This window comes from Talpa europaea, assembly GCF_964194135.1.
Source record: "Talpa europaea genome assembly, chromosome: 1".
In the NCBI taxonomy this organism is placed as follows: Eukaryota; Metazoa; Chordata; class Mammalia; order Eulipotyphla; family Talpidae; genus Talpa; species Talpa europaea.
The window spans coordinates 65503349-65574916 of NC_140073.1; the positions used below are offsets into that span (position 1 = coordinate 65503349).

At 49.4% G+C, this 71568-nt stretch overlaps 1 protein-coding gene across 1 annotated transcript; it reads right to left on the bottom strand.

The window, feature by feature from the left end:
* Positions 1-976: 976 nt before the first annotated feature.
* CHRNB4 (cholinergic receptor nicotinic beta 4 subunit) lies at positions 977-16250 on the bottom strand (the record flags this gene model as incomplete). The annotated part of the gene is made up of 6 exons (XM_084252701.1): positions 977-1117; positions 4052-5036; positions 5778-5887; positions 5980-6024; positions 12249-12397; positions 16196-16250. 6 exons carry the CDS (start codon positions 16248-16250, stop codon positions 977-979), a joined length of 1485 nt encoding a protein of 494 aa, XP_084108827.1.
* Positions 16251-71568: the final 55318 nt, after the last annotated feature.

Consider the following 71568-nt stretch of genomic DNA (forward strand, 5'->3'; position numbering starts at 1 on the left):
ATAATTTAAAAAATGGAATGCCTCCATTCCACAATATTTTCAGTGACTATTCCTTGTCGGGCACTGTGCACAGATAGTATGTGAGGGCCCATCTGGGAGGAAGCCTCTGTGACGGGGCCGTGGAGGAACCCGGCTGGGCCACAGAACTGCAACAGGGCTGTGGAGAGTGGCTGTTCCCTTTTGGGTGGAAACAGGGACAACTGCTTAGAGGAATTCAAAGGAGGAATAAAAGCCATTCATTCATTCAGCCAGCATTTATTGAGCACCTGTTGTGTGCCAAGCCCTGTGCAGGCACCAGGGCTACTGCAGAGATGAAGCCTAGGTCCCTGTGCCAAAGAGGCTCCACTAGAGGGGAGATGTGGGGAGTAAACACGCCACCAAATAAGAGCTTCAGGCAAGGAGCAGTTCAGGGAAGGGGCTGTGGGGAGAATGCTTTAGAATGGGTGAGTGGGCAGGCCTCTCGGAGGAGGTGACAATGAAACAAAGGACGGATGGGAGCGGCATCCTGAGTGATGCAGCCATAGAGCCTGGGGGGCGCTGTCTCAGAGGCTTGGGTAGAAGGTAGAGCAGATGCCAATGTTCTGAGCTGGAAGGATCTTGAAGTATATGAAGGACTGAAAAAAGGCCAGTGGACAGGCTGGGGGGGGGGGGAGGAGGTGGGTGACAGGCAGGCATCACACACACAGCAGTATGATGGTTCTTGTTGCCAGCGCCAGCCACAGGGAAGACAGGCTTGAATGAAACTGTCTGAAGCCCTGAAGCTGGAGTTTTCTGGGGCTCCTGTAGGGATTTTCCAGAAGCCAGCCCGAATCCTCCATGTTTGTTCCTCTCGTGGATGTCTGATGGGGTTGGTGGCTGCTGTCTCATTCATTTAGTACTTCGTTGACCCTGGGCCAGAGGAAGCAGCAAACTACCCACCTGCCCACTCACATCACCTCACCCCATACCCTGGGGACCGCAGGACACACAGGGAAGCCTAGGGCCCCTCAGGAGGTGTGTAGGTCTGGAAGAGGGGGGGCAGGAAGAGCCCCACGGTGCCGAGCACACACACTACCACGAACACCCACAGGAACAGCCGGTCGACCACCAGGGCCACGTACTTCCAATCCTCAATAACCTGTGGGCAGACAGAGAGGGGCCAGTTATGGGGGACCCTGCTGGGACTTTGGTGCTTCTCTGCCTCCCCTAATCTGGGCCCACCAGCCACCCAGGACTTGAGAGGGGTGAGTTCTGAGCACCAGGCTGGTCCACAGGTGGCATCTCTGTGCCCTCAGTCCATCCCTCCCTGCTCCCGAAAGTCAAGGCAGAGCCAGTGGGCTCAAACTTAAGGAAAAGATTAGGAACCTGAGGGTTTGTAACCACATATTGTAATCTGAAGCCACGCCTGCCCCTTTTTCTCATGTTCACCCCAAATCCCCTTCCTGAGCTGGCTCCACCAGAAGGAAGGTTTGAGGTCCTCAGAGCTCAGTGGGGCAGGAAGTGGAGTCTATAGGACCTCTGCAAATTCTGCTGTTTGCTCAATACTGTGCAATTCAGCCCCTGGAATGAGGACTTCCTGCTGCACTTTCTGAGTGACCCCTCTCTCTCCTCAAAGCAGTAGTAAGATGCCTGCTTGCTTCCTCTGCTGAGGGAGACCCAGCGTCCAGGCCCCTCTGTGCACTTCCCCTGCAGGATCTGAGGGAGAAAGCAGAGGCTCCGGAGTTGGGTGTTCAGCAGCAGTGACATCAGGGCCCCTCACTGGTGTGCATCTACCCTCCTGGTCACCCTGTGTCACCGCCCTGCTGGTAGGTCCTGGGATGCAGGAGGGCACTGCACCACTCTCTACTCTGGATTTCTTGGGTTTCTTTTCAATTTCAAGTGACTTATTTTGGTTTGTGTATGCACATGCCTTTTCCACCTTTTACATTTTTGTGCTATTTATAGTGGCCAGTTAACCACTAGCGAGGATAAAAGTGCTGAAGATGAGAAACACAGCCACAGGTGGACTTAGGAGGGGCAAGTTCTGGAAGGGGAGAAGGTCTCTTTCTTATAGCTACACATGACAAAGAGGATCTATCCATAGGTCCACCATTTGCTGGTGCCAGGCAAGGCACTGGAAGGGCAAAAAAGATTAAGGACACCAGAAAGATCTGGGTATGGAGCTTGCTCTGCCCAGTGCCAGCTGTGTGAGCCTGGGCAAGTCAGTAAGCCTTTCTGAGCCTTGTGTGAAATGCGGATTTGAGAAAATCCAACATCAAGGGTCCCTGCAAGGGTTAGCAGTATAGAGGTCAGGTCCTGGGAGAGCCCACTGGTCACTATTGTAATGGTGGGTCCTGCCTGGCGCTTTCCCTCAAGGACCTTTGAATTACTTGAGTTAGAGATAGCAGGAGGCCTGTGAGTGAGTGCCAAGGGGGTGGCGAGTCTTCTAGAAGAGAGAGCCCAGGATGCATGCTTCTCAGGGATGCAGGAGACCAGCCCTTCTCAACCGGGATGCAATTTACAAACACCCCCCAACCCTGATATCCCGGCTCAGCCACACGGGTGGCCCACCCCAGAGCTGTGTTTTGAAAAGCTGTCCAAGTGGTTCTTATTCAGCCAGCTGGGCCCCAGACTGCAGATTAACATTGGGGGATCAATGAATTTAGTGAGGCGGGGTGACTGACTGGCTTAAAGAAAGCATCAAATTCATCTTTTACAGCGTGAAATCTGATAGTCCGGTAGAGACGTGCTTCTCGAACTGGCATGTGCCTGGAATTGCCTGGAATTTGGTGAATGCAGAGCCTTAGTCAGCAGGGCTGGGGCAGGGTCCGGGTGCTGCACTTCTAGCCAGCTCCCGGGCCATGCATGTGAGGGCTTGAGAATACATTCTGAGGAGCCAGAAGGTAGAAGGAGCGCTCACGTCCTATATTCCCCTTGCTAGCAATCCTCTTCTTTCTTTCAACAGCATAATTCCAGAGGGTTCCTAGCCTGCTCTTTCCTCTCACTGTTAACTAATGGAATCCCAGCATGCCCCTGAGACCACGACTGGTGAAGGCGAATCACAGAAAGATTGGAACCAGGAAACGCTCTCTTGCCTGGAAGCTATGAGGATGTAAGAACCATTCAAAGACACGAACATCCTCCTCTGAAAGGGGTTAAAACGAGAACATTCACAGGGCTCTGAAGCCTGTTCTCCTGCCTGGTACGGAGATGTGTGTGAACGTCTCTAGCTGTTCTATCACACACTGTGCTCTGTGACTATCAAAGTGTGCTTTGAAGTGTTATTTGTTCAAAGTCATTCGAGACCCTGAATTCTAACACTCATTGCTGTGTTCTGTAAAAATAAACCTGACCTCTTTTTAAAAAATCTGTTATTGTAGTCACCCTACTTGAGAATTTATTACACTGATAACCGTTACTTTAATCAATGTCTCTCTGTACCTAAAACTCGTGAATGGCATTCTGGCTTCCTGACAAGACCCATCCGGATGGGGGTGCCCAGGATGGGTGCCAGCCCACCTGTTTCCTTGAGGCTGCAGCAGGCATTTCCGCCCCAACAGCCTCTGCTTCCAGGGCAGCTGCACCCCCTTTTCTCCCCCCCTGGGGATTTCTACCCTGGACAGAACCTGGAAGGGCCAGGGAGCAAGTGCCTAGGGAGGACCGTCAATCCCCATGGGCTGAGAGGACAGACAGCAGCTCCCTCCCAGAGGCTGATTCTGAGGTTTGTCCCTAGGTGTCCTCAGAGGGCGGCAGGGATTGAGCCCGAGCACCCTCGTGTGCTCTGTTCACCAACACCCATGCCGCTTTCCTCCTTTTTCTGTTTCACACCCCCTACTTCAGGGTGCCCTTTTGAGAAGTGCCCCCAGGTCCTCATTCCAGGGTGTGCCTTGGGGGAGCAAGAGATAACCAACCCAAACCACTCACACCCCCTTCTCTCCCCTCTGCACAAAGCTAATATAAACCCCATTTTAGTGCTGGATTCCTTATTCACACAAAGTTTGCACGCTCTCGTCTAACTGGGATGACCTGCAGGAAACGGGAGCTGCTGCGCCGTCAGAGCCCCTGCGCAGGGTGGGGCCTGGGCTCAACTTACACTCTGGTCTTCGTCGTCACTTTGCATGTGCTGGGCGATGAAGCTGACACCCTCAAGAGCCTCCTGCATGTGCTGCTGGAACCTCCCTGAAGACCTCAGCCGGAAATCCTTGGGGACCCCTTCTGATTCGGAGCCCTGTGGAGATTTGGGGGCTGCAGAGGCCGGGTTCACGAAGTACATGGAATTCCCATAGAGGTGGGCAGAGCTGGGGGCTCCGATGGCCGAGCTGGTGGTGGCCTCAGACCCCACCGTGCAAGGCTGGAGGGGTGGGGGAACCTTAGCAGCACTGCTGTTGGGGCGCTTCATGAAGAGGAAGGTGGGCAGCTGGTGGAGGAAGCAGCGCTTGACCCAGGGCGCCATGGTGTGTGTGCTGGGGGAGCGGTGGTGCACGTTGAGCACGCAGACGCTCGTGATGATGGAGAAGGTGACGAGCACCATGGTGAACATGAGGTACTTGCCGATGAGCGGCACGTCCAGGGAGGTGGGCGGCACTATCTTGGAGATGAGCAGCAGGAAGACGGTGAGCGCCAGCAGCACGGAGATGCACAGTGTCATCTTCTCGCCGCAGTCGGATGGCAGGTAGAAGACCAGGATGGCCAGAGAGGTGATGAGCACGCAGGGGATGATGAGGTTGATGGTGTAGAAGAGGGGCTTGCGCTTGATGATGAAATCATAGGTAATGTCCACATAGCTGGGGTCCTGGGGGTTCACAGTCCTCCGCCCTGGGAGGTCCACGATGTCCCACTCACCACTGGGAGTGAAATCATCCATGCTGGCCTTGGGCGACTTAAGCACCATGTCGATCTCCGTGTGGTCATAGGTCCAGGAGCGGAACTTGAGGGTGCAGTTCTGCTGGTCAAAGGGGAAGTGCTTCACCTCAATCTTGCAGGCGCTCTTGTAGATGGCGGGGGGCAGCCACGCGATGCTGCCATTGGAGCGGACCACTACGTTGGCGTAGAATGAGACCTCATAGGTGCCATCAGCGCTGGGGCAGGACAGGGCATGGAGGAGAAATCAGGAAATCCATGGATAAGGCCTGGCCTGCTCACAGAACTCTCTGAAGAGCCCTCAGGATCGTTTCTATGAATCACCCTGCCAATCCCTCACCCCCACCTCCCATCACTAAGCAGCCCCGGCTTACATGACGGTTACAGAGAGCCCTACCATGACGCAGGCCAAGGCTCTCGCGTGGTATAGCTGATTTAAGCTTCATAAGGGTGCGGTGAGGTTTATTACTACCCCCAATTTACGATGGAAAAACCAAGGCTCAGAGAATTTAAGCGACTTTCAAGGGCAGAAAACTACTAAGCAGTACATCTAAGATTGGAACATGGGTCTTTCCGTGCCTAGACGGCTCACTGGTGATCTTTCCTGCTTCTGCTGCTCTAACTCCCATGGCCTTGCTCCTTCCCCTTCGCTCAGGGAAATCAATACTACAACACGGACAAAGCAACTGAGGGTTAGCGAGACAGACCGTGTGGAGGACAGAACGAGCACTGGGCTAGAGTCGGGACGTTGGCCCTGGTCCCGGCGGTACTGATCACCGATGCCTCCCCACCCTCCCCGGGCTGTGGTTCAGCTCAGCTCTAATTCCTCTTCTGGCCTGATGGCTCAAAGATGGGTGACACGCAGCCCGGCCCAGGATGGAGTCAGGACTGGAGGGCCCCGAAGGCTGGGCCTGCTGCTCTGCCCAAGCCCTCACCACCTTGGTCAGCCTGCTACTTACTTGTTGTAAAGCACGATGTCAGGCAGCCAGACTCGCTTGGCCGGGATCCTAAGAATGTTCACGCCCTCATAGTGGGAGCTGTTCCATGCCAGGCGGTGGTCGGTCCATTCCTGAGCAGACAGGCAATGGCAGACCGCTCTCCAGTAAGGGGTGGCCCTGCAGGAGATGCCCTCCGGGGCTGGGGGCTCTGCAGGGCACTTACCTGTTTCAACCAAACGTTGGTGGTCATGATCTGTTCTCGCTCATTCTGGGAAGGGAAATGAGACTGTCAGTTCACCGAGTTGGAGGAGCCTCACGCACGAACCTGCACGGTCACGCAAATGCTCCAGCTCCAGCCCGTGTGCCCAACAGCTCTTGCACGGCATCTACTTGTGTATGGCCTGCCCCCTCCTACCAGAATCTGAGTTCCTTGAGGGCAGAGAGCACCTAGAAGAGTATCTAAGATGTGTCAGGAACTTGGTAAATGCTTTCTGGAGAATAAAAGAATCCTACCACAGAACTCACCGGAACCACTGCAAGACACACCCTACAGGTCATGTACATTCTGCATGTGCTCATTATGCACACACATACACACACACACACACCCCTCTTATCTTCCTGTGAAGCCAGAACAGACTTTCCAAAGTTCCTGCCACTCTCCCTCTTAATCCTATTCCTACTTATGTCAGCTCTATGGTTTTCTTCATATAGTGCAAAGATCTAACTCCTTCACATGGTCTGGAAGGTTTGCCAGTCTCCCACCTTCCCATGCCCCTTAATTCACCACCTGACCCTCTCCAGTTCTCTGCTTGTGCCTGGTGCTCTTGATAGGTACCATTTTCCTGCCGCTTCTCCACCAACTCTTCCTGACATCCTGACCTCAGTTTGGGAGTCATTTCCTCGAGGAACCTGTCCTGAACCCTCAAGCATCAGCTGCCAGTGACAGGAAGCCAAGTTACACTGGCGTAAATAAAGCCTATCTCTCTCTCATATTACATTTTGGACATATATGATGGCTTTGCTCCATAAAGTCGATGGGGACCTGGCAGCTTTCTTCTCTACAGGGGCCTAGAATGTGACCCACACCTGCATAACTGCTGGAGGTCCAGCCACTGCATCCACATTCCAGGCTGCTGAGGTGTGGGTGGGAAGAGGACAGAGAAGGATGTTATTAGTCTTGTTTTAATTAGAGTTGTTAGGCCATTTACACTTAATATAGTTACTGATACACTTGGGTTTAAAACTCCTATTGACCTGTTTTCTATCCCCTTTTCTCTCTTTTCTTGCCTTGTTTTGGATTATTTTGTTACTCCTTTTTGCCCCATATTAATGTGATTCTTCTTTCAGTCATTACCCTATGCATATACGTAAGATTGTAATATACATATAATTGCCTTTTTAGACTCTAATACCAACAAGTATTTTTACCAGTTCCAGAACAAGACAAATATTTCAACTCCATCTTTCCCCTCCTGGCCTTGGGGCTATTGTTGTCATGTATTTAATTCTACATACAATGAAATCTTGTAAGATAATTTATTGCTTCAGACTGCCAATATAAATTCCATTGCACTCATGTTTGTTGTTAGTATGTGCTTCATTTTGTCCTACATTCTGTTTCCATCCGGGATCATTGTCCTAATGGTTAAAGAACATCCCTAGCACTGGGTCTTCTTATCTTAACTTCTCTATTTTTGCCTGAAATCATCTTTATTTAACCTTCACTTTGAAGTACATTTGTACTGTTTATCTATTACTAGGTTCTCAGGTTGAAGCACTTTAAAAAAGGTGATTCACTTTTCTAACTTCCATTTTCAACTGTTAGTTTTATTGTTGCTCCTGCCATTCCCCAACACCCCCCCACATATACTCCCCTCCCTCCCAGCAACTCGGCCCTCCACCCCATTTCTGGCTGTTTTCATAGCAGCACTATTTACAATAGCCAAGATGTGGAAACAACCTAAATGCACCAGAACAAATGACTGGATCAAGAAGACATGGTAGATACACACACGATGGAATACTACTCAATAATCAAAAAAGATAAACTCGTGCTATTTGTGGTGACTTGGATGGACCTGGAAGGGGTTATTACCCTGTATGAAATGCTGGGTGGTTTCACTTATAGGTGAATACAGAGAAATCAAAAAAAGGGTCAGACAAAGACAATTTTTCAATCTCATCCTTGAAAGCTGACCACAGATCTGAGCATCCAGGATAAGAGAGGGAGAGCTCAAGGAGCAGAGAATGGGAGAAAACAGGGGGAGCACAGTGGACTGCAGTGGAGGATCACGGGTGCTCTGGTGCTGGAAGAGCTAAGGTGACTACACCTGAGGGGACAGATCCTACCTTGTGAAAAAATTAACAAGGATGTAAAATTACGGTGCTTCATTTCATATGTAATTATATATGTAAAAACAAAAAGAGAAAACAATAAGATGTTCTCTTTGTCTTTGGCTGTCAAGATCCGAGCAGGGTACACCTGGGTGTGACTTTCTTTTCATTTGTCCCCCACGGGGTCATCAAGCCTCTTTTATCTATAGCTTAGTGTCTTTGGTCAGTTTTAGAAAGTTCTAAGCCAATATAACTTCGAATATAGCTTCTGTCTTATTCTTTATTTCCATTCCTTCTGGAAACCCATGGACTTACTCCAAGGCCTGACCTTTTCATCATGTACCATTTAATCTCTTCTGTGTTTCCATCCTTTTTTCTTGCTATCACTGTTTGGATAGTCTCTGATGTCCTGTTTTCTGGTTGTTGACCTTCTCTTATACTATAATCAGTCTGGTATTAAACTGAGCCATGAATCTGACCTTTTCCATTGTTATGATTTTTAAAGACTGGAATGGCTGTTAAAGAAAATTTATTTATTTGTTTCTTTTTAATAGTGGTAAAGTCTACTTAACAAAAAATGTGCTCTCTTGATGACACTTATTTTAAAGCCTATGCCTGATGACTAAACTGAGTCATTTGTGTCTCTATTATTGACTTTTTCTCTTGGTCTTACTTTGTCTTGTCTTATTGTGAACTTAGTAGAATTTTTTATGACTTCACTGCCTCCAGTGAATACTGACCGCTTTATGCAGGCAGTTAGCAGACAGGCGATCTCTCTAATCTACGTTGTAACTGCATTGGTTCAAAGCAGGCTTCAGGTTTTGGGAGGGAGACTAGTCTGGTTTTGGTTAATTTTCACTCTTTTTTTTTTTAAGATCTATTTATTTATGCATACAAGAACTGGGGTGTAGACCAGAGGTGTGGGGTAAGAGGATTCACCAGAGACAGAGTGGGGAGCAGAACAAGTGGACTGACTGAAATACACTGCTGAGGGGAGCAGCGGGTGAGACTGGAGAGGTCTGCTGTGCCAGGTGGGTAGCTCCCTGGCCAGGGATGGAACTCGTGCTGCAGTGGCTGGGGACAGCTTGATAGCACTGTGTCTTTAACCCCTGCACCACCAAGGAGGCCCCCATTTTCACTCTTACGGGTGGTTGTTTTAAGGACTTCACCAAAACTTTATCTCCTAAGTGGAGCTCATGCTCCCAGGCCCCAGCTCATGACCCCAGGCCTATGAGGTTGCCAAGTTTCCACTAGGCGTGCAGCTTCTGAGCCCCCACTAAGTGTTCTTCTTCTCAGCCTCTTGCCCTGTGCTGTTCACCGATTATCACACGGGGGAACACACCACAGGTGATGAGGGCACCTCTTGTTATACCTTCCAACAAATTGGGGTGGGGATTTTTGTCTAACTTTCCTAATCATTCATGTGGAAAGACGAATCCACAAGCTACTCTGCTATGGTGAAGGCAGAAAGCCTTCACCTGTCTTTGAATTTTTTAATTACATACAGTGAAATGCATAGACCTTAAATATACAGTTTGATGAGGTTTTTTTAAGATTTTTTTTATTTATACATATAATAACTGGGGTGTAGGCCAGAGGTGTGGTGAGGGGTTGAGATGATTCATCAGGGAGCAGAATAGGCAGATCTACTGAAATACACTGCTGAGGGGAGCAGCGGTTGAGGCAGGGGATTGATAGTTTGATAATGCTGAGACTTTAACCCCTGCACCACCAGGGAGGCCCCAGTTTGATGAGTTTAACAAATACTTTACCCTTATAACCCTCCTTGTGACCTTTCAAGATATAGAGCATCTCTATCACCCAAAAAGTTCTCCTGTTCCTGAGTCCTGACCCTTACTCCCCTTTACTCCCCCAGCAGCTGCTGACTATTCTTGAAGCTGCTGCTTCAGGACCCCAACCTCCCCAGAGCGCTACTCCCAGCCCTTCCAGGCTCTACTCATAGTGCTGCAGAGATCCCCAGGGCGGAGCAGAGGGGGTGCAGGTGCCCTGCAAGCAGAGACTGTTGGGGTGGAAATGCCTTCTGCAGCTTCAAAGGAACAGGTGGGCTGGCACCCAGGATGGGGCTTGTCAAGCCATACAAACACTTATAAATTTTAGGAATGGAGAAACATTGATTAAAGTAATCGTTACCAATGTAATAAATCCAAGTAGGGTGACCATAATAACAGATTTAAAAAAGAGGTTAGGTTTATTCTAAGGGTCAGCTTGCTTTACCCAGCAATTGCCTACTCCCTAGAAACCTTCATCTTTAAACAGGTTATGCCCTTAAATAGAACTCCTCAAAAAACTAAACCCTGAAACATAGAAGGAAAAAAAATCCCTAGTACTTGTTCTCTATACAGCTTTCAGGATTATGACAGTCCTGCTGAGGACCATGGGCAAGGAAGCTGGTGGCTGTGTCCCCTCCTGGCAACTATTATCTCGTGAGCAGCCCTGGCAGGCGCAGCCTGAGCCTGAGTGCGGCGGAGGGGCCTGCCAGTCCACCCCCAGCAGCTGGGCTCACCCCATTAGGCAAGAAGCCCTTGGCTGCCAGTACCGCTCATGCACAGGTGGGGGCCAGGACTGGCCGGAAGCCCTTATCCCTGCCAGGCGAGCCGTGGAAGGACACGGCCACAGGGCTCCCCCCTTCCCCATTCTTAGCCTGTGCTTCTGCCCAAGAGAGGAAAACTACCATGAATTTGACCAAGGCCTTCTTGAGAGCCCCGGAGGAGCTGGGCCACAGGCCAGTTGTGGTAGGGACAGAGGCTGGGGTGTGGAAAGCATGTCTCCCCTCACCTCTCTCCTTCCCTGGCCTGGACACAGCTCCCCAACTGCTCCTCCTGTGACTGCTCCCCTCAGAGAGACTTCCAAGGCCGAGTCCCAGCCCTGGCGGTGGGGACAGGGTAGGTTTGCAATGAGCTGTGCTTTCCTCAGGCGCTCCCAACACTGAGACAGCAGAGGGGACTCCCCGACACCTCAGCATCCTCGGCATGCCCTCCCTGCCCGCACCCACACATCAGGCCCTGGCAACCCCACGTGTGAACTCTGCTCTCCTCCCTCTCTCCTGACCCGCAGCCGCCCTCGCGTGTCCAGACTCCAGCCCATGCCGCGCCACCGGAGCAGCGGCTGCCTCCGGTCCAGTGCTGCACCCGGGCCCCACACCCATCCGTTCCCCACCTCCTTCCTAGGTACCCCAACAAGGAGGGAGCGTGTGAAGTCAGCCGTTGAGCAGGCTGGGGACTAACAAGGTGGCTCACGGGGACAAGAAGGAGAGCTGCCGTGCTGGAGGCTCCGCGGGCTGCGGCGGGCCCCGGGCTCCCGGCCCCTCTCACTGCTTCTGTGTTACCGAAACCAGGGCCTTGTTGGGTGCCGGTGCCTCAAGGACTGCACGGGCCCTTCTCCCGCTTACTTGCCATGTTTTGGTAAGTCTCAGTCCACCATGGCGGGGAAGCCCATTCCTCCAGCCAACGGTCGCGGAAGGCTCCGGCCCGAGCTGTGGCCCTGGTTCCAGGATAGGGAGCTGCAGAGGGCAGGTCTCAAGGAAGTTTCCTCCTCCCCCAAGAGTGTGTTGCAAGAAAGATTTGCCATTTCCTGCCACTGATGCTGTCAGGGGAGGGTGGCGGTTTTGGAGCTTATGACCACAAGGGAAAAACAAGAGAATCACAGAGCCCGCAGAGGACTGGCGACCACCTCGGATCCCGGCATCACCGCATTCCTGCGTCCTCCAGCACTGAAATGATCACCCGTGCTCTCATTAGGAGATGGAATGGAGGACCCTGTTGCTTGAGCAACTTGTAATTGGACACTCTGTGACTGGAAGCCAAAGCATTCAAACCATACGGAGGTGGTGACTGCAGGTGGCTCCAGCTGCGGCACAGGGCGCACAGGGGCCGGGCGCTCCAAGCGGGGCCGAGCACGTGCCAAGGCAGGCAGCATTTTTGGAATAAAAGAATTTAACTTGATTTAGAGCCAGGATCCCAAAGTTTAGGCAGATTTCTTAATTTATGAGTATGGAAAAAGATCAGATGAACAATCTGGTACCTTCATCCAGAAGTCTGGGTGACACCAGCAGTGAGACCCAAGGTGCCTGACTCCCAGCCCTTCACGCTGAATGGCTACCCCTTTTTCCAAAACCTGGCCAGGCCAGGCACCTACCACGCTGATGAGTTGGGCCAGGATGAGCTGCAGCTTGATGGAGATGAGCTGGCCGGAGCCGGTGGCCGGGCGGATCAGGTTGTTGTAGCGGGTTTTGTTGAGAAGGTCGTCCATGAGCTTCTCCTCAGCATTGGCCAGGCGGCAGGCCCCTGGGAAAACACAGGCCACCCTGCTGGGCCCCATCCAGCTGATCCCGCTGCAGCCGATGATGATGAAGGGGAATGCAGGGGGTCCTCAGGGCCTCTGATGCAGCTCAAGTGCTGGCCAGTGGGCCACTCCTCGGGGCCCTCAATTTGAATAAAATCTAAGACAGCGCTCTCTTGGTCTCCCCCTCACTGTCCCTTGTTCTCCCCCTGTCCTTTCCAGCAATGGACAGCACCCCGCACTCTAGACATTTAGTCCAAAAACCTGGTACCTTCAAATTGGCACCTAGTCCTGTCTGTTCTCTGTCCAGGTTTCTCCATTTGACTTCCCATCTCTACCCTCCAGCCTTGGTCTGGGCTCCGCACCCTGCTCTTCCAGCTCCCTGCCTCCCGACCTTCATGGACCACAAGGTGGTCTTCCCATGGGAGACCGGCCCACAGCCCTCTCCGGCCACAGCCTCGCAGAGGTGGAGGCAGAGTCCAGGCCCAAGGTGCTGGCGGGGCCTCCTCTGCCCTGTGCCCCTGGCACCGACTCACCTTCATCTGACCTTCCATGTCTCTCCAGCCCCACCCCCAGGCACCACACTCTGGCAGACCATCCTGCTTCCTCTCCCAGAGCCTCCTGGCTCACTTCACACTCTTTCTTCCCCAGCCCTGCTCCCAGGTCACTGGCCATGAGTGTCCAGTGTCTGCTTGCGTCAGGCTCCAGGGCAGATGCACTTCTGCCCTCAGGAGCTGGTGGTGATGGGGGGAGAGACTAGTCCATGTGTGCATAACTGAGTGGATGGAAGCGTTTTCATGAAGAAGGGCACAGGATCAGGCTGGGAATTTCCTGGGCTGAGACTTGGGCCTGTGGTGTGCAAGATGCCTGGCGGACATCACGTGGGGGTCCAGCTGCCAGAGGACTCCCACCCTGGAGCTGAACAGAGGCCTTGGCTCAGAACCATGCTGCCATCCCAGCAAATACAGGCTTTCAGGGAGCCTGACCTGCTTGCTGTGAACCACCCTCTCCTTGTCATACCGTATTTAAATCTCTGTCCCCTCTCCCTCACAGATTTTGGGGTGAAGGGGAGGTTCAGAGAACTCTTATTTACTCAGGAGTCTTCAGGAAGAGCGTGTCAGCTGTGAGCAGCAGGGGAGCACTCAGAGGAGGGCAGGGGTACCCGGACAGCAAGAGTAGGGAAAGAGATGGGGGCACAGAGGAAACAATGTGGGAGCAGGAGAGCAGAGGGGAAGTGGATAGGAATAAGGTGGGAAGAGGATCCTGGGCTCCCAAAGTCTTTACAGAACTCTGATCCCGTCCTCCTGAAGGGTGCTCAGTGCAGCTTCCCCACCCTCCCACTCGGTGGGGCCACAGAGCCCACAGCAGGAACTGGCCAGACCGATCAGATGGACTCCCGGGTGCGTGCTGGGAGGGGCAGAGGCTCCAAGAGCAGCCTGCTCCAGGCACCTGCCAACTCGTTTGCCCATCTGGAGCAGACGCGGTATTTAGTGCCTTGTGAGGATGCTGCCTGCTGTCCCTTCCCCAGACTGCCCCGGGCTGCCAGAGGGGTCTTGTGGCTGCTTGGCCTAGGTTGTGAGCCCTTCCCAGACCCACCTCTCTGGGCCCTGCCCAGTCGCCAAATGCTGGAATACTATGAAAGCCAGCCCGGGGCCTGCCTAGGTCCCTTTCAGCACCCCCCTTTAGTGTATGCATGTACATACACACGCATGCACACACACACACACACACACACACGGGCTGATCCATCACACCATGAAGAGGGGTGTCTCTTGCCCAAGCCCATTTGGCAAATCTAAGGCAGCTCTGGGGTCATAATCTGCAGCTCCTGGCTCCAGTCCCATGGCACTGGGGGAGACTGATTCACCCGGGGTTCCACGAGGCCAAAAGCTTGTGTTCAGTTCTGCACCCACAGGGGCTGCTCACCTTTGGGCGTGTCCTGCCTCTCAGGCATTTAGCAGGCTCCCAAAGACCCTCCTCAACCTCGAGGTTGGGAGTGCTAGTCAGAGGTTCTGCAAACTTTGGATATTTATACCAACCCCTGTTTTCCAAAACAGAGGGGAAGAAACTTACTCACGGACCTCCCAGCAGCTCAGAGGCACAGATCTAGGTGGCTCCTTCAGACAGAAGCACTCCCCGGGCCCTGTGCCTTCTTCGGAGCCCTTGCTGACCTCCTGAGACTAGACAAGCCAGCCACAGTGGTGCCCAGAGCCCAGTGGGTATACTGTTTGTACTTGGGGTGTGGGGTGAAGGGGTTATTGACCAGCAGAGCTGCTGCAGGCTGGAAAGCCCCAAAAAACACATGTGTAGACTTTCCAATCTGTGGCTTTTTGCCCGTGAGGTGGCTGGGTTCAGAAGACAAGGGCAGGCTACTCACCCCCAGATAAGAGGGAAATCCCAGGGTCGGGTTAGGGGTCAGACATCCCAGCCAGGGGCTGACACGGTTAGGGAGGCCACCGCTAGGGGTCAGTGATGACCCAATGATTCTCCTGAGGAGTGGGCCCCAGGTGGACAGGACCTGGCATTCATTTCCTCCCTGGCATTCATTCCTGCAGAAATGGGGTAAAGCTGGGAGGCAGCTATGGCTGGAATTCCAAACCGTGTGAGTGTGTGGCCAGTTTGAAATGGCACTTTGGAGTTCAGAATCTACACTGGAGAAATGAAAAGGTCATTCCAGTTGTCTGGAATACAAACTACAGAAAGTCAAAAGAAACAGAATCTTCTTGGCAAGTGGCGTGCACAGGCAGAGAGATTTGCAGTTAAAGACTCCCCACTGGGGAGTCTTAACCCAGGAAGGGCACAGGATATTTGTATTTATTAAAAGGCAGCTATGGAGCTTGTGAGAAGTGGAAGTTTTACCCTTTACAAAGAGCTCACCAAATACTACCAGTAGCTTCTCGGCGTGTGTGCAAGAATCAGCAGGTAAATGCAGACTCCCAGGCTCCCACAGGAATGTGTACAGGGTGATTCTGAAGCGAGGGACCCCAGGACCACTCCCCCAGAGGACCCTCCGCTGCGCCTCCAGCCCTCAGTGGTATCTCTGTCCAGGGCAGATGGAGACCCGGAGTTCCAGGCTGACTGGGGGTCAGAGAACAAGCCTGTGCCAGGGAGGAAGAGCTAAAAGAGCCCTTGGAAGTCACGGGGGAAACTGAGATCCGGAGAGCAGGCCTCACACCCGCTGGCTCTGCCTGGAAAGGGCTGGTTGGCTTCTTTCCCAGCCGTCACACTGCAAGTTCCCAAATGGCAGGCTCCACCTCACCAGCCTAATCCTCAGGCTGCCCGGGTCAGCCAGCTTCGGGGTGGGAGGGGTGGGGGCCAGAGAAAGTGGTGCAGAGAAGTATGTTTCCTAGGCATCCCCCCCAAACTCCCACTCACTGGGGGGCTGGTGCTCGGGGCCATTTTCCCTCGAGACGGTTCTTGCGTCTCCAGCAGCGCGCGGCCTCGCTCGGAGGCTGAGCAGCAGCGCCTCCCAGACAGCGGCACCCCCTGGACGACCCCGAGTCCGTGCCTGGCCAGGCATCCGCACCGGGCACCCACGCCTAACCCTGGGGCGCGCGAAGCTGCCCGCGGAGTCAAGCGAACCCGGCCCCAAGGCGCGGGCGACCCGCGAGGTCCCCCCACCGCTCCAGCCTCGGGGACCCGCGCCCCAGCCCCGCCCCCGCGCTCAGCCCCGCCCCGCCCGGTCCCGTCGGGACACCCGAGACACTCCCCGCGCGCGGGGCACCCCCTTCCCTGCACCTGCGACCCGTCCAGAGGCTCCCGCGGACCCAGGGCCCCTCCCTCCTTCCCCGAAAAGGACTCACCGCGCCCGCACAGGGTCAGCAGCAAGAAAAGCACGGAGGGGCCCGCGCTCCCCATGGCGCCGGGGACCGGGACGCAGCCTGGGCGAGCGCACGGATGGCCAGGGAACCCTGGCGGGGAGCGAGCCGGTGCCCGCCTCGAGGTGGGCAGGCGCGTCCGCAGTGGGCACCAGGACGCGGGGGACGCGCCCGCCCCGCCCGGCTGCAGCCTGGAGCTCCGCCCGCGGGGGACGGGGCGGGGCCGGCGGGGCGGGCGGGGCTGGAGCCCGGCGACCCGGGCCGGGGACTGCAGGTCAGGCTGGCCCGGTCCTTCCCGACCCACGCGGGCCTCCTGCCTTCCCGAAGGGAGGCTCGCAGGACAGCACCTGCGCCCTCTGTGCACTGGGGAGACTGAGGCAGCCCTTGCACAGGATCTGCCACTGCCTGGGGCAAGTGGTCATGCGCCAGCGGGGAGGGGAGGTCCGTGGCCTAACCCAGAGGGCTGAACTCAGGGGTTCACTGAGAGAAAGGAGCGCTGCAGGTGAAAGGGAGTAAGCCAGATGGAGTGGGGTGTAGCTGTCTGCAAACATTGAGGGAAAGAGCTTAGGAAAAATTTGGGGAGGGTGAAATTTGGGGTTGTGACATAGCTTAGGGTCTCTTTACCTAACTAGAAGTATTGGGAAGCCAGGGAGAGTGATGCCAGAGCTGGCTGGCCATGTCCTCTCCTGGGATCTTCGAGTTGGGGTGACCAGAGGTGGACTCAAGGGAGCAAGCATCTCCCCTCTCCAGCCAGGGGATGTTCCCTAAGTTCTGGAATCAGTGCCATTACATTGGCGTTTGGGGACTTCATAGGACAGGCATCCACACCAGGACAGCCTCTCCTCTGGACGGCGTCAGAGCTGGTGTCTCCATCCAGGATCTGAAAGGGCCCTGGCAGAGTCCCATGCCCAGGGGACACTTCCTCTTTCTCCAGCCTCTCCCCCTGCTCTTCCAGTGGGTCCCCAGGCAAATCAAAGAAGTGGAGGAGCAAGGTGGGCAGGGTGCGTGTGGAGGGGGAGGAGGTGTATGTGAAGACACATTCACCTGAAAACACAGCTTTGCCACCTGCTCTCCAGACTCTTTAATCTTGCTTTCACATTGCTTCCCCTCTGTCTTTTTGCCATGATCTCACGGAGATCAGGATTGGTACAGGAACTGGTATAGGGACTTTTACAAAGAACACTGCTAAAATGGGTCTGTCTTCTTCTTTGGGATGGCTTGGAGAAGATAGGCTTGAGTGCATTCTTCCTTCCCCAAACTACAGCAACAAATAGGTAAAATAGAGAAAGTAAATTTAAAAAGACATGGATTGAAAAATGAGATCTCCGAGAACCAAAATCAGAAAAGAAATGCAAAGTGGTGGGGGACCGAAGCCTGGGACCAGCTGGGCCCTGGCAGCCAAAGGCAGAAGAGGCAGGTGCTTTGAGATAAAAGAGGGCTCATCCCTGAAGGGATGCTGGGGTGGGAAACCTGCGGCTGATCTGTGGCCTGCAACCCTAACTTATAGGAGTGCATGAATTCCAATGGACCACAGGCTGGGAGAGTGAAAATACCATAAAACCTGGCAATTGCAAAACTAAGTTAGGTGAGCAATGGTGGGTGGGTACAAAGAGAGAGGACATTCAAAATGGTTTGACTTGTGCCAGAAAGTAAGAGAAGTGCGCAGAGAATGATGGGGCATGTCAAAGGAAAACCTGGGGCAGTTTGAGCATTGAAATGAAGTAATGAGTACTTATTGAATAAAATAAGCTACCTCCCTATTTTGCGGTAAGTACATGATTGAAATTTTGATGAGATAATGGGATACTTACATGGTTTCCCCGTAAAAGCCTTGCTAATTATGAGGGGAAAGAGTTAACTTTACAGAGGAGAAACCCGGTGGATGCCACCAGGAGTAGCTGAATAATGTCTCCTGAAGATGTTCTTGTCCTAATTCCGGAACCGTGAATGTTACCCTATTGGGCGTATAGGACATTGAAAATGTGATTAAGAATTTTAAGATGGGGAGAACATCTTGGCCTCTCCTGATTGGCCCCTTCTACTCACAGGCGTCCTGGGGAAAGGGAGGCGGGGAGCAGAGCAGGAGGATGACACACAAAAGGGGAAGCAGCTGTGACTTAGGAATGCCAAGGCAACCTCCAGAAGCTGCCCAAAGCAGGCAATGGCTTCTCCCTTGAAACCTTCAGAAGGACTCAGTCCTATGAATGCCTCGATTTTAACCCTCTAAGTCTGATTTTAGACTTTTGACTTCCAGGCCTATATAAAAAAAATTATGTTGTTTCAAGGCACTTCATTTGTGATAGTTTTTTTAAAAAAAGATTTACTTATTTATGCATGCAAGAACTGGGGTGTCCATGGCACAGCAGACCTCTCCTGTCTTGCCCGCTGCTCCCCTCAGCAGTGCTTTCGGTCATCTGCCTGTTCTGCCCCCCACTCTGTCTCTGGTGAATCCTCTCACCCTCCCACACCTCTGGCCCGTACCCCAACTCTTGTATAAATAAAAATAAATCTTTAAAAAAAAAGAATTGGGGTGTAAGCCAGAGGTGTGAGACAGGGGGCTGGTGAGAGGATTCACCAGAGTAGGGAGCAGAACAGGCAGATCTACTGAAATGCACTGCTGAGAGGGCTAGCGGGCAAGGTAGGAGAGGTCTGTTGCACCATGTGGGTGGCTCCCTGGATGGCCCAGGGATCAAAATCGGGCTGCAGTACCTGGAGATGGCTTGATACCGCTGTCTTTAACCCCTGAGCCACAAGGGAGGCCCAGTTTGTGAAATTTTGTCATAGGATCAATAGGAAACAAAAAATACCATTTTAGGATGCAAATGGAAGAGCAATGAGATCGAACTTCATATGATCTGGAAAACCCTGACGTAGCAAGTGCTAGTGAAGGCGTATGACGACAGGAACGCCCCAGCTGCTGCAGGGATGTAAGTTGGCACTGCCAGTTGGTAGAGAAATTGGTGCTGTATCCTGAAGCCCAAGATGAAGCCCAGTGGCCAGCCCTGCCTCTTTTCGGCAACTCCTCTAAAGGACTAGCACACTCACATGGTGCTGCTCAAAGTCACCCTGTGTGTGGAAACAACTGAAATGTCCACCACTAGGGACACGGAGGAATGAATGGCAGGACACACACAACAGACTATGACCTCAATCCAAATCTGGCCACTTTCTGGAGCCCAGAGCTAAGAATAGTTCTTTCAGGTATTAAAGGGATGTAAAAACCTAAATCAAAACACAAAACAAAGTAGATGCAACAGAAACCATCTGAGGCCTGCAAAGCCTAAAATATGAACTGTTCTGGCTTTTGCCCAAAACGTGTTTTGACCCCTGATCTAGAGCCATGTTAATTAGCATAAATAAATCTTTAGAAACAGCAGCATTAAGCAAAAAAGTTTTGAATAATCTGAACAAATTCCATGTGAATATATTATAATATAGACACAAACCTATTAACTAGCATTTAAAAACACATTTGAAGCAGCAAAACTATAAAAAGGGCAGAGGGGTGAGAAACTAAATACAGAGTAGTACTTGCTTCTGGTAATGGGGAGGGGAATGAGCTTGGGGACAGGTTCTAGGGGTTTTACTTGTATCTAAAATGTTTTATTTCTGGGCTTTCCTGATGGCGCAATGGGTTAAGCACAGCACTATGAAGCTATCCACAGCGTCTGCAGCACAAGTTCCATTCCCTATCAGGGAGCTACCCACATGGCGCTGCAGACCTCTCCTGTCTCTCCCGCTGCTCCCTTCAGCAGTGTATTTCAGTCAGTCTGCCTGTTCTGCTCCCTGCTCTGTCCCTGGTGAATCCTCTCACCCCCCACATCTCTGGCCTGTACCCCAGTTCTTGTATGCATAAATAGATATATCTTTTAAAAAATGCTTTATTTCTCAAGGCAGGAAAAGAAGATCTGAAGCAAATATGGCTAAGTGTTAATAAGTCTTGATACCTGGAGAGAGGTCTCCAGGTGTTCATTATATGACTTCCCATAGATTTATGTATGCTTGAGATTTTATAATTTGAAAGAAAAACTTTTTTTTTAAAAGAAATGTGTTTTGGTGGGTGGGCCCAAGAGGAAGGTGACTGTAGAGTCTGCTGTGTTCCTGGCCCCAGCTGCAGGCTGAGCTATTGTCCAAAGGCCAATCTGGCCTGGGGCTCTGCCTGGGCCTGCCACCTGCTCCTATTGTAGTTGCCTTGGCTGTGGCTAAGGTCAGTTGGTTTACCAGCTGAGCCCAGCCTATAGTAGTTCTGGCCAGATATAGGAGGTAGTGTTAGCAGGGAAAATTGAGGGGCACCCCAGGACCCAAACCTGCCTGCTCTAAATGGGTTCTGCCATCTGCTGCATCAAGACAAACATACTCTCAGCGTGTAAGACCTTCAATAGAAAAGAACTTTAATACAACTAGTGTGCAGTTAAGAGAAGAGAAAGAAGCACCCCAAATTACTCATCCCCTCATGAGTAAATGCTCAGCCAAATAGGCTTGGCCCAAAGCAGGGCAGCTGAGGCCCCAAAGCCTGCCAGAAGTCTAAGGCACCTTCTCGTGGAAACCCATCAGAAAGGGACAGAAGGGGCCAGACAAGTCGAAGGAAAAGAGCAAAATCCAAATCTAAATTAAGGTAAAGGCTGCCACTGTCAGCCTCCCCACAGGTCTCTCACCCACGTCTCTGTCTCTTTCAAATGTCTCCTCCATGTCTCCTACATCCCTAGTACAAGTCCAAGGCCAAAATGCAGGCGTGGCTTCTTCACAAGTCTCTCTGCTCAGTGTGTCTCCTCCAGGCTTCTTCCTCCATCTCCTTCCACTGCTGCTCCTTTCCCAGGTCTTCTCTCTCTTCCCCTTCCTGCCCAGTGCCACCCTTTCTTAGGATGGCCAGGAACTTACACCCTTACAGTAGTAGCCTGGGATCTGCCACAGACCGGACTCAGGGCCCCAGTGGTAGATTTTGTGGCCTCCAGGGACACATCCAGTTCTGTTTTCCTGGATCCCGGTTTAGTCATGAGACCTGTGGCTGATGCCCTGCGTTCTGCTCTCTCTCGCCAAGGTAAGAGGGGTGAGAACAGGTTGGTCTCCAAATGCCTGGTGTTTAACCCTCATTCTACACTGCCTCTCCCTGTCAGCATTTCTTCTAAAGAACAAACACTGGTTCCCCTCCCTCCCTCTCTCTCTCTCTCTCTCTCTCTCTCTCTCTCTCTCCCCCCCCCCCCCCCCGCCTCACTCTCTGGCATCATCCAGTCACAAAATGCTTGTCTCCCCACTTAGTCCTCCCCAAGGAACCAGAATCTGCCTATGGCGCTGCAGGCCAGCATTGCTGCTGAGTGTTCAGGTTTGATCACTGCGCATGTGAGCAGAAGTTTGCCGCTGACTTTGAAATGTACAGAAACGGTGCTGAGTCACGGATGGACAGATGGACACGTGAGGAAGTGAGCATAGGAAGACGTTAATTGCAGAATCTAGATGAGGGGTAGTTTGGAGTTGACTAAGTCTTGTAACTTTTTGCTGTTTCATTGGTTTCCAGGATGCTTGTAATTGCTGTTAAACATTTTTATAACGGTTGCTCTAAGTACTTGGTGATGGTGTCTCTTGATTGACTTTCTGTCATTCAGCTAGAGATGTGCCTGGTTCTTGGTGTGAGGAGTGATGGAAGATGGTGTCCTAGGTGTTTTGAACATGCTGTTTTGAGACTCTGGGTCTTATTTCAATCTTGTGTTTTCATACCCGGCAGGGGTGGAAGTCCAAGGCCCTCTCAGTGATGGTTAACGCGGTTTGGTTGGGAAGGGCAGGGGGTTCTGATTACTGCTCCCCAGTGACCTCCACTAGTCTCTGGTGGGAGGGGAGGGAGCCCTTCACAGCCAGGCGAGGATGGAAATCTTTGAAGTAAGATGGTGATAGGGCCTCCGTTTTTCAGTGTCTGGCTAGAAGAGAACATTTATTGTCCACACATTTCTGTCTTTCTGGGGTACCTTTCTCCATCCTGTGGTTTGAGAAAACAACCTCTGTAAAGGTTTTGTTTGTTTGTTTGTTTGTTTTTTTGGTGCCCATTGGTATTTCTGGCTGTTGGCTTCTTCAGTTCAATGTGTGCGTTTATGTGGAAAGTAGAGGGGGGAAACCCAGCCATCACTCAGATCCTGAGCTCCTGCTGCCTTTTATTTCTACTTATGCCTTTTATTTCCACTTACAAAAGTTTTATTATGGGGAAATCATGCTTACTGGTTTTCTTATGTAGTTTTCTCTAGGGGTGATGAAAATGGTCTGGAACTAGATAGAGTTGGTGGGAACACAGCATTGTGATTGTGCTGAGTACCTCTGAATTGCCTAGTTCAAAATAATTAATTTTACGTTTTGTGACTCTTACCTCAATTAAAAATAGGGAAAAGTTGTATTATTTTAGACAGTTATGGTTCCTATCGCTGAGGACCTCCCATCTGGTGGAGACCGTGCTGCAATCCATGAAGCACAGAGAGCCTGGGAGCACAAGGGAGAGGGATACCAACTCAGCATGAGGAGTCAAGGAAGCCTTCCTGGGTGTGAATGGAGGCAAGAAGACCTATGCCATGTCTGGCGTGAGGTGGGGGCAGGTGTGGCTGAGACTGGGGGAAGTGATCCTCAATCTGAGTCTGAAAGAAAAGGATCCAGTTACCAAACTTGGTGTATGGGGGCGGGTGTTGAGAGAGGTTCAGACAGTGAAAGTTGACAAAGCTGGGAGGATTGGCCTGGAGAAGTGACACAGTGAGGGACCAAGGAGTCACTGTGGCTTGACCTGGGGCATGAAGGGGGCTTGGGGAGAGCTGGAGGCTGAAGAGAATTAGTCACCTGGGAGCGGATGCTTGGTTCTGAAGCAATAGGGAGCCACAGAACTTCCGGGGTGGATATAGATTTGAACTTGGCACGTTTGGAGTACAGCTCTGGAGATTGCACGCCTTGGAGGTTAGGAAACCAGGCCAGAGTGAGGGTGGGGATAGGACTGGGACTGGGATCCAGAGGACAGGAAGGAGGACTAAGATGGGAGGAGTGTGGGGATGGAGAAGTCCTCTTTCCAGATGCTTCTTTGAGCGTCGTTCTGCAGCCAGGCTGCTCAATACCCAGACACTCCAGGAACCAGGAGCTGTCTGGGTGAAGAATTTTGGTTTGGGATTTTTTTTCACCCATGCATTCAAACCCTTTTGGCAAATGAGCTTCTGCAGCAAAGGCCTTCTCCTACCCTGCACTTCATTGTGTTTCTTGGGGAGGCCTCAGATTTTCAGGCTCCAGGGGGTAGTGGTTGTATCCTCTGGCCACAGCGCTGACTCCCTCCAAGATCTACTGTCACTGTCCTCAGCAGCCTCAGCCACACCTGCCCCCACCTCACGCCAGACATGGCATAGGTCTTCTTGCCTTCATTCACACCACAAACATCTATTGAGCATTCTAGAGTTCAGTTTGGGCTTGACTTTGGAAAGAAATCTACTCTCTTGCATAGAAACTAAGGGTTGGCAATACAGGACTGGCAGGTTACTGCTTCACAAATTTCCAGAGGATACCCGCTCCTTCCAGCTTTCTGCCCTATCGCCTTAAGGCAATATTCCTTGTCTGTAAGCTTCAGGATGGTTACTAGAGCTCCAGCCTCCATGCGTGCATTTCAGGTAGCCAGAAGGAGGAAGGAGTCAGGAAGAAGGTGATAAGGGCACAGGTGACCTGTTTCCTGAAATACAGCCACATAAATTTTCTGCTTCTATCCCACTGAGCTGGTTGCATTCACATTTAGCTACTGAAAAGCCTGAGAAATATAGTCTTTATTCTGGTCTGGCAAATAATCAGAAATTCTACCATCAGGTTGAAGTAGGGAGAATGGATTTGGCAGACAGTAAAGACTGTGCCACAAACATAGTAGTTTTGTATTAGGTCTGTTCTGGGTGCTGGTAGCCAAACAGAATCTGTACCTTCATGGGACTAACAGTATAGGGGAAGAAACAGATAAATAAATGGAGATTGATATGTTGTGAGGAAAACTACTGAGCACTCCAAGAGGGAATAATAATAGGATCTGTGTATGGATGTAGGTGGGAACAGCTTAGAGTATACATGCCTCTCAGTCTTCACAAGTGCTGTTCCCTCTGCCTAGATGCTGTTCCTTGTCTTTGCTGGCCTGTACCTGGTGCCTCCCAGACCCTCACTCTGGTGCCTGATCCTCTGCTAGCTGCCTGCCCGTTGTGCTGACTGGCCTGTGCCCGGTCATCCCTCAGAGGCTGTCCCACCTTCCCTAAGAGCTGCCATTGCTTCTGATCCTCCAGCACCACCACTGTTGCTATCGTCGCTGGTGCTCATTGCTCCAGTTCCTGGACAGGTGCTGCTGGCGGCTGCAGCGTCCCCTCAGCAGCACCACCTGTGACTACCTCCAGCTGCCACCGTGAGCTGGGTCCTGGTCTAGCACTTGTCAGTGTACCCCCAGGTCCAGGCTCTCATCGAAGGGACAATGCCATCCTGCACGATCACCCTTTGTTTGGACTAATGGACACGGCAGACCCTGTCTGGAGTAGGGTAGAGGCCACTTGCAACCTCAGAACTCTTTCTTTTTTCCTTCTCTCCACCTCTAGTAAATAAATGCTGCTGTTGTTACACTGTTTGTTTCAGTCTTGCAAGGGTGAGCACATCGGTGAGAACCCATGAACCATGACAGTCCCCATGTTTGCATGGCTTCAAATCTCAGCTACAAGGAGTCCGGTTAGCCAGCTGACTCTGTGGCGGGCATCTGTAGACATCCCCTCTGTCTTTGAGTAGAGGCCATGCTCTTCCCAGGCTGACCCCAGCATGAGTGTCCTGGAAATTGACCACTTTTGCCCAGCCGCGTCTCCAGAGCCACCACCCAGAGTCACACTGGGTGAGTGATGGAGACATCAGACCTGCATTGCACTCCGAAGGCCTGATGTGGGTTCCTAGCTGGCTTCCTCCCTGGCGCCCATCCTCCTCCTCATTTCCCCTCGCCCAGCCTTCTTAAGTGCCTAGTGCCTGCCTAATCTCAGCAATTGCTTTTCCCCCAGGCCGGCCCACCACCCAACTTCCCTTCTATCCCCAGCACATCACAAGGCCCACTGGTAATGGATGGGCTGCAATGACTTGGTGGGGAAGGCAATTTAAAGTACATGACCATCTATTAACTAGGTGCCAGACCCCAGCAATTAAGAGAAGTGCTCTCTCTCTCTCTCTCTCTCTCTCTCTCTCTCTCTCTCTCTCCCCACACACACACACCCCCCACCTCAGAATCTTCCTTTCACTTGTCTTCCTGCTCCCAGAAGCTTCCCAAGGACATATCCCTGAGATACAATGTGTTGCTAAGATAATGTAGCTGGTACACATGATTAAACCTATGTAAAGCCTCTATATAAACTCTGAAATTGGGGGGTGGGGTTGGGGTCGGCGGAGGTGGGAAAATCTCTGGTTTTACAGTTGTCCAGGCCAAAGACTGCAAGCAAGTTCCCCTGGATATTCAGACTGCCACCTACCAACCTATAAAGGCCCGCCATTTTCTTCAGCCCCTTTGACCTCCTTGTATGAAGGGGTTCGATCTCAGATAACACCTGGGTTTTGACCTGACAGCACCCAGGACAAGATATTGTTTAGAGAAGCTTGGGACTTCAGACCCTCATGGGTTAAACAGGAATCTGAGAATCTATCCCAATTTCCCTTCTACTTCTTCATTTAATGTGGAGAACTTCCGTGCCAGGCCCATGACCCAGTGATGCATCAAGTGCACTGCCGGAAAGCCCAGCCCTCAAGGGGGACATGGGCTAATGGTGGGAGGCAGGGGAGATGCAGGTCCTGACTTTCTTTTGTCTCCTTTGTTAGAAGCCTTTATAGTCAGACCTCTTAAGAATAATACAGTCACAATAAGGATCTTTTATTTAGTGCTTCCTATTTGCGGGGCACTATGCTAAGTGCGTCAGGGAAACCTTGATTAAGAGAGGCTGTGTAGGTTCATCAGAGTCAGGTTTCCTGGCTTTATCATCTATTATTTACTACCTGTGTGACTTTGGACTAGCTACTTAACCTCACTGTGCTTCATGCCTTTCATCTGTTAAATTAGGAAATCTAGAGAATCTTCCTTATACTTGCTGTGAAATATAAGTAAGATATTTTTGGGCATTTGGGTTGTTTCCAAAGCTTAGCTATTGTAAACAGTGCTGCTATAAACATAGGGGTGCAGGTGATCTTTGGAATTGATGTTTCTGTGTCCTTTGGGTAAATACCTAGGAGTGGAATTGCTGGATCATATGGAAGCTCTATGTTTAGTAGGTCCAGAAATCTCCACACAGCTCTCCACAGTGGTTGGACCAGTTTGCACTCCCACCAGCAGTGCAGGAGAGTTCCTTTTTCTCCGCACCCTCGCCAACATTTGTTGTTGCTAGTTTTTTTAATATGTGCCATTCTCACTGGTGTAAGATGGTATCTCATTGTGGTTTTGATTTGTATTTCCCTGATTACAAGTGATGCTGAACATTTTTTCATATGCCTGTTGGCCATTCTCATTTCCTCTTTGGAGAAGTTCCTTTTTAGCTCTTCTGCCCATTTTGGGACTGGATTATTTGCTTTGTTTTTGTTGAGTCTCTTCAGCTCTTACATGGATGGAGCTGGAAGGGATCATGCTCAGCGAAATAAGCCAGATAGAAAAAGAAAAATACCGGATGGTCTCACTCATAGCAGGAGTTTAGAAAACCTAAATAAGGGACCAGGAAAAAAAACTAATTATAATAAAATAAAAATAAAAATCAACAAGCAACTATAAACCAGAGACACACTATGGGGGGAGAGGGGGTAGGAGGGATTAGGGTCAAAATAAAGGGGGTGGGAATTGTACGGGGACTATAACCAAGATGAAAATGCATATATTGTGCAAAATTGAAAAATGATGTAAAAATATATATAAAATAAAAAAAATTAAAAATTAAATCTTTATATTTTCTAAAATAAATATTTAAAGCTGTGCATCTCCCTCCAAGCACAGCTTTCACTGAATTCCACATAAAAAATAAATTCGCTTATAGATGCCTTTCTTTGGTCATTTAAGTCCATTTTTATATGGCATTTGCTGGAGGTTGAGCGCTGGGCTTCAAAGCTGCCCGCAGCCTCTGCAGCACCCATTCAATCCCAGGCCACAGGGAAGGATCCCACATGGCACTACAGACCTCTCCTGCCACGCCCGCAGCTCCCCTCAGTAGTGTATTTCATCCATCTGCCTGTTCTGTTTCCCGCCCTGGCTCCGGTGAATTCGCTCACCCTCCGGCGCTTCTGACTGTACCCAGTGCTTGTATAAATAATTAAATAAACCTTTAAAAAAAACTAAATCGTTCATTTTAAAAAAAAGGCGTTTGCTGGAAATTGAATGTGTGTCCAGTTTTTCATAATGTAAAAAAAAATAAGTAAGATGTATTTATAAAAGTACCCATAGAACCCCGATATACGAAATGCTTAATAATGTAAACTTTCTTATTCTTTTCATCTCCATTGGTCACAGAAAGATCTACAAGAAGTATATGATTATTACTTCCTTTTTTTCAGGAGTGGAAACTGAAGTCCAGAGAGACTTAAAAACTTGCTTAAGTTCACACAACTGCGGACATACGGGGTTATTGAAACCAGGCGTATTGATTTCAGAGTTTAGAGTTTTAAACCCTGGTTTGTGACTACATCTCTCATTGAAGACCTGGTAAAAAGCTGTTTTAGAAAAACTTTATTGAGATACAAAATACATGCAGGAAATTGCACAAACAATAAATATTCAGTTCAAAATTTTCACAAACCTAACACAATAGTGTAACCAGCACCCAGGTCAGGACGTGAAACATTACCAGCACCCCAAAAAATGTCCAGTGCCCCTTCCTGATGTGTACCCTCCCCAAATGGAGCCACTGTTCTGGCTTCTGATGGAATAACTCAGTTTCTTTCACCTGTTGTTAACAGCTTCCCCAACTTCATGGAAGTATACCCAAAGTATAATAAACTTCAAATATTTGAAATGTATAATTTGGTCAGTTTGATCCTATATATATATATAATTTGCTCAGTTTGATTATATGTATATATAAATAAGCATGTCTTTGAACCGTTAGGATTTATCACTCCCTGTACTTCTGTCCCAGGCAACCACAGAGCTGCTTCCTGTCCCTCCAGATTAGTTTTCACTTTCTAGTGTTTTTATAAATGGAATTTATAAAATGGAATTTTTTTTAGTTCTAACATGTGGTTTCTTTGCCTCAGCACAGTGATTTTTGAATTTCGTCCATTTTGGAAAGAAACAGCTTGTTTCTTTCATTGCCAAATAGTATCCTTTGTATGTCTGTGACAGTTTATCTTTTCACTTGAGGATAGAAAATTGGGTTGTTTTCCATTTTTTACCATTGCAAATAAAGCTGTGAATTTCCATGAACAAGTATTTGTGTGGAAATATGTGTTTATTTCTCATGGGTAGATATCTGAGTGTAATCAGTGGGCCATATGAGAGGCATAGATTTAATTTAAGAGACTATCAGATAGTTTTCCAAAGTGATTGTACCATTTTACATTCCCATTAAAACAGTACTAAAATGATGCCAAAGGACAGTGCCAAGGTGGAGGTCAGGTTGCTGCCTGTGTGTTCTCACCTGGGAGTTAACAACTGCAAGACTGCTCAGGCTCAGGGAACAACAATAATGGGGTCTATTTAATTAAAAGGAGATTGGGGAAACAAAGCATTTCTAAGGCCATAAGTGGCTGGTGATCTCACCTCAGATGGTGTCCACAGTGACCGGTTATCTCACCTCAGATGGTGTCCAAACAAAGGCTGTTCATACAACATGGTGCTGCTCTGTTAATGAGGCCTGCAGCTGGTGGTACAATGGTCAGCAATACATCAGGGTCCAACTCATGGTGGCAGCTGAAGGTGCTCACAAGTAGGGTCACTGAAGTGATGCTACCCAGCCCACAGAAGCAGTGTGGAGGCTGGACTGGATACCACCAGACACTGGACCAGGCAACAGCTCTGGGAAGTAGTGCCAGGTGGTCAAAAGTGATCAAAGGTGGCCAGGCTGTGTTCCAATCACTGTCACCAGTGCTGGTCCGCGCTGGTCAGTGGTGCAGTTACCAGGAGTGGTATCAGAGATGCCAGTGTTATAGTTGTCTGAATTGTTGGCCTATACCAACAACAGACTGGCGATTGGCATAAGCCAGTAGAAACCAATTCCTTTGGTTTCTGGGCCAGACCAGCAGTGCTCTTTGCAGGCAGTGTCAGGGGCAGGCCAGAGGCAGGTGCAGGTTCTGAGTTTCTAGGAAGGTCTACAGAGGTCTAAGATCTGCTGAATCCCATGGAGGTTGTCCTCTCCATGCTTCTTTGGAGGCCGTTGCTGAATCTTTTCTTGTTTTTCAGAGGCAGGAGCACACGAACCAAGCTGGCTCTTGCTCTACCTTATATTCTTTATCAGGGTCCCCTACCATACAAGGGTGATCGAGCCATTTTAATCCTAAGCATCTGATTGGTGCCAGTTAACACCAATCAGTTCACTTCCATTTTTCAATCCAATAATTAGCTCATAAACTGAGCTTGCACTTGACTGGTCCATTTATAATCTGGAGGTCAGAGTAGGCTCATGGCCCAGTGGGCATACCTGGCATCCCTTCAAGGGGCCTGAATGTAACTAACAGTCCAGGGGTTAAGGGGCAGCTGCAGCAGCACTGGGACATGGGTCCCAGGAACTGCAGGGTGGGCTTTCCTGGGAGCTGACATGCTGGCCCTGCACTCCGAAGGCCTCTTAGTCTGTGGTTCCAGGGAGAGCTGCCTGGTGGAGCCCAATGCTCCTCCCTACAGATCTGAACCATGGGTCAGCTTGCTCTGGTGGGCAGCGGGCTGCAGGCCTTGGGGTCGCATGGGTAGGGACCACCACCACCTCATGCAAGTGCCTGAGTCCCAGTGGGGTGCTCACACTTGGGATGGTGGGGGGGAGGTGAAATGCCCTCTGCTTCGGCTACATTTTGTTTTTATCTATCTATCTATCTATCTATCTATCTATCTATCTATCTATCTATTTATTTATTGTTAAAGATTTATTTACTTATGCATACAAGAGCTGGGGGACAGGCCAGAGATGCGGGGCGGGGGGTGAGAGGATCCACCAGAGACAGAGTGGGGAACAGAACAGGCAGATGGATCGAAATATACTGCTGAAGGGAGCAGCGAGGAGACAGGAGAGGTCTGCTGTGCCATGTGGTTTTCTCCCTGGCTGGCCGGGGATCGAACTTGTGCTGCAGAGGCTGCGGATTGCTTCATAGTGTGGTGCTTAACCCCTTGCGCCACCAGGGAGGCCCTCTGCTACATTTTAGAGGGTCTTGTGCAGATTGACTCTTAGGCTGTGCTGAGCCAAGAAATCCAGCACACTCCTCCACTCAGGGGCAGGAAAATGCCGACTTTGTGCTGTGGCTAGTGCCCTGGGGATCTGTTTCACCATCAATAGTGTTCGTGATTTTCATTCAGTTTCTCTACATTCCCACCTACAGTGCTGTGATCACCTCTTTATAGCGTAACACTTCCATATATGACTAGTGGTATCTCATTGTGGCTGTGATTTACATTCCCCAATAACTATTGATATGGAACTTTTCCCACGTGCTTACTCTGCCATTTGTATATTTTTTTCCTATGAAGTGTCTGTTCAAACCTTTTGTCCATTTCTCAGAGCACTGTTTGTTCTACTCTTGAGCTGTAAGCATTCTTTCTACATTCTGGATACTAGTCCTTTGTCTGCCATGTATATTATGGATATGACCGGAATTTTCACTTTCTTAATGGTGTCAAAGGCAACTCATTTTTTTTTATAAAATATAATCTATAGATTCTGCTTTTAAACATGTCTGTTGTATTCTTCTAAGATATCATTAACTATCCCAGTGTTGTAAAGATAGTCTTTTTTCCATCTAGAAGTTTCTAGCTTTAAGTTTTACATTTAGGTGTCTAGTCCTATTTGAGCAAATGATTGAAGACAGTGCATGGTCTCAATGTCCTTTTATTCCCCTACTGAGTATCAAGTTAATTCAGCACAACTGATGAAGAAATGTTTCTTTTCACACTGAATTGTCTTTGCCTTTTTTGAGAAAAACCAAGAATCCGGACTCTGGCCTGTTCCATGGATCAGCGTGTCTGTCTTTTAATCAGAACCATGGTCTTGGTTGCTGTAGCTTTAAGGAAGTCCTGAGCTCCGGCAGGGTAAGTTCTCTAACTTCATTCTTCTTTCAAAAAACTACTTAAATTGTTCTGGGTCCTTTGTATCTCTAGGTCCTTGTACCTTTTCCTTGCACTGTTACTGGCTGTGTGCTGGGGAGTAGGCCAGAGGTATGGGGTGGGGGAATGAGAGGATTCACCACAGGCAGAGTGGGGAGCAGAACAGGCAGATGGACTGAAACACTGAGGGGAGCAGCAGCGGGCAAGACAGGAGAGGTCTGCTGTGCCATATGAGTAACTCCCTGGCTGGGGATCCAACGCTACAGCAAGCTGCACATTGCTTCATAGTGCTGCCGCTTAACCCCTTGCGCCACCAGGGAGGCCCCAGTAAAATACTTGCTGAAAGTCTGATTGGGATAAAATTAAATGTATGGACCAATTAGAAGAGAATTGATTTATTTTGTGTCTTCCAACCCAAAACATATCTCTCCATTCATTGAAGTCTTTGTTCATTTAGCAATGTTTTATAGTTTTCAGTGTAACAGTTTGATAAATATATTCCTAGATATCTCATAAATTTTGATGCTATTTAAATGAGAATTTCAATATTTCACTTTCAAAATGTTTGCTGTTAAAAAATTTTACAACAGAGATGTTGGGAGCGTTTGGAGAGAGGGAGGAAGTTCCCAGCAGCGTCACTGGCTGTGTGCTGGAAGGACAAGATGCCAAATGTCTAAAAGAAAAAGAGATGAATGACCGAAGGGCTCCAAAGAGCATCAAAATCTCCTTCTACGCCCCTCGACTATGCTCTTACTTACTGTTACGGCATGTGAGTGGCAATGGTGTAAGAGTTGGGGAGACCCTGCTGGGGGTCGGAGGAGGAGCTGGATTCACTTCCTATTCTTTCTCTTGAGTACCACTCTCATCCACGGCTTCAGTGTCTTTCATGTATGGGAGAACAGATATCTCCCCTAAGCTCCAGGCATGCCTGTCTCAAGGGTCTGTGAACTTAGTATCTCCACAACTGTACCCACATGCTTCCTTCATGCTTGTTTCTTATGAAATTTTTCTGCTACTGCAACTTCCTCCATCAGTTGCACAACACCCAGTAGGAACAGAGAATACCTAATAAATAATTGTTGTATAGCTGAGTGAATGAAGATTTGTAGGCTTAAAAGTGGGTTTATCTTAAGCCTACAAGTCCAACCACTATGGAGAGCTGTGTGGAGATTTCTGGACCTACTAAACATAGAGCTTCCATATGATCCAGCAATTCCACTCCTAGGTATTTACCCAAAGGACACAGAAACATCAATTCCAAAGAGCACCTGCACCCCTATGTTTATAGCAGCACTGTTTACAATAGCTAAGCTCTGGAAACAACCCAAATGCCCAAAAATAGATGACTGGATCAAGAAGATTTGGTATATATACACCATGGAATATTACTCAGCATTTAAAAAAGATAAACACATGCCATTTGCAGCAACATGGATGGCGCTGGAAGGGATCATGCTCAGCGAAATAAGCCAGAAAGAAAAAGAAAAATACCGGATGGTGTCACTCATAGCAGGAATCTAGAAAACTTAAATAAGGGACCAGGAAAATGAATAACTGTAAGAAAGTGAAAATCAAAAATCAACAAAAAACTATGAACCAGAGACACTTTTTGGGGGGTGGGGGGGAAGGAGGGGAGGGACTGGGGTCAGAATGGGGGGGCTGAAATTGTATGGGGAATATAAAAATAAAATTTATTATTAATTTTAAAAAAAGTGGGTTTATCTTATATCAGTTTTCAGGAAAGTTGCCTCTTGTGAGCTGGCTTAGGAAGTGCCTCGTATCAAGATTTCAACTAGGTTCCAAGAGACTATGTGCCTTCTTTCTACCCACCATGTTACTCTGGGACCTCACTGAAACCATAGCTTCAGGCAGGAAGAAGTAAGGCATTTCTGGTCCTAGGACACAAAAATCATTATTCTTTGTGTTGCAGGGAAGAATCAGGATGTCGGCCAGAGCCATCAGGGTGAAACAATTCACCAGAGACAGGTGGAGAACAGAAAGGCAGATTTTTATTTTATTTATAATTTTCATTCCAAATTATAGTTCATAAGTGTTTCCTATATCCCGAGCATTGATGACTGGATGAGTCAAAATTGGACAAAGCTATTAATGACCCCTTGATTTTGGAGGAAAATGAATGATTTCTTTAGGGCCCTGACCTGAACCAATTCTTGGTCATCAAAAGCTTGATCCCTGAAGATTCCTAGGGTCCTCCCCTAATTCATCCACCTGGTGGTGATGCCTGGGAATCTGTATTTTAGGTTGGTCTGGCACATTGCCTAGGGAAGAGTCCCACAGGAAGGTTCCAGACCAAAGCCTCATGAGGGCAAAAGTAGCCTATCTTTACTCTTTTAGCTGCAAACAATTTACAGAGCACAGACTATATTTCCCAGTCATTGTGAAGACCAAGTCTTAGGAATATAGTAGTAAATAGATAAAGTCCTTATTCTCATTCATTTCATTTGGCAGTGAGGAACGGGGGAGACAATGAGCAGGAAAAGAAATAAATGTCTAGAATAACCTTTGTGGCAGTGAGGGCTGGAGGAAATAGCATGGAGTGATGCGATGCAGAGTGACAGGGACAGGGAACTCTAGTTCCCGGAGGAGGTGGCAGCTGACCCAAGGGACCAGGGAGCCAACAACGTGGAGCTCCGGGAGAGGGGTATTCCCTCAGGGAACCAGGCACAGCCTGGTCTTTACAGAGGGGCAGACTTGGCACATGTGACTGATGCAGCTTCAACAAGGAGAACAACTAAAAATGGGTTTTCCTGGGCCTCCCCTGGTGGCGCAGCGGTTGAGCGCTGGGCTGCAAAGCTGCCTGCAGCCTCTGCAGCACTGATTCGATCCCTCTCCTCCGGTGAGGGTCCCACATAGTGCACAGACCTCTCCTGCCGCACCTGCTGCTCCCCTCAGCAGTGTACTTCGTCAGTCTGCCTGTTCTGTTCCCGACTCTGACTCTGGTGAATTCTCTCACCCTCCAGCACTTCTGACTGTACCCAGTGCTTGTATAAATAAATAAATAAATCTTAAAAAAAAAAAAAAGAATACAGGTTTTCCTCTGGAGGGTTTTAAGCAGGGGGGTGACACAACGTGATTGTCTTAACTGACTTGCTCTGCTGCTGGGGGAAGATAAACACTGAGGGGTCCGCTCAGGGGAGGAGGGTCTGCTAGAGCTTAAGCTAGTGATGATGGCAGCTTGGGTGTGGGTGGTAAAAGTGCAGATGGAGAAAATAGAGACCAAATATCAAATTAGACATGTAGCCTCAGGGGGGCTTTGTAGGAGGGCGGGATGGCGGGGTGTGTGGGGAGGTGATACAGGCAGGGAGGCTCAGGACAATTCCTCGTTTGGACGTGAATAACTGGGTAAATGATGCACTCCTTTCTAAAATGCGAGAATGGGGTGAACAGGGAACATCAATGAGAGAATAGTGTCTCCCCTAAATTCATGTTCACTAACAAAAGTGACCACACTTGGGACAGGTTCCTCTGAGGTGTCTTTGACAAGATCTCAACGTTGGCCTAGAAAAACTGCAGACTCAAGGCACAGATGAAAGTCTTACACTGAAAGGCTTAAGCAAAACACTAACAAAGTTGCTAGTGGCTCAAAACCACATCCCTAGAGGACCCCAGCCCTTGCAGAGTGTCCACCCAAGAAAGCACAAGGCTGCCAGGAGAATTGTTTGTTCTCAGTCAAACCTGCTGATAGCCAAGTCCCCTCAGCAGGCCCCCGCCCCTCAACAGCTATTATGGAAAGTCTGCAGTTGTGAATCCTTTCTCTCTCTCTCTAAAATGTAGACCTTTCACAGCCCACCCTCCTCTCCAGAACTGTCTAATGGAAAGGCAGCCCTAGCCCTACATCTGATTTGCTCTACCACCTCCTGTCAGAAAGAGAGAGAAGTTTGCTTTTCCTCCAGATACCTATTAAAACAGATAGACTCTGCTAGAATCCTGCCCCCCACTCTCTTACCTGTCCTTGAAAATTTCCTCTTACCTCTGCACAAATCCGAGTTGAGTTTGTAGACCCTCTTCCCTGTTGCCATGGTTACTGCTGAATAAAGTTGTTGCGCACCACTTTACCTCGAGTCTGGCTGTATGTTTGACACCACTAGGGACCTGTGGATGTGACCTTTTTCGGAAATGGAGCCTTTGTAGATGAGGTCATGCTGAATCAGTGTGCCACTTAATGCAATGGCCGGTGCCCTGATAAGAGGAAAACGGAGATGCAGACAGACTCACGAGGAAAAGGTCATGTGTTGACAGAGATTGGAGTGATATGGCCACAAGCCAAGGGCACCAGCAGCAGCCACAGAAACGAGGAAAGAGGCACAGAGTCATCGCCCTCAGAAACTCGCGAAGGAACTGGTGTTTCTGGAGCTTGCTTTTGGACTTCTAGCTCCCAGAATTGGGAGAGTTTAAATGTTGTTCCTTTGAGCCCCCGCATTGTGACGCTGTGTTAGTGTTACGCCAATTTGCCAGAGGTGGCCAGAGAGAGAGAGGTTTAATTTGTCACACCTGCGGGCTCCGTGGGATCGCTCCCAAAAGTCTGAGCCCCGAATTGCAGGAGTGGTGAGGTTTATACAGTTTGCATGAGGCAGCTTGTCACCCCATCCGTCATAGACTACTGTTTGGGAAGGGGGCCAAGGCGGCCATAGCTACTGCTGTGGGGAAGCAGCACACTGCAGGGACTTTCCGCTGCAGCCAGCAGCCCAGTCCCAGCAGCAGACTTAGCAGCGTCCTGCTTCATGAGGATGGCCCTAGCAACTGGCATGGGAGCACCAGGCGTTAGTAGCACAACATCCACAGCACCTAGCAGAGTACCAGACAGAAGATGACGCTTGACAAATAAGTTTGTACTAAAGGAATTAATTAATGACGTGCTCCTTCTCACCCTGCAGTGAAGCAAGCACAACATCCCGCTGGTTTGGAAAGACGATCACTTGTGGCAGTGATGCAGAAACTCATAGGCCACCCCATAGAGCCGGTGGGGACAGTGGTCACTAAGGCGCCTGATATACAGAGCGGCCCGAGTCACAGACCCTCAGCCAGCGCTGCGGCTAGAGCCCTGGTGCTGTCCAGCGGGCCTCACTGTCCCTCCCTTCACATAGCTTTTGACTAATAAAACTGGCTGCTTCTAGAGGAATCTGGGGTCCAAGAGAAGCTCCGGTTCTTTGGTTTTCAGGTTTGACCTGGAGCCGGGTGCTGAGCCTGGGTCAGGCTTGTCTCAGGAGAGTGGGTGCCTGGCAGGTGTTGCCTCAGCTGTTACCCGAGCTTTGTGCAGCTCAGGGGAGTCTCAGATCCTGACGCCTCACCTCCTTCACTCCTTTAGGGGCTGTGGATCCCCTGGGCACGCTGTTAAAAGGAAGATCCCGACTCAGCAGATCCTAATCCAAGTCCAGGTATCTAATTTCTCCCCTGCTCCCAGGTGGTGCCGAGGCTGCTGGTCCACGTGCCACCCCTGCTAGAGGTCTGGGTGGGGGGACAGGGTAGGGTGGGCAAAGAGGAGAGATGGTAGGAGCTGCGGTCTAGGTAGCTGAGGTGTAGTAACTTTTGGGTGAAAGCAGCTCATCCTCATTCTCTCTTTGCCTTTCTCTTCTACTCTTGTAAATTGTTCTTAGCCTTTCTACTCTCTCTCCTATCAATAAGATAATGAGAGTTCACTGAGAAAATTGTAGTCTTGTCCACTCAGAGGAGGTCACTCCCCCCACCCCCAGTTAGGGCCCCAGGGAGCTGGCAGGCCATTATTCTAACTCTTGGGGCCCATGCAGGGTGGGGGCCAGGGTGTGGAAATCTGCAGCTGAGCCCCAACTTGTCTGTTGCTAGGAAGGGGAGCGCTGGTATGCAAGGGTTGCTGAGGAGAGGCTCCTCCTACTTCCTAGCATGCCAGCAGAGCTCCTGGATGCAAGAGTTAATGAAAGGGGATGATGGCCTCTTGCTAATGGACCTTCAAGGCCAGAAGGCTGAGCTTCCCAGCAAGGCCAGAAAGTGGCTGTACACCCCAACTTTCCATCTTGGTTCACCGTAACATGCTCTGATGTGCGTGACAGTGCACAAAGTCTGTGACAGTGCAGTCTCTGAATGGGAAGCTATACCAAGTAGCTCAATTGCAATCAAAATCCAAAAAGAGTTGTTTGGCGGGAGAACAGTGGTGGTGAGCTTGATAAATACACTCTAAAAAACACTGGTAAATGGGAGAGAAAGGCCAAATAGCGAAAGAAATAAAGGAATAGGACAGCGAGGCAGCGCTGCGTGGATGTGAAGGGTTGCCTGCAGCAGGGAGGTCCAGGAACTCAGCCTGATGTGGCGCAGGCGGGAGGGGTGAACATAGTGACGACAGAGCAAGCGATTGAGGTGGGGCACCAATCCAGCAGCTCCTAAGCTGGGAACATCTGAGGGGGCTTCTTTATTTAAGTTGACAGGAACATTATTCATGGCAGTGATTCAGTAAAAAGTGCTGAGAGAGAATCAGCCTATGATTTCAGCCTGAAGACTGGATGAACCCCAAGTCCTGTGCTTTGACTGGATCTGTGGATATTGGGGGGACAGGCCCCCTTTGGCATCACTACATGTGCCCCCAGACGCTGCTCCTCATTTTGAAGTGGAAACAGTAAGATTGATCTTTCTTTTCTACGGCATATCTACCCATAAAGCCAGTGGATATGGAAAAAGACGTTAAAATTAATAAGCAAATGACAAATGGGGAGAATTCAGTAGATAGTTGACAGAGGGGTAATATCATTGCAAAACAATAGGAAAAAACACGTCACCCCAGTAGGAATTGGAACAGATCAGAATAGAAATATGATTTTAAAATTAGTACAAATGCCCAGTAAACATATGCAGTCTTTTATATAATGATAACAGTAATAAAAAAAGAAGTCACCAAAGCCTCGAAGTACTTTTTGCTGCCTGAACTGGCACGGATCAGAAAGGTATTTGTTAAATGACAGCCAGACAGAGGAGGGTTTGAATAAACAGACGCTCACATACTGCTGCTGGGATGTATGTTGGTGTAACTCTTCTGTGAGGCGCAAGTCCTAGAAATTCCCCATCTATTTGCACCAGCAATGACATTTCTAGGAACTGAGTCCAAAGGAAAAAATCAGATGTACATAAATGAATGTATGAATACATATGCGTCACTGTAGAACTCATATATGGAAAGGAGAAATTCCTTAAATACGCATCCATGAGCCCAACCTCTGTCCTCCAGCTCCCCCCATCGCTCACCTGAGCCTTCCATGACAAGTTCTTCAGGACAAGAGCACCTGTGGCTTCCCAGCCTTTCTCTGGTTTGGGCTTCCCAGCGCCCCCTGGTGGCCGGCAGGGCAGGACTGACCTTCCTGGGGAGGAGCTGGACTTCCCAGAGCTGTGAGGGCTTAGCTTGTGCTTGCTTTCTTGGTCCTGGTGTCCAGGAAGAAAAGAAAGCATTTTCTGTGTCTCTAAGATGTGGCTTCTTAGGGCTTCTTAGGGCTTTTGGATCCCTAAAGACCCAGATGTCCCCAACACTATCTGAAGTGTCTTTGCAGTTCAAGCCCTATAAACCTTCTGGGGCCTCACAATCATCACGCCCCCTCTGGTCACTTTGCCTTTGCAGATGCTGTCACCTTGGCCCAAAATGTTCCACCTCCCCTCACCTGCCTGATGACTGCTGAGCTCCATTGTGCCTGTTTCAGAAGCCCTTTCCCTGGTCTGAGTTTCCATAGCCTCCTTGGGGTGTGTATTTCAGTTGCAGTTTTACAGTTATTTATGCAACTGTTTGGTTTCTGTCTCTCTCACAAGTCTCTAGGCTCTGTGTGGTAGGACTGTGTCGGGTGTAGCCCCAGCTACAGAGTGCATGACACACAGTAGGACCCCAACTTGGCCAACCCATGGTTCTGGGAAATTCTTTTTTAATATTCCTTAAAAAAAAAAAAAAGCTTCTCCTTTGTTTTTCTCTGTACTCTTTCCAGAATGCTAACAGGTTGGATGCTGACACTTTAAAGTCATTCCTCTAAGTATTTTATCTCTCATATGTTTTACTTTTTGATATTTTGTCCCACATTCTGGAGATTTCACTCATGTTATTTTAATTTTCATATTAAAAGCTTTATTTTGGAAAACATATTTTTAATTGTCAAGAGTGCTTTCTTTTTTATATTTGTACACTTGTGTTCCAAGCAGCTTTGTTCATAATAACCAAAAGGTGGAAACAGCCCAGCAGGCCCTCAGCCGATTACATGTGGAGGAATCTAATTCAGTCTTAGGAAGGGAATTCTGACACAGGCTACAACGTGGGTGCAACTTGGAACATTATGCTCTGTGACGTAAACTGGTCACACACACACAGCGCGCGCACACACACACACACACACACTCCCCAAAACAAATACTGTATGATTTTACTTCTGTGAGGTAGTCATTTTCATAGAAACAAAGTAAAGTGGTGATGGCCAGGGCGGGGAGAGGGAGGAATAGGCATTGTTGCCTGATGGTACAGAGTTACATTTTCGCAAGATGAAAACGTTTCTGAAGAGGGATGGTGGTGATGATCACACAGCAAGGCAATGTACTTTACACCCCCGAAATAGACACTCAAAATGGTTAAAATGATAAGCTTTAAATTATGTATATTTTACCACAAGTTTTAAAAAGTTATTCTTTTTCTCTAATTGCTTTCTTTTTCTTAACATCGTGTTTTTTTCTTTTGCGATGTAACATTTTCTTGGATTTTCAAAAAATGAATCTCCTTCATTTTTGAGCTTTCATTCTCTGAATTTTCTCTGAGGACTTCTTTTCTTCTTCTGTTATGTTAGAAACTTTCACCAAATGTCTGAGCCTACCTGCGTTAATTTTGTATTTAAATAGGCTGCCCTGGCTAGTTTGCATGTGGGCAGAGCATAACATGTACAGTTGATACACCCGGACCCTTATTAGCTATTCGAATAAGGAGGCCTTAAGAGTGCTGACAACTCTCTAAGCAGCACTCGGTCTAACCAGTTTATTCCATTATCTTCAGAGAAGAGCTTCTGATTTTCTTCCTTGAGGTAAGTGCCTGGCTGTATTCTTTTTTTATTAACATTTATTTTATTTATTTATGCATACAAGAACTGGGGTGTAAGCTGGACAGGATTCACTAAAGACAGAGCAGGGAGCAGAACAGACGGATCTCCTGAAATACACTGCTCAGGGGGGCAGTGGGCGAGACAGGAGAGGTCTGCTGTGCCATGTGGGTTGCTCCCTGGCTGGGGATTGAACTCAGGCCATGGTGTTAACAGTGCTGAGGCTAACCCCTGGAACACGAGGGAGGCCCCACTGACTATACTCTTGACATGGGGGGAAGGACATTAACTGTCCACAGTGACAGCTTATTTGCTCTCCTGTTCCAGGCCTGCCTCCTAGATACCCATCTACCAGCCCTGGGGGGTGATCGAGACCACCCCTCCAGCTCTCATCCCTCTGCAAATTTCCTGGGCTCCTGCTCCTTCTAAAACATTCCAAAGGCCTCCACCTCCTTTTCATCTTCCAGAGCCCCATCAGAGCATTGTCTGCTATGGTCATTCAGGACTTAGGTCTCCAATCCATCACTTGAATGGGGGAGAGAACGTAAAAGCACCTCTTAGTTTCCATCTGGAACTGGACCCACTTGTCCTGAGACTGCCCACCACTTGGCCAGTTGTCATGGGTTGACAACAGTCCCATTTTGAGCCCTTGAATCCCCACCACCAGGCCACTACATGAGCACATGGCACCTCTTGGCCACACATTCACACACACACACACACACACACACACACTCACACACACACTCACACACACACTGTTTTGGAGCAAAGGCAATTATCCTGTATCCTTCTGGGTTCTTTCTGGTGTGGCTGAGTAGTCACAACGACATCAGATGGGTTAGCAGAGGAAAAGTCAATTTAACATATGTACGGAGAATAATATGATTCTAAAATCTAAAGAATAATGGAGAGGACCAGAGATCTTATCCTGCTGTTTAGGCACCTTGGGCTTCAGGGGGGAGGGGGAAACCCTTCATGATACATAGAAGGGCTTACTTCACCCTTACTTTAAGAATAAAGATGAGATTCTTAGAGAAGACATGTTCACTGATTAACCTACAACCGGATGAGACCCTTCAAACGACACTGTTCTCAGTCCTAAAATAAGGATCAGTGGTTACTCTCTGATTAGAGAAAGGCAAAAGCTTAGGATGTGATGTCCTCTTTTTTCGGTTCTCCACAACCTCAAGGAATTTCATTGCTTTTCACTCAAAGTGGTCTTCATGCCAGAGTGGGGCATCTTGAGGGGACCAGTTCTGAGACTCTTGGGAAGGCCTGACCTGGGCAGCTTCAACACAACACAACACACACCTATACACAACACACCCATATCCACATGCACATAATATATCCACACAATACATACATGCACTACATATACACAATACACAGTACACACAGCATGATCCTCTGTAAAACCAAAATGAACCAAAATTGATACTAGGTGAAACTGAGGGGGCACCTGGGAACCTCAAATGTTAAGGGGAACGTCAAATGTTAACAACATTTAACAACAAAAAATGTTAACAACAAAAAATGTTAACATCTAAGGGTAGAATGTTGCCCACTTGCATGCACGAAGGAGAACAATAAACTCTAGTATACTCACATATTTTTAATAGAGAGCGAAGAGTAGGGGAGAAGAGAATTTCAATAACACACTCCGAGTCAAACTCCAAAAATCAAACATCCAGTCAAACAGAGCAGGCCCTGCCATGGTGGCTGAGACCTGAAACAAAGCTGTCACGAGTCCAAGACAATCCCAGTAGGAAGGTTAAGATGTGCCCAGAGACTTGGGGAGAAGAGACTCACAATGCACAATACAGCATCCAAGCCAAATAACCACCACGAGGTAAAGATGTCAGCTGCCACGGTCTCTAAGTAGCCCCCCTGCCAAAGTGCCAAAGCGAAGAGCAAAGGCCAGAGGCAGCCTCCTACATGTCCTCCTTTGCTCACACCGTGACCCCCCTCCTTCCTCCGTGCCTCCCAGCAGCCCCATTCGGAAAGTCTGGTTCATGGGATGCTGAGAGTTGTAATCCAAAGCCTCTGGGATGTCGGCGGCATGGAGATGGGGCTAGGGGAGGTGGCATCCATTCCCACAGCCTGGGCAAGTGCTCCGCGCCCTGCTGCAGTGACAAATCCTCTACCATGCACACGCCTGTGTGCACACACATGTCAGCTGTCTGATTGGAAGCTGCTCCAGGGTTCTTCATCCTTAGATGAGGTCCTTTCTCCCTTGGGCTCCTCATGTGGGGCTCCACCTGTAGTGTCCCTCCAGACCTTCTGCCTTCATTCCCACAGTATCTGTGTCAGAGAGACCCTGCCACTCCTGGTACAGGCTGCAGGGGAGCGTGATGGCTTCCCATCAGCAGGTGCAGCCAGCACCCTGGCTCCGTTGTAGGCCCCCCTGAGCCCACCACCATACCTGGCCCTGCTGAGGCCTACTTCAGCAGCTGGTTCAACAAGCGTCCCAGCTCTACCGAGAGTCCTGGGCTACACGTGTGACACGAGGAAGGAAGACCAGTGCGGGGCAGGTTGGACACTCTGGTGGGGTTTTAGTTTTGAAACCAGCAGGGTTTGACTTCTGATCAGTGCCAGGTGAGTCTTGGTTTTGAGAATTGGTTTTGAAACTGTACCAATTAGGTTTGAAAGGTGGGAACCCCAAAGAGGATATAAGTCAGAGCTTCAGATAACTCCTCACACACTTGCCCAGACTCATTCCTGGAAAGACCTACAATGCAGACCTTCGAGATATTCACTTCAGAGGTGCAGACCTCCACTATTTGAGGCCTACATATCAGACTTGCAACTATCACCTGACTTGCCTGAGAGACACACCTGACAGACCTTTGAGAACTTCACATCTGATCTCTGCTTCAAACCGCTGCCTGACCACTGCTCCTGCCTCTGGCCCTGCTTCTGACATCGTCTACTGACTCACACCATTGACCTGTGCCTGTTGTGTCTGAAAGAGCCGTACACTGGTGCACACCTCAAAAAGAGCTGTCTGCCATTGGCCTGGGCCCAGCATCTCTAAGAGCTGTAACACTGCTCTGTGACAGCTGTAACACTCCTGACCAGTGCTGACTGGCACTGCTCACCTGTAGCCAGCCATCTCTAAGAGTTTTCTCCTGCATCTGATCTTCAGTTTACTCTCTGTTGCCCTATCTCTGCCATGTCCAGCACCATCTGTTGCTGCTGTTGCACTGGTGCTGCCCAGCCCAGCCTTCAGATTGCTACTGCAATGCTGCAGTGTTACCTAGCAGTGCCACCTGTGACTGCCTCCAGTTGTCACTGTGAGTTGGGTCCTGGTCTACCACTTATCAGAGTGCCACCAACTCCAGGCTCTCGTCAAAGGGACAACACCATCTTACACAAGCAGTTTTTGGTTTGCACTACTGGACACTGCAGACACTATCTGGGGTGGAACAACTGGCCATTTGTGGCCTTAGAAATGCTTTCCTTTTTCCCAGTCTCCCCTTTGTTCGCAAACCCTGCTGTTGTTACATCTGAACCTGAGTCATGTCTCGCAATTGTGGATCCACAGGTGAGGACCCATAAATCATGACTTTCCCCCGGTCTTGCATAGTTACAGCTGCTCTAACTCAGCCTCACCGTCCTTCTTGGGATCAGGGATCAGCACAGCCCTGCCACCCTACTCCCTCCTTCCATAGCACACAGCCACCCCAGAGTGACCTTCCAAAAGCACATATCTGAGCAAGGTGCCTCCCTACCTGAATGCTTTAGTAAAATCTTACAGCCTGCAGGATCAAATCCATCACCCTTAGTGCAACAGTCATACCTTTTGTGAACTGGCCTCTGCTTGTCCCTCCAACCTCTCTTTGTTGTTTTCTAGTGAGCGTGCCTTCTGAGAGGCCACTCATCCTTTGTCCATGCTGGCCTCTCTGCCTGGAACTGATTTCACCCCTTCTGACCCTAGATGGGTTGATTCATAAGGTGGGAAGAAGGACATGGATGCTTCTTTCCATGACTATGGACGTCCATGAGGTAACAACCCTGTCCTCCCGTCTCCGTACTGCTCACCTTCCCTGGGAGCAAAGTCACCTTTCCAGGTGCCTCTGCTGCCTGCCAGGCTGCGCTAGCGTCCTCTGTCCTTCACTGTCTCTGGCACACTCATTGCAGTATGTGCACTTTTGAAAGAATTCTGAATTACACTCCCTGGCTATAATTTCAGAGGTTCCCCAGCGTTGGGCATAGAATATTTTGGGATGGTTGCCAAGCTTCATGGTATGCCCCAGCACCCCACTCCACTCATGGACAGGCCTGCAGAAAGCCAGAGCAGAGCAAGCTCAGGCTGTGAAGGCTGCTCTTGGGCTCCCCTGACTTACATCCTCTTTAGGATTCCTGCATTTTAAGTTTGATTGGACCATTTATAATCCTAGCTGTTTGATTGGTGTTGGTCAAACACCAATCAGATTGCTCCATTTGCAATCCTTAATGGTGAGAGCTTAAACTTGATTGGTCCATTTGCGAATTTGGCATATTCATAGGTAAAATCCTGCCTGCCCTTACAGACCCAATGTACACTGAGGTTGGGTGGACTTGTTAGGGGTAGACTTAAGGGTGCCTAGGCCTAGAGCCAGCTTCAGTGGGGCCAGAGATCTGCTGCAACAAGTGTGCCTCAGCTGGGCCCAGTATAAGGGTGTAGGTAGTCCTGCAACAGAGCTGGGGAATGGATCACAGCAACTGGAACACAGGCCACATTCAGAGCCCTCCATGCTTGCCCAGAGAGCCACAGACCTCTCTCCCACCTTCACACTTGCTACTGGAGCCCTGGGGCTAGCTTGCTTTTGGGAGGGGGGTGGGGATGGAGAAGAGGAGGAAAAGGAAGCCATGGCTGCTGGAACAGACCAGGCTGCCCTGAGGGCTTGTTTGCAGCAGTGCCCTGTGGCAGTGGGCCCCAGGAAAGCTGCCAAGCACTGCTGCTGAGGAGGGGTCCTCATGACAGAAGCAGGAAAAATAAACACCTTAAAAGTACACCAAAGTGCATACTGAACAGTATCTCTGTGCCTTTGGTGATCTATCTGAAATAGATCTGCCCCAGGCTGGAAGCGACCTGTGGGAAGTGAAAAGAACAGAATGCTCTCATTGCCCTCTCCTGGGGAAATGCATGAGGGTGAAGCTAAGCAGTGCCTAGAAGGGAAGCCTGGGATGGTCTGTACTGGCTCACCCTTCCCACCCCACCCCCTGGGGAGTCCATGAAAAACAAGCTGCTTCATTAATGATTCAGGAAATGGGCTTTGAGTAAAACTAACATGTAAATGCCCTCCTTCCCAGCCAAGGACAAAAGGTTGCCAAATAGATTTGGTAACCCAGCACAACCTACACCCCTCCTGGAGATTCCCAAAATCATTAGCATAGTTAGCATCAACCAAAGGGTACCAAGGGACCCCAAACTGTTAAGGGGTACATACTTTAAAAAATGGGTTCAGACATCTTCAAAGGCAAAGGAAGCATATCCTCGGTATGAAAGATTTTTAATAGATTTGGTATGCAGAGAGCAAAAGAGAGAAAAGAAAGGATTTCAAATAATAGTTTCCCGATGAAAATCCAAACATTATCCATTCCCGGGTGGGTAAATGCGCGGCTAAACAGGCTCAGCTTAAAGCAGGGTCAACTGAGGCCTGAAAGCTTGTCACCTATAGGGTAGGTATAGGTATAAGTATAGGTACCTTGTGCTGGAGAACACTAAGGGTTAGGCAGAAAGCTGAAACTGAGGAAGTCAAGGTAACAGCTGCTTGTCTCTGCCAAGGACCAGAAGCAGCTTCCACAGGTTTCTCACTCACTGTCTCCCAAATATCTCTTCCTAGTGTTTCTACATGTCTCTCTTCCACATGTCTCTCCCTGCTCCTTCATTCCACAACCTATATATAGGATCTTGCTATATGTCTTGCTCCTTCCCAGCTGCCCCCATTCAGGAGGTCTGATTCATAATCTGCTGGGAGTTGTATTCACAGGTGGCTGCATATAAGTGGGGGTGGGGAAAATGGCACCTGTTCACAGAGCTGTGATACCCCTACCCATTTCATGGAACTGCCTCTGTAGGGTAAATGGCTTTCAGGCTTTTCTGCCCTCCCACCATTAGGATTGCCCTGCCTGATGGGGCACCTGCAGTTGTTACATTGTTGCAAGCTGTCTTATTTACTTCTGTGGGCCATGGGAGGGGTATAGAGATAGTCTCCAAGAGAAGCAGAAGCAGGAGAGAGGCAGAAGAGAGAAGGGGAGAAAGAAGCCAGAGAAGCCCAGGGTGAAGACTTTCTGGGGGCTTGGAGGCCTCCCAGCCTCCTGGCCCCCCCGGCACCCCTGCTTGCTGTGTACCTGGTTGCTGTTGTACATGTAAGAGCTCAATAAAAGCCTGAGAAAGCCACCGAGGGCTCCAAGACTCTTCTTTGCCCATCTGCGGGATCATAGATAACCTGCTCAGTGCCCATCCTGCCCCTACAACTGGCACTACAGCCTCTGTAACAATAATAAGGCCTCTGAGGAACCCTGCAACCCAGAAATTTGTATAATTTTGATTAATCCCATGTTTCCCAAACATTTCTGAGCACAAAATACTTTCAGGGGGAACGCTTGCTAATATCCTCTGAAAATATTTACTATTATCTTCCATCATCTTTCCACTCAAAGTTTGGTTCCTGAAACTGTTAGGGGGAAAGGATGTCCTGAGCAAACTCCACACAGGCTGTGTGGACTCCGCCCCCACTCCAGACCAGAGCCATCAAGACACTGGGAACTACAAATCCCATCACCACCAAAAGGAGGGTTGAGAGGACTTCATGGTGGAATTAAGCAGTCATGATTTTTGTTTGGGTATGTAACCAGCCATGTGAGTTGGGGTCGCCCTCTTGGCCTCACAACGATTGGCTTTTTGTTAGCTCTCAGCGGGTCGTTGATTCCAGGTCAGCGGAAGTGGTAGGATGCATTCACGAAATTATCTCCCTCTTTTTCTCCCTGAGTCATTTATTTCTTCATTTCCCTTTCTCTTGTAAATAAACCTTTTATTAACCTTTTGTGTGTGCCTATAGTGGAGTATTAATAAGTCCCTTTTAAGCGCGCGGGTGAGGAGCCACAGTCATGTAACCCATATGAGTCATGCAACTCATATCTGGGTTGCTCTGTAACAGAACTGCAGCATTAGCATCGCCTGGGAGTTTGTTAGAAATGGAGAATCATCCAAAAAGATGACCCTGAAGGACCTGACACTACCTCTAGGAGGACCAAGTCAGAATTGAGTTAAACTGTTGGGCACAAGGTACTGTCTGAGGATTGCTTGGTGTGGAAATTGCCCCCCTCCCACACACAAGCACACACACATTTTGGTGGCCAGAAGTTGTACAAGCAGAGAAGGAAAATGGAGAATTTTTCCTGTCAGGGGTAAAACAGATGGTGCCCCCCCTCATGAAGCAGTGGTGCCCAACTCCAAGTGGCCATGGCATTCTTCTCTGCCACATACGCACCATGAATGAAATGCCACTACAACAATTTCACTTACAATTGTCTTTGATGAAGAAAAAAAAATTGTGAAATGTTAACCCCTGAGCTCACATCTTTGTAATAATCCATAGGAAGTACACATAAAACAAAATATGATGTAGCAAAATAGGATGATTGTCCAGGGAAGAAAACTTTCATGCAACTATTTACTTAGGGAGCTGAGCTAACTGCATTTTTCGTGAACCATTTTTGCTTGAAAGGGCTGCTGATAAGCCCTAATTGTTCTGACTGGCATTTTCTCAAAAGTGACCAGAATAAACTTGTCACTTGAAATAACGGACAGGCCTGTTGGCAATGATGAAATTTGAGTTTCACGTGAAAAGGAGAATTTTGGAAAACTATTATCTGCCACCGCGAACTTACCATCTTTCCAGTACTTAGAGATTTTTCTGGCGAGATCAGAGGTAAAAACGACAAATGTGATTTTTTAAATAATATTGTATAACAAAATATGTGTCCTCTTAAAAGATTTGCACAACTCAGTGAACCAGTATTTTCCAAATGACCAATGCACAATGTTGCAAAATCATGTGTGGATTAAAGATTCATAAGTAGGGTAGCACCATGGAGGGCCAAGCTTTCACTGATATGGTTTTAGATTCCACATTGCAACCAACTGATCACTTGTTGATTTTTGGTACAGCATTTAAGAATAGCTTCTACAATTATCTGAAAATGTTATAGGGCAAGCCCAGGGGACCAAGGATGACTTAGTGAATCCTCACCCCATGCTTTATAATACAGGACAAGACAGGAAAGCAGACACGAGAGAAACGAAAGTAAATTTGCATAGGAAGCTGAGGAAAAAGAAGAGTGGAGAGAGAAAAAGGAAAAGAAAATTTATCATCCAGGATGTGGCTAGACGACATCTGTCCTACCCCAGGGAGTGTCCACTGAACAGAAACCAGAGTGAAGCAGGAGCCACACAGACTGAAGAGAGTGATGTCCCCTGCTCTGTTCCTTTAAGGTTCGCGCGGTGGCTCTGCTCTGCCCCTGGCTCCTGGCAACCCCTTTCAGAAAGTACCACCCAAAAGTTCAGAGATTTCTTTTCTAACAAAAAACTGTTATTAAGACATTCTTTCCTCTTCCTTTTACCCACCTCCATGAGGTATTTTCTTCCACCAAGCACTAGGTGACAAGAGTGGATATAGAAGCAATTCAGACACTTTCTACCAAAGAGAATCTAGACAATTTCTGCCAAAGACAAACAATAAAAAGATCTGTAAATTGTAAAAGAATGCCAGTCTTTTCATTCAAGTTTCCTTATTTTGGAAAATATATTTACTTTACATAAAAATGGTTTATGTCATATGTAATAACTTATTGCCTTTTAATCAATTAATTTTTTAGACATTTCTAAAATGTCATGGTATATCAATTGATAGAGCTCAAAAACAAAAGCTCTTTTGAAAGTGCAAAGGGGCCCATAGACCAAAGTGTTGGACAAATACTGTTCTAGGGGCGCCTGCGGGTTTCCCAGGCCGGCGAGACACCTCCTGACATATCTAAGTTCCGTAGAGAGCCCAGGCAGTGGGGTGGGGTGACCCACATGGTGATCATACACGGTGGGGTGATCCACTCTGCACACAGGTGCCACACACAGGGCCCTTGGCTTTTGGTCTGTTGTGCCCAGCTCCATCAGGTGCCTGTAGCTAGAGTTAAATGGCTACATTGCTTTCAGGGCACAAAAGGAAAAAGTTTATCTAAACTTCTTTGAGATTTGCTTTTGTAGACCCAGCAGAGCCTGGGAAGCTTATTGACTAATCTGGAGTTCAAAACCACCTGCCACTGAGAGAACCAGTGCAGAGGAGGGTCCTACGCAGAGACAAGGAGCCCAATAGAAACTCAAAAGTCCAGTTATTTGGGAAAAAAAATCCTCATTCTTCATGTACGAGCTGCTCAGTGACTAGCCAATGAATGTCAACAAAATTCCTATTTCTGTGCCCCTCCCTAACCAGTTATGGAACCTCATTCCCTTTTTTATAGAAAGGCAGATGTAAGTTTATCTCCTGTGTCAGTCAATTCACAATAAAGCTTCTTTCTTGTCTCCAAACCTGGTGTCATGGTGTATCAGCTTCCATGCACGTCAGGCAGCGAGCCCGTCACTCAGTAACAATGAGATGAAAGGACAGGGCCTCAGCACATCCCGGGGCCCACCCTGCTTCCTGAGGGAGCAACGGGGGTGCTGTGGTTCTCAGAGGCAACTGTCAGGAGAACAGCTCTGAGGGGTGGGGGAAGATTCTTCATCCAGACCCCCCACTGTGAAAGATCTTTGGCTCCCAGACCAGTTGCAGGTCCAGAGACAGTCTTCGAGAGACAGGGAGGGGCTGGGCCAGTTCTGGCAGTTTCAAACACGGGGCAGATTTCATTGTATTCCTTCAACCTCTCCCCAGTGTTCACAGTGGAAGGAAATCAGCCTCTCTGGCTGGAGTGTCAGTCACCTCCTCACCTCTCCTGGATTATTTCTGGGTCACAGCCCCCTTCACCCAGTTCTGACCCAGATCCTAACAGAGTCCCTCTCTCCCTAGGCTGCTTCCTGACATCATCATCCCCAGGAGATGGAGCCCTAGACAGTGATCCTTACACACTCCCAGGGCAATTCTCTGGCTGAAAGGAGCGGGGGAGCACTGAAGGCCTCCCAGGTGATCCAGACAACTCTGGGGCTTGGGTCCTAGTTCTTTCTCCTATGTCTTGAGGTCAGGCAGCCTTTCTGGAACTCTCTCTCCAGCTTCCAATTCTAGATCTAGGTATTTGCTTTTGTTCTAAGAGTGTGTGGGCCTTTTGGCTGAGGGGGAACCTCCTTTGGAAGTTGAGGCTTTGTAACTGTATGTGAGGACTCCTTTTAGCTCAAAATTGATGAGTCCAGCTAAGTGCTCACTGTTTGTGGACTCAGCCTGATGCAGAACTGCCCCTGACTGGACCCCATTATTCCCAGAGAGGGCAAGTGAACTTCTGAGAGGTCAGATGTAGCTGTCTCCCCACCCAAATGTATCTATCTCCCCAACAAGATGCAGAAGGCCCGGGTTGGAGAACAAACCCCAGACTAAGGGCTCTATGAGTGGAATCCTGCTGTAGCCTGACATTGTCTTTGCTGTGTGACTTTGAACAGGGCCTGTAGTCTCTGAGTCTCAGTGTTGGACCTGATCCCCCCTGAGGACTGAGGCCTGTATCATTTTTAGCCTGAATGGGATGCAGCCCCAGACACAGTTCTAGACCCCACTGTGGACACAACTTGAACCTAGCAGCTCTCCCATAAGCTAGTCCCTCTGTGGGCTCTGCAGGAGATACAGCAGCAAGTTGCCATCTTGACAGAGGAGTTGCCCTGCCTGAGCTCCAGGAGGATGGAAGTGGAATGAGGGAAAGAGGAGTGAGTCTCATTAGACTCATAAAACCTTAGTGGAGCCCTGCAGGACCAAGGCCTGCTGGAGAAAGCGGGAGCCAGTGTCTGAGAGAGCCAGGCCTGTGGCAGCTGGGTACTGGCAGTATCTCTGCGCTCGTGTCTCAAAGCTCTTTAAAATGGGACTAAATGCTGAAAACCAACAGGTGGGGGGCATAGTCTGCTCTCTAAACCATCCGCAGATAGATGCAAGGTGCCTGGGGCATGCTGAGAACTCTGAACACTTGATATTTACCAGAGTCCCCTGAAGCCCTCCAAGCAGGGGGTGTGCCACCACAGGAGAAAATGAGGGTAATTGAAATTAACTTGGCTCCTACTGTTTTTTTTCCCCCTCCTTCTCCTAATCACCGGGAAATCTGCTGCTGGCCAAGCAGGAGGGCCTGCGGGCCAATGCCCCTGGGAGTCCAGAGCTCAATTAAGCTGTGGCAAATTGGATTTCTGGCCATGAGGCCTGTGAGTTCGGGTTGGCATTGAGGCATAAGCTGCCAGATGGTATTAGGCCAAGGCTGGCCAGATGGACCCGGTAGCTAATTCAATCTGGCTTCCCGGAAACAAGACTCGAGGCTGAGCTCTGGGCCTGGGGAACTGTGACTCCAGCCAGGAGGGCCGGCCCATCCTGGGGAGTCTTCTGTCCAGATCCAGCCTCTGCCCCTCCTGCGCCTGTGCCCCTGAGACCCACGCAGGTCTCATTTAGAGGTCTTGGACTTTAGTGCCTCCCTGCCCCGCAGTGCGCCTCTGGGGCTGTCATCCTCTATTAGGAAAATCAGAGTTACGAAACTCCAGATTGCGCGCGCATGCACACACACACACACACACACACACACAACCTGCACCAGGCGGCCCCCTCCCTGCTGGTCTCTGCTCTAAGCCCTGCTGACAGGGGCACATGGCTCCCTCCCCTGGCGTGAGCTGTGCTCTCCTCTTCCTGGATGCTTTCATGGTTTTGTTCTATTTTGTTTCTTAGCATATTATACTTGAAGAGATTCTTGGACTTTCTGAGGCACAGTTAGGCCCCTTAGCTCACGAATGCTCCCAGCACAGGTGTGGGGAGGGAGGGAAGGAGATGAGGAGAGAAGCAGCAAGATGAGCTCCTGGCCTTCCCTCCCTATGGGTCTTATTTATTTGAGTGAAGCAGGAAATGTTTAAGTTGCAGTGAAATGCATGTAACATAGTATTTACCATGTTAGTCATTGTAAAAGTATAATGCGCTGGCATTAGGCACATTCACTGGCTGCGCAACCAGCACCTCCATCCGGTTCCAGATCTGGAACTCCCAGTCCATGAAGCGGCCACGCCCAGCACCCCTCCCCCAGCACTGACCACCACCCTGGGCTTCCTGTCTCCGTAGATTTACCCATAAGTCAAGAAGATGTTGTGGTCTTTGTGTTCTGCTTAAAATGCAAATAATCATAAGAGAACCCACAATTTCATTTTCAATTTCATTCATTTTAATAAAACCCCTTCTTGACCCCCTCCTTTACACCCATACTTTAGAAATTATTTAATTTATTTATGTTATGGGGAAAACACTAGCCAGAAAGTCAGGAGCCCTTGGTTCTAGTTCCTTCTGTCAGAAGCTTGTGGGGATCCTAGACTCTTTCTGGACCTGAGTATCTCCATCTTGAGCTTGAGAGCTAGACTCAGCTAACACTCTCCAGCGCCCTCTGCAAGCTGATCCTCTAGTGTGGCGGCAGAAGTCCCCTGACTTGGTCGACTGGTGGTGGAGTTGGGGCTGGGGCCAGGAGAAAGCCAGGAGGGAGCTTGCTTAGCCAGCTTGCTTAGACCCAGCTTGCTTAGCCCACCATACGGCTGTGAGTCAGGCCTGCCTACATCAGCTTCTTGGCTGGTCCAAAACCACAGCCACACTGCAGAGGTTGGACCTGTGAGCTGAGTTGTTGGACCTGCACAGACCTGGGCCTCCTGAGGCCTCAGCATGGCCTCCAAAGGCAGGCTGGAGCAGGGCAGCTGGGGAGTCCAGAGGGGGATAAAGGGGCATCCTGGGACCCCGAGGCTCTCCTCTGAGTCTCCACAGGCCCCTTGCCTGGTGCTCATGGAGCTGGGTCCTCGGATCTGAACAGGGATCTGTGCTGCTCAGGTGAGCAGGCTGTCCTCAGGGATGAGGACAGCCATGTATTTGTGGTCATCTCTCTGCTCCTCTTCTCTAAAGGGAGGGTTTCTTGTGTAGGTGCCCAGTCCCCAGGAGGTCATCATATAATGGTTACAGAGCAGTCTCCACAGAAAGGGGAGGTTCCGTGTTCCATGCCCCATCTGAGCAAGTGTGGAGCTGGGCAACGAGGTGAGGCTGGAAAGGGCTGGGGAAAGAAGACCTGGAGGAGGCTGGTGGAGCAGAGAGAGGCACCTGTGAAGAAGCCTCACTTGCTTTTCAGCCTTGGACTTGCACCAGGGTCTCGGGGGCATGGAAGGAGACACTTGAAGCAGACAGAGACGTGGCAGCCTTTACCTTGATTTGTATTTTGATCTTGTTCCTTTTGTCTAAGACTTGTCGGGCCCCTTCTGCCTCTCTCCTATGGTTCCTTGACGGAAGGTGCCTTAGACTTGTGGCAGGCTTTCAGGCCTCAGCAGGCCAACCGTGTTTGTCTGGGCACCTACCCCTGGGGGGTGGGTAATTTGGGTGTTTTATGGACACTATTGTCCTTTCTCCTCTCTCCACACACATTCTATTAAAGTCCTTTCGCACTAAGAGTAGGCTTTGTCTTTACTCGGCCAATGGAAGAACCCAGGTTTGGGGGCCTCAGGGTATCCCTCAGACTGCCAGCAATGAAGGGATGTTAGCGGGCAGACGGAGGGGTACCCTGGGACCCCAAAACTCTTATGCTTTAAAGGGGCCCAGCCATCTGTGCACACAAGGACAAAACATACCCTGTAGAAGGACGTGAGTAGGATTGGGGTGCATAGGGAGAGAAGAAAGAATATTCCACATGAATCACCCGAAGTTACCGATCCCCTCTTGAGTAAATGCCCAGTCAAACAGGGTTGGCCTGAAGTGGGGCCGCTGAGATCTGAAAGCCGCCCGCAGCTTAAGGCACCTGCTGCTGGGGGCCCATAGGAAAGGGGCGGAAGGGCCCAGCACGTCCAGGACAGAAGGAGCAAAATCGAAACACAAGTCAACACAGCGGCTGCCACTGTCAACCTCTCTTCCAGGTGTCTCCACCTGTCTCCTCTCCAGCGTTTCTCCACCTCTGCCTCCCACGCCCCTGGGCCCAGTCCCAGCACGAGAAGCCTGCCCTTCTCCACGCCCCCCCCCCACCCGTGTCCCCTTGCGTGTGTCTCTCTTGAATCCATTGCCTTCCACTCGCATGGCCATTCAGCTCTGCCCCTTTAGGTGGGGTAGGAACATGGTCCCTCCCCCTTTTATGGAGATGCCTCTGTCCCAAGGAGTGAGGCTGAGAAGCAGAGCTGGGGAGCTAAGAGAGGCCAAATTGTTTCATCTGGAGACAGATGGGGGTGCGACTGAGGAAGCGCCCCGGCAGGCTGAGAAGAACAGGCCGCAGTAAAGACAGGAGACAGCTTTGGGTTTTGGAGTCAACGAGAGAAAAGAAGCAGAGATTCAGGCATGGACAGGACAGCCTGGGCTCATGGAGACAAGGGCAGTGACTTGGGGGCTGCTGTGTGTGATGCACCATGTAAGCGCCTCCTCCTGCAAGAGGCCGAGCAAAGAGCACTGAGGGTTAATGTTTCACTTCAGTGCTTTTGCAGTGAGTCTTTTCTTTTTTAGTGATGTGTTGGCCTCACTCCATCTGGATTTCTCTGGGACAACGCTTTAGCAGGTCTCGTCAGGGTTCCATTAGCTGAATACTGGGTTTCCTGTTTGGTGGGCTGCTCAACCACTCGGCATGCCCTGGGCATGCCCAGCAGTTCTGGTTCTGCTGAAGGGACCATCCATTCGGAGGATATTTGAAATTGCCTGGCACCTGTCTGGTGAGGCCTCTGTCTTCAACAGAGGCTCTCCTCCCCCTGCCCAGCCCCCTAGCTCCCGGAGCTCTCCTTCAGGGGGCCTCCTGATCTGCTCCAGAAGTCCTTTACAGGAAACTTTCCAGAACAGAGCGGTGACCCTGGGTTGTCTGACTGCATGCCCACTCAGCTGGCTCTGGGTGTTGGCCCAGGGTACCCCTTCAAGGAACTGGTCCACAGCACCCTGAGCGGGAGAGAGATGTGGGTATCTGGTTTGGACCCAGACCAACCTTAGACTCTAGGTACCTGCTTCTCCTTCTCCGTCTCCCCACTGTGCCCTCTCGTCCATCTGTGATTACATGCTAAATATCAGTGACTCACTATTCCCACCTATGTAAGCTAATCCAACTTGTGGTTGGAATAGTTCCCAGGAGAGTAAATCAGTCAGACCGCTTCCGGGGCCAGTTCCTCCCTTTGATTATCCAATAAACTCTTTTAAGTGGCCTCAATGAGAGTGTCTCCCAATTGCCATAGGTGCCCACTGGGGAGGACTTCAAATCCCAGTCCAAACTCAGATGCACAATAGACATCACTGTCTTTTAGCTTCTTCAATGCAACATTTGAATTTCCGGAACTCAGTATCCCCTGCCCTGGAAGCCAAGTGCTCCTTGCTATGTGGTCTTATACAAAGCTGGGGGTTTGGGGTGCAGGGAGACATCTTGTTCTTGGTCATTCTTCCACCCAGGTTGCCCAGAGATATCTTTTCTGTTCTGCGGCAGGCCTGGGGTTCCCATGCACTCAGGGGGCTGTGCCCTCTCTTAATGGAGGCAGGAAATGAAGGCCAAGAGCTGGGGCCTCCCACTGTGTTTTCCTTCCTCCCCACCCCCCCACCCCTGCCGTCCCTTCCCAGAATGGCTAAGACTGGATGAGGCAAAGGACATGGAGGAGAGAAAACCTGAGTTATTATCTCCAGACTTGCGCCTGTCACAGTTATCTGTCTAAATAGAAATGTTTCACTAAGCCATCCTCTGCCTCAGCACCTGGGGTGGCAGCAAGGAAAGAGGTAGGGTGGGGGTGGGGAGGAAGGGAAGGCCTTTGAAAGAGATAAGTTCCCAGCGGGGAGGGAGATGAGACACCTGAGTGTGTCCTGCTGGTGTTCTTCCCTTTCCCAGGGGGCCTAACACACGGACTCCCTCACTCCCTCACACATGCATGGCCCCCAACCTGACTGCTTTGCTGCTTTAAAGCCAATTGACTAAAAGCAGAAATGGGTTTCACAGCAGGGCACCCTGCATGTGGTTTAGAGCCTTGCTGGGTGCACTCTGGATGGCCTTTGGGAAGCTCCGGGAGTGACAGATGTGTTTAGTGACATTCAGGAAATTATGCAGGCCTGCTTGCTCCATGACTCACCGTGGGCACTAGGGGGTAGGGTTGGGGAGGGAGGAAACTGAATTAGTGATCACAGGCCTGTGTTTTGCTGGCTGGCTTTGGACTCACGGGCCCTTTAGAGACAACAAGGAACAAATGTGTTTCTAGAGGGTTCTTGGACTCTAGGACTGCCTTGCAAAGGTGAAACAGTACAAAAGCACTACAAAACAGTCCACGAGAGTACTTAAAACAGTGCTAACCAGTACTTAAGGACATGCCGCAGTAGCAGACAGGTCACTGTCAGGGAGTTCTCACCCACATGCATACTTGCAAGACCACTCAATTGCACTCAGGCTCACGGTCCAACAACATCAGGATTTATTTAACAAACAGGAGACTGGGGAAAAGGAAGGAATTTTTGAGTCCACACGTGGCCAGCTCTCTCACTCCAGATAATGTCCTCAGTGTCCAGAAGTCCCAAATAAAGGCCACTCGTGGAAGATGAGGTGACACAGCAGCAGCCCACAGTAGCAGTCTGAAGATGGCCAGATGTTGGATCAGACAGGGACAGGCTCAACAGCACCAGGAGGTGGTGCCAGAGAACCAGCGGCTGTGGCCACCTCTTTGAGACACTGGGAGGAGCCAGGTGCTTCTTGCAGGTGATGTCAGAGGCAGCGCCGTGGCCAAGTCTCTGCGAAGATGCCAAGTCTCTGCGAAGATCAATGGAGGGGTGGAGGTCCAGAAGTCTACGAAGGTTTATGAAGGTCTGCGAAGTTCTGGTAAATCCCATGGAGGTCAACTAGGCTATACAACTCTTCAGAGGCTGGGAGCAAAATCCTCCTTCAAAGGTGGTCTGGTGAATGCTTCCTCTTTGAAGGCTAATTGCTGACTTCTTTTTCAAAGGTGGTCCTATGACTCCTTCTTTCTTTGGAGGCTGGCTGCACAATGCCTCAAGCTGGCTCTTGCTGTCTCTTATGACCCCTTTAGGGACCTCTACCCCATAAGCCTCATTGGATCATTTTTAATCCCAACCATCCGATTGGACCATTTAGCAATCATTTTCCACTGATCAATCTGAATAATTAATGAACTAAGCTTGAACCTCATTGGTCCATCTTAGAATCCTAGAGTCACATATAAAAAGGGGAAAAGCCCAGCCCGGCAGCTGGGGGAGGGAGAACATCCACAGGCGGTGGGCTAAGCCTGTCATGCCTCAGCCCCAACAAAACACCTTGTACCGTGGCTTCTGGGGAACTGAGGTTCCGGTTTCAGGTCAGAAGATGCAGGATGGAAGTTACTGGGTCATTGGCCTGGGCAAATTACTTCTTTTGTAGCTACAGATCCCGACTATAAAATGAGGACAAAGCCACCTCTCCTAACTGTGTAGATTAGAGTTCTGCACTCCAAAATGAGATCCTGAGTATGAATTCACCCAACCAGCGCTGGTCCGGATAAACACAATATGTGTTGGCTGGCCACTTTCTTCCTCACTGCCCAGGGCAACAGGGAAAGCATTTGGACATAGAGACCTAAAAGAGGATAACAGAAGGGAGGAAGAAGCAATTACACACTTATTTTCCCCCATCGGGGGGACCTGCTAGAGTCAGTGTTGGCATTGGACCTGGACGAGGGGGACTTCAGGAGGAAGAGAGTGGGGCAAGGCAGGTCGATGTCCAGAGCAGGGCCAACGGGCACCCCACTGTGAACGGGGCTCCTCAGACTCTGGAAATTGAGAGCAGAATGACAAGCCCTGGGCCTTGGGTGGGCAGTAAACGCGGACTTTATTCTTAAACAATAGGGAGTTATTGAGGATTTCTAAGGAGGTGAGCAGCTGGATATGATCTACATGCTAGAAGAAGAGACCTGGGAGAGAGGATTGGAGGAGGTGAGCCTGGTATCGGAAAGACCAATTGAGGTGCAAGGATTTGGGGAAGGAGAGAGGCAAGAATCAGGAATGTGCTCATGACAGAATCAACTGGTCTTACAGACAATGGCCATGGCAGATGGGGGCAGGGGGTGGGCCAGGACAAAGTGCAGCAGCTGTCAGGAAAGGAAGCCTGACAGTCGCAACCTTCACACTGCTCAGGAGGCCCCAGGAGGGGCTTTCACTTCACTGGTGATCCCGAAAAAGGGCAAGGTTAACCTTTTCAATTTGATATTTCCTGGAAGAGAGTATCTGGGGAATAACGCTAACTGGGCAACTGACTGAGAGAATGGTCAGAGGTTTGCACCACACATATACTCTCTCTTTAGATTTGATAACCCTGATCCAACAATCATCCTCCATTCACCAAGCTCTTAGGACAGCATCTCCTTGTGTCTAGGATGAGGCCAGATTTGGGGCCACCATGAGGGGCTGCTAGGCCCTTAGGCAATGTAGGCCTAAGCCAATGCAGGCATGACTTACCCCTCTGCCGCAGCAATGGGTTCAGAGTTGACTTAGTTGACCCTAAGGGTGCTAGTCAGGATGAAACCAGGACTTTTGTCTACTGGTCAGTGAAAGAAAAGGGAGCATTCTCTCTGGATGCTCTGGTTCTCCAGAACCCCTGCAGTCATTTTGTAATTCTCTAGGAAGCTGGAGAGAAAAAGAAACAATTAGAGAGAGCAGGGCAGAGTTTAGGGAATGCAGAGAGGCAGAATACCCACTCTGATCAAATTCTGCCGGAAGACGGGTGATTTTCAGACTTTGTCATTTTGCCAGACTACATATTCCTTCTATTTAATCCAATCTGTAGATAAGAGTTCCAACAAAAATGACAGGAAGTATGTGCGTGTCATTTACATGACTCAATTAGTTGTCAATAGCAACACTTTATTTACTTATTTATTTTTTTGGTAAGGCAAGTAACAGTTGATTGTGTAAATTACATTGCCGAATGGACAAACATATGCTATATTGATCATAAAATTGAACTCTGAACATACCTCAGAAAAGCTCTTGAAAACGTGTGGATCAATCTACTTTTCCTTGATGGACACGTTCCATCATGAGAGGAAGGCAGAAGGGATCATTCCTTATAACTTCCAATACTCATTGGCAAAGTAACTTGAGAGTGGAAGAGGCTACACCAATCGTAGCCTCTGTGTCGCACTCCCGGAACATTTTAATCTCAGTTATTTGTGATTTGCCAACAAAAGTGAATTGAAGCGCTTCATTGTATTAATACAGAGATCCTTAGGCAGTCAAAAAGAATGAAATTCTGGTAGCTTCCTAGCTTATAACGCTACCACGTATTGACATTTCAAATGGAAAGAAGGATGTGCTTGGTGCGCTGATGACTGTTACTTCTGTCCTGCCCCAACCAGTTGCCATGAGGGAAAGCAATCATCTCAGCGAGGGCTGTCGCTGTCGGTTCCCTGTTTCTGGACATAGCTGTGGACTAGTAGATGCCATCATTTCAGTCCACTTTAACAACTTACGGTACACAAGCAACTTCTTCCTTCCATGTCCCCACTCTTGGTCATTCTTCTCTTTTCTTTGTTTTCATAAATTATTTATTTTTTACATCATTGTTCATTTTTAAACAATATTTGCTTCCCTCACCCCCTCAGGTGTAGTCCCCATAGAGTTTCCCTCCCCAAGGCACCTGGGCACCATCACCTCAGTCCCCTGTGCTCCTCCCTCCCTCCCTCTAATCCTGCTCCTTCCTCCTCCCCTGCAGGATGGCTCTGATTTATAACTGTCCATTTTTCATTGTTGTGTTTTGTGCTGTTATTATTTTTTTACACTGATATCTTATTTGGTTCTCCTAAATCCCTGCTATAAGTGAAACCATCCGATATTTTTCTTTTTCCTTCTGGCTTATTTCACTGAGCATCATTCCTTCCAGCTCCATCCATGTTGCTGTGAATGGCGTGAGTTTATCTTTTTTGATTGCTGAGTAATATTCCATTGTGTAAAAATGCCACATCTTCTTCAGTCATCTAGTGCTGCAATAAACATAGGGGTACAGGTGTTCCTTTGAATCAGTGTTTTTGTGTCCTTTGGGTAGATCCCTAGGAGTGGAATTGCTGGGTTGTATGGTAGCTCCATTTTCAGTAGCCTGAGGAATCTCCACACAGCTTTCCATAGTGGTTGGACCAGTTTGCATTCCCACCAGCAGTGCAGGAGAGTTCCTTTTTCGCCACATTCTCGCCAACATTAGTTGTTACTAGTTTTTTTGATATGTGCCATTCTCACTGGTGTAAGATGAGAGTGTGGTTTTGATTTGCGTTTCCCTGATGATAAGGGATGTTGAACATTTTTTCATATGCCTGTTGGCCATTTGCATTTCTTCTTCGGAGAAATGTCTTTTAAGTTCTTCTGCTGGTTTCTTGACTGGATTGTTTATTTTGTTTTTGTTGAGCCGTGTGGTGTGTGTTCTTTGTTTATCTTTGTGATCAATCCCTTATCAGTTGACTGGGGTGCAAAGATTTTTTCCCAGTCGGTGGGGTGTCTCTCTGTTTTGGTTAATGTCTCTTTGGTTGTACAGAATCTTTTCAGCTTGATGTAATCCCAGCTGTTTATCTTTTCCTTGGCTTTCTTTGCTTTGGGTGATGAGTCTTTAAAAATGTTATTGCGATGCATGTCCTGTAGTGTTTTACCTATATTTTCTTCTATATATTTTATGGTTTCAGGTCTTATGTCCAGTTCTTTTATCCATTTTGAGTTGATTTTTGTGCATGGTGAGAGGTAGTGGTCTGGTTTCATTCTTTTGCATGTGGTGGTCCAGTTTTCCCAGCACCATTTATTGAACAAACTGTCAATAGCAACACTTTAATGTAATGACTGGCAGCTCCGTTTTACAGGTGAAAATTCAGAAGTGATAGTGACTTCCTGAGGTCACAATAGACTTGGGGTTACAATCTCGAAGTTTGACTTCAAATCCTGTTCCCTGCCCAACAAATTTGACTGCTGTGCTGGCATGGGAGAATTGTCCTCAAATTATTCTCACTTAAGAATCATCTGGGGACTCTCTTTTTTTTTGGGGGGGGGGAGTTTGGTTTTAGCTTTTGAACTAGAGAAGGGATCTAGGTTCTTGGTTGGGTTGACAAAAGACAAAGGGAAAATCGACACCAGGAGAGGCCATAAGACACAGCCCCTACCTGGCTCGAGCAGAGAGCCAGAGCAAGGGGAAAGCTGGGGAGCAGTGTGGAATTGCAGAGCAGGAACCTCGGCAGTTGTACCTTCCCATGCAGGGTGCCTCCTGGGCAGAAAACTAGAAATCAGAGCTTTTTTTTTTTTTTAAGATTTATTTATTTGTTTGCTCGTTTATTTATACAAGTACTGGGTACAGTCAGAAGCGCGGGAGGGTGAGAGGATTCACCAGAGCCAGAGTGGGGAGCAGAACAGGCAGATTGACTGAAATACACTGCTGAGGGGAGCAGCGGGCGGCAGGAGAGGTCTGCACACCATGTGGGACCCTCCTCCAGTGGCCAGGGAGCAGCCGGGGATCAAACCGGCACTGAAGAGGCTGTGGGCAGCTTCGCAACCCAGCACTCAACCGCTGCGCCACCGGGGAGGCCCCTAGAAATCAGGGCTTTGTAGATAAAATGCCTGTCCCTGGTCATGCGGCAGCTTTCCTGCACTGGTGAACCTCTTCATTTTCTCTCACAGAGCAGGCTTGACGTTTATGTAGATTAATTTCAACTTGACATTTTGACCAAAGGAACAATTGACCCCTCCCCTCCCAAGGGAAAAAAGTGCTTGTGGGGGCTGACCAGCAGGTGACCCTGCCAAGCTGCTCCTGTCTTCCTTTGGCTCAACATCTGGCGGGTATAGACAGCTTCTCCCTGGCTCTGAGCAAGCATGCTCCTTCCTGGGCTCGTTTTTTCATGCTGGCTTGTTTTGCTGGAGATCCAAAGCTAAATCTGTGTTTATTGGCCAGGCAACTGGGGGCAGGTGTGTGCCTATGGATAAACCTCCACGTGGTGTTTGGAGGCCAAATTCAAGATTTAAAAGCAAAGAGCTTTGCTTTGCTTGACAGTTACTTTATGATTCACTTAATAAAAACTTTTCCCTTTGTCCAGAGCTATGCACTTGCTCTGTGTCGCTCATCCGCTCCTCTCTGGAGGCCTGCAAGGGGATAGACACCTGTCACGTTCTCATTTCATGCTGAGGCTGGTAAAGACCAGACAGGGCAAATCATCCGGCCAAGCTGCGGTGTCTGTGGTGGTCACGTGAATGCTTCCAGCCCCTGACAAGCAAGTCCTTTTATTCTGCCACACTGTTTCATTCATGCAAATGGAGGGTGAAAGGAAAATAATCCATGGAACTTCAAATTTAATTACTTGCTCCGCCTGTCTCTTCCCCTCCCAGAGATCAGTAGATGCTCCCCAGCTACCTTGCTGCCCACCACCTCTCCCTGTGCTAAGCTCTATGCTCACGGTGACTGCACCTCCCCATCTGACTGTGAGCTGATGTGGCAGCATGAGGGGGAGAAGGGTTCCCCCACAGGGTGCCAGTAATCCTTCTTTCTGCAGGGGTGACCTGCCTATCACACGACACTTGGTGTCCCTGGATCCCAGCCAATAAACTCCAGTAGTGCCTCTCCATGCCTTAGCATCAGCCCTCCAGCAACACACCCGGACATTTCCAAATCTCTCTGGGTGGGAGTGTGCATGGGAGAAGGGGTGGACAGCATGATCCCTGGTGGAGAACACATCATAGAAGAAGATGGCTGAGGATTCAAACCTGTCTCTCTGCTCTCCCCCGCAGAGTGAACTGCTGGCCTGGCTTCCTGGTCCGGGAAATTTACCCCAGATAGTAATCAGAAGAATGAAATAAGACAATGGACCGAATGCACAGAGCTCTGTGCCAACATGAGGCATTTTCATCAGTAACTAATTTAAAAAAAAAAAAAAAGATGTCCGGTCCCTGTAAGACTAGCCCCTACTGTGTGCACAGTAGGTGCTGAATAAATTTACCTTCTGCCTCTCAGCACCTTCCTCAATAGCCACATCGACAATAATGGCTTTTCTTGGCTGCTTATTATGTGTCAGGCAGTGACAAAGTACTTGACACAGTACCCCATTTAATTCCACAGCACCCCATGAGGCAGGTTCAGTTGAGGGACCAACAGACTTATCATGGAGGTTGGCAGAACACAGTCAGTGGCTAACCCCATTGTTACCTGTGTTTTCCTGGAACACAACTGCATCCATTCACTTACGTCTTACCAGTAACTGCTGTGTTCGTCTTGCGGGACAGCCTGCAGAGACTCACCAACTACCATTAGACAATGAAATTGTGACCCAGATAGCCTCAAACATATTAGGTCCTGCATCTGGAATTCTTTTATTGTGGTAAAGAGTTCATAACATGTGCCATCTCTGCCATTTCTAAGTACGTGGTTCTGTAGCACTGAGCACATTTGCAATGTCATGCAGCCATCGCTGCGATCAGCCCCCAGAACTTTGAAACCACCAAACTGATACTCCGCACCACTAAACATGATGTTACCTTCGCTCAGGCCCTGGCATCGCCGTTCTGCTTTCTTTCCTCATGAGTGTCCTACCCTGGGTACTTCGCGTAAGTAGAAGATAACATCCGCCCCGGGGTGGGGGGAGGGTGGGGATCTGGCTTATGTATTTCACTTAGCACAGTGTCTCAGCCTTCATCCATGTGTCAGAATTTCATTCCTTTTTGAGGCTGAATAATATTGCATTGTAGCCACTCTGTCTGTGAACAGATAACACACGCGTATGATATAAAATCCAAAAGCTGCCAAAGGACATGGAGTGAAGACCCTCTTCTACTGCTGCCCTCCCCGCCACGCCCCAGGTGCCCGCCCAAGGGGCAGCACTGGCACTGAATTCTCCCCACCTTCTCTGAGTCCATGTGTGCTCAGAACACACCTTTTCTGTAATATTTGTAAATACATTCTCATGCACGCATTGATCAACCAGGCACGTTACTCCTGCATCTTGTTGGTATTATTTTTTTTAAAGCAATTTTTAAAATATTTATTTATTTATTTTTACAACCACTGGGTACAGTCAGAAGCGCGGGAGGATGAGAGAATTCACCAGAGCCAGAACGGAGAGCAGAGCAGGCAGATTGACGAAGTACACTGCTGAGGGGAGCAGCGGGTGGCAGGAGAGGTCTGCGTGCCACGTGGGACCCTCACTGGCAGTCGGGGATCGAACAAGTGCTGCAGAGGCTGCGAGCAGCTTCGCAGCCCAGCACTCAACCGCTGTGCCACCAGGGGAGGCCCTCTTGTTGGTATTATTAACAATAATCTTGGAGATTGCTTCACATGATGACACCGAGGGCTGCCTCATTCTTTTTAGCAAATATATATGACCCTACTGCATGAATGAATCAAATGTATTTACCTGGTCCCTATTAATGGACGATTAACTTGTATTTTAAAAGTCTTTTTCAGTATGGAGAGCCACACTGAACGTCCTGGAAGATTTTCAAGTGAGCTTTAAGCCACCACACTTGAAGATGGAGGGAAAGCGACCCGCTCTCGCCACACTGCTGGGGAGGACTGTGCTATTTGGAGCATAACCGACTGGGAGATTCAGAATTGCCCAGCTCCTAGCCCAGTCCAGCTGCTCTCTCTTCCCTGTGAGGGGCCCTTGAGAGATGGGGTACAATGTGAGGACCCCGCCTTCTTATAAGGGTTGAAACTCTGAGGCCCTATTCTCTGGGGGATGCCTCACGGGCTTCCCTATGCCAGGGGTTTCCAATCCACACTACTGGCGTGGTGCACTAGAGTCCTTCTTTGGGGGGCTGGCCTGTGCATGGCAGGTTGTTTGGCAGCATCCCCGGCCACCACCCACTAGATGTCAGTGGCACCCTCCCCCAAATATCCAGACATGACCAAATGTCCCCTGGTTGAGACCCACTGCTCTCACTTAATGTGGATCTCATGAGGGGCCTCAGCCGGCATAGGGAGCAGGAGACAGAGGCACCAGGACAGCGCTGACCCAGAATAGAAATGGAAGGATTAGCTCCCCTGGCTGAGTCCTTCCTGGGAGGGTAGGCCCCTGCAGACAGAGTGACCTTGAGTGCCATGTCCAAATGCAGAACGTCGTCATCAAGGTCACAACCCCGAAATGTTCACCCTGGTGAAAATGGCACCCATGCTACCTTGGGGTCTAGCCAAATACATTAGTGACTTCTTGCAGGAAGGGTGGGCTGGGAGCCTGGGGAGATGTTGAGCTATACTCTACATATGGAAACTTTGGCTAGTTCATCTCATATTCTGGTTCTTTCAGAGTTAGTGAATCTGAAAGCCAAATGTTCAAGGTGTAGAACAGGGGAACCCAACACTTAGAAGGAAACTCAAAGGCATCTGGTGATATTCCTCCCTCCCGAGTCCGAGAGTTACCTGGAGACAGGGTCTTACTTACCTCTGCGGGGTCACTGCCTGGCCAGTGTTGGTTGAAGCGGCTCTTGAGATGAAAGGAAGGCAGTTTGTCCCAACCCACCCACAGTCTCTCTTCCTCCTGCCCTAGTTACCCTTCAAGGCCTCCAGATCTTTATGATGGAGCCCTACATGCCTTGGCTCAGGGTTTCTCTTCATAAGAGCTTGTGGGAAGGGCTGTGTCTCTGTTTGCCACTGTCACCCAGCATCTCTCAGCGTCCTTGGGCTCATACTTCAGAAGTGCGAAAATGAAAGTTAATTAGTCACAACTAGAGCTGTGCCGAGTAGCGCTGTGTGGTGCTGTGGTAGGAAGAAAAGCCAGGAGGGAAGCAGAGACGTACAGTCTTAGTGCTGACAGAGCCTGGGAGGCCTCTTGTTTCCTGACACCATACTAAATGAGCCAGGAACCTGGTCTTGTGGCTTCGGAGCTCCTGCTCTGTGAGAAGCCACCTGGGAGATTAAAAAGGGTTGACATTCTGGGCATCACAAGCTAACATCTATGCCCACTCATAGCTCTTTATGTTCAGTCTTGACCCTTAGCCCTGTGCAGGCTAGACAGTTACCTCATTTTATAGTTGAAATAATGGAAGCTCAGAGTGGTTAAGTAACTTGTCTAGGGGCACATAGCTACTAAATACGAGAGCCAAGATTTTAATCCTCACAGTCTGAGTTTGGGACCTTGGCCCCTATATTTCATCACCTAGTTAACATATTGGAATAGTTTCCTCGTTACCCAACATGACGGGATACAATGTTTGAAATCATGTATGATTTAGATATGCTTTGGGGGTTGATTTCTGTAATCTTAGTACAGCCCCCTGCTCAATGCAAAAACATGTCTCCACTGTTTCCCCCACTAGGCCTGTAGTTGAATAACCCAGGGAGTGGAGAACTCACCATCTTGTTTTTAGAAAGCTCTATAGTTATTTATTGCTGCATAAGAAGTCATCCTAAAACTTTGAGGCTAAAATAGTGACTTATTCTTTCTCGTTCTGCGGGTTGACTGGCTCTTCTGCTCCATGTGGCATCGGCAGGGGCCACATCAATTGCACTTACCTGGGAGCTTCTCTGGAGGGTCTCAGTCCCTCTCCGCCTGGTGACCTTTCTCATGGAGCACCTCACCCTCCAGGGCCTCTGCCTGTGACTTCTCTCATTTCCTAACAGGATGACCTGGGCTTCCTCAAGTTGGCCATGGTGTAGCCTCTGCTTCATCACACTTGCTGATGTGCCATCAGCTAAAGCAAGTCACACGGCCAAATGCAGATTGCAGGGCCAGCAATGACTGGAATCCTGGGAGAAGTGATTGCAGGGGCCACAATGGAACAGTCTACTGCAGGTGGTTTCCATCAGAGCTGGGAGAGCAGATGTGCCCTGTGCTTCCCTATCTGGGCCAAGGCCAACGCTGCTGGGGTTGGCACGTCTTTCCCACACTTCTCCTCAATCAGGCCATAGCTGAGTCCTTGGCCAGCCTGTATTTTCTTAATTAAGCTAGTCACCTGGCCCTGGATGGAGGGCTTTCATTTTTCCAAACCTCGTTGATTTGTAGGATTTAGGTAAATTTTTGTATTCATCTGACCTGTGGATGTAGGAGGGATCTGGCACTAAGATGTGAAGGCAAAGGTCACAACACCCAACAAGCTCACAAATAGAGGCCAGTGGAGGGGAGGAGGCTTTTGGGGGAGACATTCCCAAATGTATGTGGGCTGAAGATTATGATGTCAGGTCATAATAAGACCCTCAGTATCACAGTGGTGGCTGAGGGGAGGTTCAAAATCAGGACTGTGAAGTGTAACTGAAATGTCCACTTCAGCTCCAGTAAAGAGTCACTTCCTAAAATGGTATTAAAACCTCCTGAGATCCTGTGAGTCACTAATTTTAGCTTCCTTAATGTTACCCCATGACCCATAAGACCGCAGCATTTGAATGGGGTTGGGGTGACCCCCATTCTTTTTTTGTTTCAAACAAATACCCAGCTTGTTGGGTTTGACAAGATATCAGAACTGTTTCTCCTCCTAGGGGACTGGGCGCCTTACCTCTAGGCGTATTGGGCAGCAGAAAGAGGGTTGGGGAGGAGGGTGGTCCCCTGGGTGTGGTTGAGAGTCTGGGTGAGATCGTCCAGGATATGCCTCCTACATCACCAACTTCCTGGAAATTGGGCCTTTTTTTGAGAGGATCGATTTGGACTGGGCATTGACATTTATTTCTATCTCCCAATGTCTTCATGGTTAAATAATTTCTTAAACCCGAGTTATTTGCACTCCTTCCAAAAGGAAATTTATCACATAAATTGGGCGCCAGCAATTCAATCTTATGATGATTCATTTAGGCCTGGGATGGCTCATGACTTTACTCTCTTCTTCCTCTGAGCCTGGTGCCAAGAAGGGTTCCCAAAGAGCCCCTTCCAGGCCTGGAGGGGTTCCCCTCACTATCACTCTCTCCTATATCCTCAACCACTGTCCTTCGGAGTGATGGGGAGGGTCTGGCCCAGGTTCTGCTGCCGAGAAAGCTAGGTGACGCTTCCCTAGGCCACGTCCAAGGAAGGCCCATTTCATTCATTCGCTCACCCAACCACCATCATCCATCCAGCCACCATCCACAGTTACTGTTTCTCACCTGCCCAGCACTTGACCAGGCTCTTCACTTCTCACTAAAGTCTCACAGTAGGTCTGCGAGATGGAACAACAGGTGCAGTTATTAGTATCCATTTTATGGAAGAGGAAACTGAGGCTCAGAGGAGTTAAGTAGCTTGCCTAAGAGCACATGGTTAGTGGGCAGCACTGCTATAGTGAAACTAGATTCGGATTCAGATAAACTACCTCCTTACCAAGCTCACACCATGAGACAGGCTGGGGCTGCCCCTCAAGACCCCCACTCTTGCTCCTACTTAGAACGGAGGAAGCCACATGGCAGTGAACACCAGGCACCTCTGGGAGGTGGTGTGTGCCCTGAGGGAGGACCAGCGGGGTGAGGCCATTGTCTGCTTGTATGTGCAGTGACTTCAGGTCTTTCATGGGATAGGACCTGAGTGTGCAGGCCGGGGCAGCAAGAGGCTCTTTAGTGACCCTGGGCAGGCGCTGCCGTTTGGGATTTGGTTCTACATTGGTTTTGAGCCCGAACCATGTGACAGTGCATGCCCCACTCCATGTGCCCCACAGGGTCTCATTGCCACGATGTGAGTGGCCTGGCTCCCGTGGCTTGGCACTGCTCTGGCTTTAGTCATTTCTGTCCTCCTTTAAGAACCCTAGAGTTTCAGGTCATGCCAGCACAAAGTCCTCAAGCTTCTGGGTTCCTGGGGCCTATGCAGCAGGGCTGATGCTAATGGGGGTCTTCCCCCATCTCTGCTTCCAGTCTAGGCCCAGAAATCTCTGTCCACCTGAATTTCCCCTAAGCTCAGTTGACCTGCAGACCCTGGGGAGCCAAAGGTTGGGAACAGCCCAGGGGTGAGCCCGGAGAGGCATGAATAATGCATCAAAGCCCTTCTCCTTCTTGCAAAAAATCTGCTGAGTCCTCAGGGTAGGGGAAGGGAGGTGCCCACGAGAAAGAGTAGAGGCTCCAGCTGCATTGCCCTGCCCCTGGGGGGGGGTCCGCAGGGCTGGGTAACCCAATAAATGGATGAGTTGAGGCAAGCTTGGGATAACTAGCACATCCTTCAAAAGAGGGTCAAGAAGGATTAACTTCCAATTATTTATACAGATTTTCACAATTAGGAAATTTAGAGAGAAGCCATTTTGTTTTCAGCATATATAGCGTAGTACATTTATAATTTGTTTTTATTTTAACTTCCCCCTAGAAAGAAGCAATATAATATCTCCAGTGCTTATGAAGTCATTTTTGGAGTTGTTGGGTTCAGAAAGCGGGGTCCTTGGGTTCACTCTAGGAAAATTTCACCAGAGCTCCCCTTTCAGCAGCACCGGCAAGTTTCCAGGCGAGTTTCTCCACGACACAGAGACACAGAAACATTAGTTATATCCAAAAGGGCAGGTTATAAAAGGGAATACAGAATACACTTGCATAGGGCTGCCCCGAAACGGACAGGTTTGCTGGCAGAGACCTGCATGGTTGCAGGCGGGTAGCCTTGAGGAGAGCGGCAGGAGGCTGCTGCCCCGAGCAGGGCGGAGACTGCACTAGCACAGCCTTCTCCGTGGGAGGGGCTCATTCCTTCATGGAGGGGCCTGTTTGCTGTTGATTTTGGATAACTGTGTAGAATTTGAAAGGGACCAGAGAATCTACAGTGGCCCTCAATCTCCATATCTTTACCTCCTGTCTGTGCCCTGAGACACTAACAGCTAAGACACTCTGCTTGGTGCCTAGGGATTTGTAGTTCCTGCAGCTGGGTTGACGATTATGTTAATCATTTCTGCCCCCACCTCCAGCTCCTGGCATTGTGTGAGCCAGGTTTCTGGTCTTATGTCACCCCCTTTCCTACTTTTCTATCCTTGTCCTCCATCGCATAGACCACCAACGGTAGAAATCCAGTCTCAAGATCTTATCATGACCAGAGAACCGCAGAAAGGTTCCCGACACCCCTTCTGTCTCCCCCACCATGTGATCCTTCTCAGACACCATCTATGTGACGCCATGGCTGGTGTCCAGACAGTGGGCTTGTTTGCCATCTCTCTGGCTGTGTCTTCCCTGGGGGCCTTCCTCCCGCATCGCCTCCTCCTCTCTCTCCCCACCCTCTGGGTTGAGCTCATGCCTTCCTTGGGTGCCCATTACTTCGGGTCTCAACCTTGGCTGCCTCTCAGAGAAACTGAGTAATTAGTCTGATGTAATCTGGGCACAGGACATTCCGAAGGTTCCTAGGCATCCTGACACAGACCCGGACTCAGGCCGGGGGACGCAAATCCTGCGCGTTCTCAAGAAAAGAGCTGCTGAGATACTCCCGTGCAGCACCAGACAAGCAGCATTGGAGACAGCAGCTGCAGCGGCCTAACAACCCGACAAGCGGTCACACTCATCCTTCCTCCATCTTTGCTTCTCTCCCCAGTTCCATTCCACTTGCCACTCTGCCCATCTCCAGGGAGTCACTGGAGCCCTTGGAATGTCCTGCCTGTGAAGAGTATTTTGTGTGTTCCGGGCCCTGCCCTGGCTGTACCAGTTTGATTTTCCTAGGGGCTGGAGACGAAGAAGCCAAAGTCAGTCACCCAGGAGTTACATGCCTACATGACTGCCACTACCCCAACCCCTGCGTCCTGGACACCCAGGCTTTGGTGAACTTCTCCGTGGCCGACACGAAGCATGCGTTGTCAGCAATCATGCTGGGAGAATAAAATAACAGTAGCTCTTGCAACTCTCCTAGGACATGACACCTAAAGAGGACTTTGGGGTCTCCTGAACTTTGTCCCTCTTCCTTTGTCCCCTCCCTTTGCGGGTTTCCAGCTGGAATTGCTTTTCTGAGTTATTTCAACAAATCAGCCGGACTAGTCTTAGGGGCCTGACACAACAAACCAAGGTTAGGAATACTGTACTACAACGTGCATATTATGGGGCCCTGTGCCCACAGATTCAGACTCAAAGAGTAACCACAGGCTGAAGCCGAAGGCTGTTACAGG